At 39.9% G+C, this 60,948-nt stretch overlaps 1 protein-coding gene across 4 annotated transcripts; it reads left to right on the forward strand.

The window, feature by feature from the left end:
- Positions 1-34,594: 34,594 nt before the first annotated feature.
- LOC127443835 (zinc transporter ZIP13-like) lies at positions 34,595-57,544 on the forward strand. Of its 4 annotated transcripts, XM_051702795.1 has the most exons (12): positions 34,625-34,689; positions 35,676-35,742; positions 36,832-37,200; positions 42,859-42,966; positions 44,761-44,894; positions 46,919-47,047; positions 47,305-47,394; positions 53,711-53,761; positions 53,991-54,123; positions 54,544-54,643; positions 56,203-56,284; positions 56,415-57,544. In XM_051702795.1, exons 1-11 carry the CDS (start codon positions 34,645-34,647, stop codon positions 56,276-56,278), a joined length of 1,302 nt encoding a protein of 433 aa, XP_051558755.1. In that variant the 5' UTR covers positions 34,625-34,644; the 3' UTR covers positions 56,279-56,284; positions 56,415-57,544. The 4 variants fall into 4 exon arrangements, with proteins under 4 accessions (XP_051558773.1, XP_051558755.1, XP_051558746.1 ...); XM_051702786.1 differs by having other exon boundaries at positions 56,203-57,544; XM_051702803.1 differs by having other exon boundaries at positions 46,964-47,047; positions 56,203-57,544.
- The last annotated feature ends 3,404 nt before the right edge of the window (positions 57,545-60,948 follow it).

Here is a 60,948-nt window from a genome sequence, read left to right on the forward strand (position 1 = left end):
TGCAACACCTGAGGGCTGTCCTGAGATCGCTGCGACGGGCGGGGCTCATGGCTAACCCGAAGAAGTGCGCAATTGGGCGGGTGGAAGTTTGGTATCTGGGGTTTCACTTGAGCCATGGGCAAGTGCATCCCCAGGTTGACAAAACCGCAGCGATAGCGGAGGACTGGCTCTCTACTACTGAAGGATTGTGCCTAGTTACTCTGACCTCACCAGCCTGCTGACTGATCTTACTAGAAAGGGGGCCCCCGATCCGGTCCAGTGGACGGAGACGTGCCAACAGGCTTTTCTAAAAATCAAGTCTGCACTTTGTGGGGGGCTGCTTTTATATGCTCCTGACTTCTCTCTCCCCTTTATTTTGCAGACGGATACATCGGACAGGGGGCTGGGGGCAGTGCTCTCGCAGGAGGTGGAGGGGGAGGAGCGACCGGTGCTGTACATTAGTCATAAGCTCTTGCTGAGAGAGACTAAGTACAGCACCGTGGAAAAGGAATGTCTGGCGATCAAGTGGGCCATCCTCACCCTCCGCTATTACCTGTTGGGGCGGGCCTTCACCCTCTGTTCAGATCACGCTCCACTCCAATGGCTCCACTGCATGAAGGATACCAATGCGCGGATCATCCGTTGGAACCTGGCACTTCAGCCGTTCAAGTTTGAGGTGATCCACAGACCACGAGCGCAGATGGCTGTGGCAGACTTCCTCTCCAGAAATGGGGGGGGGGGTTAGCAGGCCAGATGTTGCCCTGGCCTGAGTCGGGAGGTGGGGATATGTGGGGATGGGGGCGTGGTCGTGTGTCTGTCTGCGGGCGAGAGAGAGCGGAGTGATGGCGGAGGGAGACTTAAAGGCCACCAGCTCACCAGAGAAGAGAAGAGAGGGAAAAAGAGTATGAGCTTGACGCTTACTGATGATCTGACTGTGTGTTCAAGAAAAATATTATTTTTGTTACCTGATTGAGTGTAAAGACTGCATTAAGTTACCCTGAACCTGAGGCGAAAGGAAATAAAAACCTTGCCTGCACTACTTCGTTGCCTCCTGTCTCCTCCATTGCCCAAAAGAACTTGTTACACTCATTATTTAGCCAGACATACACCTAATTTATTCTTCACCACACAATTAGGCTGCTTTAGTTAGGTCTGCCGGAACCTAAAACATTGCTCATGATCTATAACTCTGCAAAAAATGTAATGGCATCTATGCTAATATTATTCTATTTGTTTCCATGTCTCAACCTCGGGACTCCTATCCCGAGGTCACCAGAACTGGCTGGATCCAGCTCCATTCCTGCTTGGTATCGGACTCCACTGCTATGTGTCTCTGAGTGATGATGACAAAATGCAGCCGGTGCCAGCCAGACATCACTTCAGTCTATTACGATGGTCCTCAGAGGATGAACTGATGCCAACTCCAACCATAAGACATAAGATACTTCAAATGCCACTGCCTGAACCTTGGATTTAGGATAGACCTCACCGAAATTACTGGCCGGTTGAAATGCGAAGAACCTCACTGATCTCGGCCTGCATCACCTTGGTCTAATGATGGACTACACTCTTAAAATGGAATACACAGACTATCAATAAACTTCCAACAAAAGCATTCATCAGCCAACTAACAGAGGACAATGCATCTATGTGAACTTCTGCAGTTAATCCAGGATTAACTTCAAAGACATTAGTCATTAATCTTACAGTTCTTACAAAATCTTTGTTTAAACACTGGCCCTTAACACTTACTTAGTTTAATAATTTTAAACCATGACTTGCACTGCACATCAATAAGTCGTATTGGCATTATACTCATGCTGTTAGCCAGAGGGGAACTAGCCCCCACAGTGAGCCTGGTTTGTCTCAAGGTTTTTTTCTCCATTAACCAACATCTTATGGAGTTTTGTGTTCCTTGCCATAGTCGCCTTCGGCTTGCTCACTGGATTTCTAAATACAATTATTATTTAACTACTTATTTTTATATACACTTCATAATTGTATTTAATCAAACTACACAATGATGACTCTAAGACTTTATAGATATTACGGTATCATTTTTGTTAATGCATGATTTTCTGTAAAGCTGCTTTGAAATGATATGTGTTGTGAAAGGCGCTATACAAATAAAAATGACTTGACTTTTAATCTAACTTTCAGTTGGTTGGCAAAAATGTTGTTCAGCTACAGAGATAAGATGTGTGCTGCTACATCTCTACAGTTGTTAATACAGCATGTATCCAGCGACTGCAGTAGTTCATGCATCCATTTATGGTTGCTTTTTCAGAAATCGAAACACTTTAATTTCTGTTAGTTCCAGGCATCCTGGGAGCATCCGGAGGACAACATGGTCCAAATTTTTAATAATGACATTTTATAACAATCGTGTTAACATTTTTAATGTTAACTGTGTTTGTGTTACAGTCACTATGAATGAAGTGCCTCCCGCTGTTGTTTTAATGAGTTTGACAGCTAGCTGGAAATGTTCAAGGAACGAAGACGTCACCTCCTTAAACTCCCAAAAAGCCCCTGAAATGGTCTATAAATCTAAACCTCCTTTGAACTCTTCCTCATATTTATGCAATCTTAACTTGAGTTCATGTGGTGCAAACTCTTAACTTAGCCCGTCTGTTTTGTGAGAAAGTTTTTAACACTTTTATATATAGCACACCTCCCTTTTGATTATAAACATGAACATTGACATCGACTTGTTTTTCACACTGAACACAAGTTTTATAGTAGCATTTCTCTATATGCCATAAGCAACCATCTACCAACCATTTAGCACTGCCCTAGCAACCACCCAGCAACACCCAAGTAACATCCCATAATATGCATAAACATTGCATAAATATAAACATGTATCATAAAAATGTAATACAAACTTTTTTCATGTATACATTGTTGTGAAGACTCCAATGGCATATTTTTTTCAACCAAATACAAGACTAAGATTAGTTGTTCACTGTTTCTCTTAAACGGGTCAAAAGGACTTGAAAATAACACAAGGGTTAACAAGCTTCCCAAGAGTTTATCATCAGTTACCTCTAACAATGAATAATGTAATTACCATTATTGGCAAATGAGGTTGAGAAAGACGTTCTAAAGATGTTCTATTTCTAATTTTGTTTACAATGGTGACCACCAGCAGTACACAGAATACCTTTTTATTCAAAATGCTGCATCATGAAAGAGAAAAGGTTGACAAGGCCAGGATGACCCTTAATACACTCTTCGACAAGGCAGGCCAGCTTACCCTGCTCCGTACTCATGACAACACAGTTTATTAAGAAAAACAGGAAGCCCTGTGGTGGATTGCAAAAGCACATGTTGCACCCCTCTTGTTAAATATGACCTGCACTGGCTAAAGTTTCACCAGATTGATGTCCACATGCTCATGTTGACATCAAGGACTTCTATCCGAAACTGTTGTGAGATCATAGAGACAAACAATACGCCATAAACTTAGCAGACAAGAACTTGGCTGTTGATTAAGCTGTTACATTGTCCATCACTATCATTTTTCACCTTAATGAACAATTAGCTGCATTTAGAAGATTTAAATATTACCACCCATTCGTGGTATGAACACTTCAATTTAAATGTTCTGTGTCATGTTTCATAAATATATCAAAATAAAAATGATCAAAACTATGAAAAACCTGTGTAGAAACAGAGCCTCAAAAATATTTTTCATATGTTTAATATATTATTGTTTCCACCCTTAAATATCTAATTTTGAATAATCAACACACTCCTCTTTATAGAATGCTCATTTTGACCTTTCCATGCCCCAAAAACACTCCTTGGAAGACGTCTCTAATCACAAAATTTTTGGCTACTTCATTATTATTAATATTATTTTTTCTGTAGAATCTTCAAGGAAGGTCTTTTAAATCACATAACTCTTTGGGGAACTTGAAACTTCCCCAATTCTGCCATTTAGTCTAGCACTTTGAGAGTTTCTTCTCCAGATTTTTTCTCAGCCTTATTCTTTTTCTCTTACCTATTGCCACAAAGTGAAAGTTTTTAATATCTAAGGGAGACTCAACCTCACTGAACGCAAATCACAGAACTGAAAGAAGTCATTGCAAAACTGCCTTTGCCATACAGAGTCAAATGTATAGCCTTTATGTTGTGTGGGCATGGATGCTCAGGAACACACAAATTCTCAGATCTCTAAAATCTTTCTTGAAAATGGAGCACCTGTTGGGAATGTAAAACATCATGGAGAGGACCTGCCACAGAACGGCCTTTATTTCCTGTCTGCTAGTAAGAGGAGGTTTTGGTGGCCTCCTCATCTTTCACAATGACACAAGCAGGCCTCAGACTGAGCCAGCAGAGGAACATCCAACCTCTCACTTCTTATTCCCAATTCCTCATTTTCCTCTTAACTTTGACTGCTGAACACAAGATCCACTAGCAGGTTATGGCCATAGAACTATTTATAGGTGTGTTTGATCTAAAAACACTTCACATGGACACAGTAGATGGATGCAGAAACACAGACAAAGCCACTCACACATACTGTATACAACAAACCCATATTGTACAGCTCTGCTCTATAGCACATATGAGCTCAGAAGAATTGTACAAATATAATCAACATTGTTACATTTTAAAATGTTCTAAAACCTGCTATGAAGACTCAAGAATAAGAGAATCAGTTATAACAGCAAACAAGTATTTTTAAACAAGTGTGGTATTGGCATCTTTATTTGACTGTTAAATCAATACAACTAGTTCATCTAATTCATTATAACTATGGCATGAAGGGATTTGTCATTTGAGTGATTTACCCATCAGAAAAGCGAAGCCCATTTATGAATAAGCAATGGAATCTATCGAGATGAGAATAATGAATAAGATGAATATAGATGAATAAACTATGTGAGAAAAAAGAACTCTAGTTCACTTAGACAAGAACTGTGCTGAAGAAGAAAAGTCCAAATACTTACCTATTCGTAATGTTGTTTTTGCAGCAGTGAAGCAGTAACATTTTACATTTACATTTACATTTATTCATTTGGCAGATGCTTTTATCCAAAGCGACTTACAAAAGAGGAAAACATAAGTGAATCATCTTAAGGAGACAGTGGTACAAAAAGTGCCATATTACAAGGTTTCACTAGCATCAGAATAGTATTCAAAACAGATTAAATTGCAACATTTTTTTTATTTTTTTATTGACTGGTTAAGTGCTCATGGAAAAGATGTGTTTTTAGCCATTTTTTGATGACAGAAAGTGAGTCAGCTTCACGGATGGAGTTGGGAAGGTCATTCCACCAACGTGGTATGATGAAGCCGAAAGTCCGGGAGAGTGTTTTGGTGCCTCTTTGTGTTGGTACAACAAGGCGACGTTCCTTAGCCGACCGCAGGCTTCTAGTGGGCGCGTAGCTCTGCATAAATGATTTTAGGTATGCTGGAGCAGACCCAGTGACTGTTCTGTATGCCAGCATCAGAGCCTTGAACTTTATACGTGCATCAACCGGCAGCCAGTGAAGAGAGACAATGTGAAGTAAACAATCACAGACATGACCATTGCTCGATTTCTGTGTATATTTTTGTCAAAATTTTAATAACAGGTTTGTTCTCATGATGCTAAGAGGGTCAATGTGCAGTTGACCGTTTAGGTATTGTCTTGATTTACTAATGTAGAACACAGCAATAAAATAATTCAGTAGCACAGTTCTTAGCTTTTTTTTTTTTTTTTGGATATGCATCCTACATAAAGAATACGGCATGCACATGCCACAGACAAATTAAATTAAGTAAAGTAAATTTAAGTAAATTCTATTGATCAAAATTAATCATGATTACAATATCAAGTCAAATAAGAATATATACATATATTCTACCAATTATTTTGGATTGTCTTTGTTTTATCATCAAGATTTTCAGTTTATTCAGTCCTTTTTTTGGTCTTGGCAGACCTTTGGATATGATCATTATTTTACAGTATGACCTTTTTGCAGATTTTTTTCTTAAATATGTCTTTGGCTCATCATGAAAGGTTGAGAGGTTAAAAAAAGAATAAACTGTAGTTGTGTTTCTAATAGGGGGATTTAAACACACTGGAAGTACAAAGTCTATTTTTCTAACTTTCTCTATGCATTCTCCTGACTTTATCTCTGTGGTTTTGGTGTACAGAATTAACCTCATCAAACGATACAGCTTGTTTGAATTTGTTTGAGTGCATTTTTTGGTGGTGTTAAAGTCAGTGCTTGTTGTGGAGGAGGTGGTTGACCTGAGGCTGGCTGCATGTTTTTATCTTAACACAGCACACTTCCTGTAAGATACAACACTTCCTTCCAGAGTCCATCTCAAGTGGTCACACCTGCACTAACAGACACCTATACCCACACACCAGCCAATGGCCACTGTAGGCTATAATCAAAAAGACAGTGACCTCAAAAAATATTGTAGACAAAGATATACTGTACTAAACAGGAGTACTCTATGATACACTTTGTCATTGTTCATCACTTCATAAGCACCTGAGTTCAGGGAGCCCTGTAAGAATAGATTACGGTATGGCACTTTTAGAGAAAATATAGTAGTTGAAAACATAGTAAAGGTGTAGTTAAATGATGCCAGAGCCTCATTTCTGGCAGTGGAAAGAAAGCTGGTGTTGAATGCACAGATCACAATGTGCTTTATGTGGTAATACCTAAATGCAGGGGTGGATTATGACTAGTAAGGGTCCTGGGGCCAATTATCTTTTAGATTGAATTATATTTTAAAGTTGAGATCCACGCAATCCATTTTCATTGATTTAAGTCTCTTTTTATACTCTTTCTGTTATTTACAGTCAGATTATTTCTAATCACACATAGGGCAGATGTGGTAAAAAAACACTGTTCCTAAAGAGACAGTATACCATGTTAGCGCTTGTTATACATCTCAATATAAACTCAATGTAAATACTTGTAAATACTGCAAATTATGAATACAAAAACAAGCATGTAACTAAATGTGTGATAAATGTGTAAACTTTCATATATTTTAAGGGACAATAATACATTATGAAATATTTTAACTTCATCAAACACTTTAACAAATTTAACAAATAGGTTCCTACAGCATCTATGGATGGGTTTGGTGAAACCCATGCAGAGTCCTGCTCCATAAACCTAACATTAACCTTGTAATAGTAATAGTATAAAATAGTAATAATTATGTTTTTGACACCCACTGAGGTAAATCATGCAGGTCACAATGGACAGCTAAGGCCATTTTTTTTCATTGTACAAGTTAAATGTTAGATGTGTAGTTCTATTTTCATTTTTAGGTTCCAATCTTGTGAATATTTTTTGTTGAAAATCTTTAGCTGACATGACATTTAACACTGTGACATCATCATAATACCATATGCAATTTCCTGACATATTATTGCTAGAATAAAGAATTTGTACATTTTTGAAAAACTAAAATATGATTAAAATGATCTCCAGTCATGTATCTGTAGAGGGTGGCATTGCAGTGTTGTCACGAACACCACTTCTGAAAATCCTCTCGTCTACCACCAGAGGTCTCTCTCTCACCTGAATATTAACAATTGGACTACAAATCCCAGAACCCACATACCTGGTCTGATTGCACATACACCTGTTCCCCATTTCAAGAACTATTTAAACGCTGAGCAAACTAGAATCAATGCGAAGTCTTGTTTTGCCATGGCTACATTACTGAGCGTTTCTCACTGTCTATTGCCTGCCTTCTGACCCTGGTTTGTCTATCTGGATATTGTTGTTACCTGTCTGCTGCCTGCCCTGACCATTTGCCTGTTACTGACCATGATTATTGCCCTGTCTTCATTACTGTTGTTGTTCCTGGTATTTCGACCCACGCCTGTTTATACTCTGATTATTCTGCTGTCTGAGTCCTTGTTACAGAAGACTTCGCTAACTACAGATCAGCTCAAGCAAACTTGTTAGCCATACATCAACAACTAACGTGGCTAACCACGCTAACCGAGGAGTTGGTGAAGACATTACTGAGTCGTCATTTGACCGCACCGGATCCTGCACCATCAACATTCTGACCGAGCCAGGTACCCAATCCAGTTTCTCCGAGCAATATCACTGCTAATTCACGTCTGGCTTTTCTCGAACAATTTTACAGTACACCAACAAGATGTAAAGGATTTCTAATGCAGTGTTCTATGTTTGTGGCGCAACAACCCATGTTATATTCCACAGATGACAGTAAAATTTCCCTCGTATGCTCACTGCTTACTGGAAAAGCATTGGATTGGGCAACAGCGATCTAGTCTAATCAGGGCCCGAGTCTCACCTCCTTCAATTACTTCATCCAGCGGTTACGTGAAATTTTTGAACACCCAGGGGGAGGGAAAAGTGCCGGAGATCAGCTGCTTTCACTCAGGCAGGGGAGTAATACTACAGTTGAGTATGCCCTCTCATTTCGCACTCCCGCCGCTCAGAATGTGTGGGTTGATGACACGCTAAAACTCCTGTTTCGTAAAGGATTAAATATCGAGGTGCAATCTGAGCTGGCCTGTCGTGATGAGGGGAGAACACTGAAAATCAATTAATCGATCTGCCGATCCGCATCAACAATCTCATATGCTTTCGGAGGCCAAACCGGTCCTATAATCCACTTCACCAAGCAAACCTTCCTGCAGATAACACTGAATCCATTCAAATCAGACAAACTCATCTATCCACAGAGGAGCGTGAACGCCGTATAAAAGAACATCTATGTCTGTATTGTGGCCAAGCAGGACATCTAAGAGCGAACTGCCCAGCTCGACCACAACAACCGTATTCTCCTAGGGTGAGTGCATCCATTCTACCCAGTCAGTCCACCTCATGCATTGAAGTAACTGTGAAAATACTAAGGCCTGTTCAACTCAGGCGCAGCAAGCAGTTTTATTGATGAAGAGTTAGCCCGATGATATGAGATACCACTAATCCCCTGTGAATTCCCCTTGGCAGTGGCAGCACTAGATGGATGCCCTCTGGGAACCAGCCATGTCCAAAGTACCACCACAGACATCACCTTACAAGTTGGACTTCTGCACACAGAGAAGACACTTCTCTATATCATCCGTTCCCCTCACAATCCAGTCGTCCTTGGTCTTCCTCATGATGGTGCCGCGGATGGCCACCTCGGTGCGGAGTGCTCCTATTGTTTTGTTGTTTTTGTTTGTTTGTCCTATGTTTAGTAATCTTTTTCCAGTCAGTTTTACCAGAGAAGAATTGCTGAACATTCGACAGCTTATACCAGAGTCTTTTTTGAATATTCAGACGTTTCGCTGGACATTTTAGTTGGAGACGCGGCTTTGTTGTTCAGGAGATGCAGGCGAGGGAGACGAGCCAGTGCGCTGGTCAAACTCCATCGGCGTGGCTTTCGAACAGCCCTGCCGAGCATTCATCTTGCAAATCTCCACTCTCTTCCTAACAAAACGAACGAACTACATCTCCTCACCAGCACAAACAAGGACTTTTCAACCTCTGCTGCCTTGTGCTTCACAGAAACCTGGACTGTGCATTACATCTGCCGGGGTTTCAGCTGTTCAGAGTGGATCAAATCGCGGAGTTAACGGGGAAAATGAGAGGTGGTGGAACATGCATTTACATCAGTAAAGTTGGTGTACAGATGTACCAACGTTAAAGAGTATGTGCTGTCCTAATTTGGAAGCACTCTTTATTAACTGTAAGCCTTTCTACTCACCGAGGGAGTTTTCCTCATTTATTCTGGTGAGTGTGTATATCGTGCCAAAAGCATGTGTGAACACAGCGCTGCAACAGCTGGCTGATCAAATCACAGACACGGAACAACAATACCTGGACTCAGTTATTATTATTCTTGGGGATTTTAACAAAGTAGATCTCACACGTGAACTGCCCAAATACAAACAGCACATTACATGGCCCACCAGAGACAGGAACATACTGGATCATTGCTACACAAGAATAAAGGATGCATATCGCTCTGTCCCTAGAGCAGCTTTGGGACTCTCTGATCACTCTCTGGTTCATCTTCTTCCAACCTACAGGCAGAAATTAAAATCAACCAAGCCAGTAGTAAGGACTGTAAAGAGATAGACCAATGAAGCAGAGCGGAAACTACAAGCCTGCTTCGATTGCATGGATTGGAGTGTTTATGAGGCTGTAGCCACATACCTTGACGAGCTCACAGTTAATGTTACATCATATATCAGTTTCTGTGAGGATATGTGCATTCCTACTAGGACTTATTTAAAGTTCATCAACGACAAACCGTGGTTTACAGCAGAGCTCAGGCAGCTTCGTCAGGCCAAAGAGGATGCTTACAGGGGTGGGGATAAAGTCTTGTACAATCAGGCCAGGAACACACTGAACAAGGAAATCAGAGTGGCTAAATGAAGATACTCTGAGAAGCTGAAAAACAAGTTTTCAGCTAACGACCATGCATCCGTGTGGAGTGGCATGAAACAACTCACAAATTACAGGACTCCTACCCCCAACCCTGTGGTGGACCAACAACTGGCTGATGACCTGAATGTGTTCTACTACAGATTTGAAAGGCCCAATCTCACACCCAACACCCACTCTGACCTTCACTTCACACAATCACCAACACCTCCTGCAACCCCCCTCCTGCTACTCAACCTGCACTTAAGATCTGTGAAGATGATGTGAGCTGCGTCTTTCGGAAACAATAGATGAGGAAAGCTTAAGGCCCAGATGGCGTCTCACCAGCATGTGCTAACCAGCTGGCCCCCATCTTCACACAGATCTTCAATAGATCACTGGAGCAGTGTGAAGTCCCATGCTGCTTCAAATGTTCAATCATTATTCCTGTCCCAAAGAAACCAAAAATCACAGGACTTAATGACTACAGACCTGTCACCCTGACGTCTGTGGTCATGAAGTCATTTGAGAGACTGGTGTTGGCCCACCTGAAGAACATCACTGGACACTTTCTAGATCCCCTTCAAATTGCTTATCGAGCAAACAGGTCTGTGGATGATGCAGTCAACATGGGATTGCATCATATCCTGCAACATTTGGACAGACCAGGGACATATGCAAGGATCCTTTTTGTGGGCTTCAGTTCAGCTTTCAACACCATCATCCCAGCTATACTCCAGAATAAATTACACCAACTCTCTGTTTCCATGTCTATCTGTCAGTGGATTACCAGCTTTCTGATGGACATGCAGCAGCTTGTGAGACAGGGGAAACTCACTTCCAGCACCTGTACAATCAGCACTGGAGCCCCCCAGGGATGTGTGCTCTCCCCACTACTCTTCTCCCTCTACACCAATGACTGCATCGCCCAGGACCCCTCTGTCTTTGCAGATGACACCACTGTCATCGACCTCATCCGAGATGACGATGAGTCTGCATTGTAGGGCTTTACTGGTTGTTTAGATCAGTGTTACTATCAGAAATAATTAATAATTATTTCTGTATTTATTAATCAATATTTAAATTAATTAATTGGATCTAACTCAAAACCTCATATGGGACTCCAGTAAATGTAGTGTGCTACGTTTAGGAGCAAGTTTGGTTATTAGCAATAATTAATAATTATCAAAGATAATTATTAATTATTAAAATCAATAGAACATTGATGAGAATCAATGTTAGCTTTTTTTAATCCTTTAAAATCAACACTTATCAAAGATAATCGTTAATTGTTAATATCGATGAAACATTAAAATTAACACTAGCTTATTGATCATTCAAATTCAATCAAAGATAATTATCAATTATCAAAAATCAATAGAATATTAATAAGGATTAACATTGATGGGGCACCACCCTGAAATCAGGGACTAATAACCGAATATTAAAACAGTCTCAATATTAGATTGTTTTCTTAGGAAAATCGACATCCGAAGAATATCGATTTTCGGGAAAAAAAACAATGAATGAAGGTTTGAATCCGAGCACTGACATCCCGTCAGCATGACACAGGTGTATGCAAAACAAACCAAAACACTTCTCTTTGTAATATAAACAAAGTTTATTTATGCAGTAATATCAATTAATAATTAATACAATGCAGTCAATAAACTTCCGACTTACAACTACAAACTAAACAGTGATATGATTAGATATGGAAATAAAAAAGAATCCTATAACACATAAGGTGTGTGTGTGTCAGTGTGTGTGTGTGTGTCAGTGTGGTTAGTGAGAGAGAGAGAGAGAGAGAGAGAGAGAGAGAGAGATTATTAAGTGACAGCCCGAAAGCTGATTTCGCGATAGCTGGAGATAAAGCAGCCGTGTTCATCACTCAGAGACGCGGTTTTACGAGCAGGGCTCGTAAAAGTCCTGTGTTATTTGACTCTAATGGATGAACTCAGTTGCTGTCTCACCCGTGATGGCGAAAATGCACAACAGTCCAATTTGGTTGGACCACAATACAGCAAAACAAATTCGTGATAATTAATACCCTGAGTATTAATAATTAGCGGACATGGCGATCCGTAAACTGTACAAGCAAAAAACCTTGAAACACAAGAATAACACGCTATAATATTCTATCTCTGCCCAGACGTAAACCTCTTACTTGAATCGCATGAGGACACAGGTAGAATGTGTTTTCCTCCGTCCTTTAACTTTGACCTGGTTCCTTGAGGCTCGGGTGATGACGGGAGGCCGTTTCCTCGCGCTGTCGGTGGGCGGTACGGCTGTTGATTCTCGGCGGGCTGGTGGAGAACTCAGAAATGTCAACTTGATTGAAGATGGAAGAGAAATCTTTAATCTCTTCACTTCTGTAGGCCAACGGATGAAGATGCGAATTGCTCGGCGGTCTCCTTCAGATCCGTTAGAGTGTTCGGTTGAACAGAGTAATCTCAACTCGTCCAGCGAGATGGAGATTGTATGGCTACAGTTTCAAGTCGGACATTACTTCCTTAAGCCACGAGGTTGCACCGGAGAGCAGCAAAAAGCTACGTCCGTATTCGGTGAACTAAGTCGCTGGAAGCAACTTTGGAAGCATTTCAGAATTATTTGAAGTCCTGATGATGTCATGTTTGAGGGACGTTCTGTTGTGTGCCTCATCCAATAGGAGTTGAGAGCTCGATCCTTTAGAGGGCAAGGCTTCATGGATCTGTAGTCTGTTTTGGACTCCCTTTGTTTGATTTTGGTGCGATTTTTTTCAGCAAAATTTATGACTTAGAAGGAGGGGGCTTGAGGAATGTTTTTTGACTGTTAGGCCTGCCTTTGTCTTCTATCTGAATACATGAGGCCCAACATTCCCCCCTTTGTTCTGAAGAGTTGGTTGTTGTCCAGCATCTTTAGAGCAACTGAAGGGCCGAACAGTTCTTGTCAGTTCACAGTAACCTGTGGGTTACGCCATCCATGTATTCCTGATAGGAAAGAGAAATGGTTGCACAGTCCATACAGTTCATTAGAGTTCACAGAGATTTTATCATCTGGACAGAGACTGAGGCACATCTGGGCATAGAACTTCTAGCTAATTCTAAAACTACATTCATCACACATAAACATTTCAAGTTATTGGAAGGCACAGCATTAACCATAACACAATCCTTTGTTGTTCTTTGGTCATAACACAAAATCAAAGTAGAACCTGACATTGGTTACTAGGAACAAAATGTTAGAGGAAAGGAGGGTTAAAGGTTAAAAGGCTTATCCTTGGAAATGATGGAGTTAACCTGTGTGATGGGCTCAGACTGCTGTGTAAAATGCGGCTGTATGAGAAGTGAGTCCAGTCTGGCCTGTAGGTGTTGAATGTACCTGTACATGGCGTGTGCAATAATTGCGATGATGATCCAACCACTAAGGAGGAGCCAGAGGGCAACCAAACTGATAGGGTGTTCTCGGTAAGATGACGATCTGCTTTTGTGACTATGAAATATAGTGGTCAAGCCAGTCGGTTTGAGACTGAACTTCACTAATTCCATCCCTTCAGCCTGAAGCTGCTGTCGAAGGGTGTCATCAACGGTGAGGCTGTGACCTCTAAATGCGTCCATGATCTCAATTTCTGCATCATGTCTGTTGACATTGAGATGATGGAGAGCAATATCGTCAGTGTGCACGCTGGCTCCTCGGGGAACCATTAAGAACACCGTTTGGTTTGGTAGCCTTGGTTTAGTGGCCTTAGTTTAGTGGCTGTATCATGGCAGTCGTATGACTTCGGTGGCTGGTGTGTTAACGAGCCAGCGACTGCCTGCTCGCTCTACCTTTGTCTCTGTTCCTTCATCTTTGATGGACATGCTATCATGACACTTGTTCATGGAATTCGGCTCTTTGGCCGCAGAGGTAGTTAGTCACCTCTCTAATAAAGGGGTTGTGTTTGGACAAACCCAGTGAATGTACTTTGTCTTGGTACACATGTTTAGGTTAGAGATACGGTAGAGCGAGGTGTCCTCATCATGGTAGGCGAGTGTTGGTGGTGTTTTGAGGTGAATGTGTGCATTACCTCTCTGAAAACCAACATTAAATACAGATTTTAGTCTGTATATATTCTGCCTATGACGGTAGATTGAGGATAAATCCTATTTTGAGGTTCTGAGGATTTACATGGATTGGAATTTCAATGCCAAAACTATATGCCATGTGTATCTGTGAAGGTTGCACAATGGAGATAGTAGCAGATCTAAGGATTTGTTCGAAAAGGTCTAGGGAGACCAGGTAAGCTGGAATCCTTCCACCACTCAGACTGTTGACTGAGGAGCTAATTTCCCTGAGGAGGTCCTGCATTAGATCTTTAACGATACACGCATAAGTTGTTTTCTCTGACAAAGTCCCTAAAGTGTGCAAAGTTTTATTGATAAGAACGGATTGCAAATTTACAGTGACTATAGTACCCTGAAGGGTTTTATTCAGGCCCTGTAATTGTTCTTATTGAAGTCGTCGTCTCTGCTGGATTTTTGGACGATGACGACGTGTGTATCTGAAGCTGGCGAACTGTTTTCTGGACCAAGTGGTCTCGGTATGTCAACCTGAGCCCACGTGTCCACGACGGCAGTCAATGAGCGGAGCCAATCGGTTCAGTAGGTCCTGGCCAACTAACGGTGGTTCTGTATTAATGGGACATATGTAAACAGGGTATGTTAGCATCATCCCTTGAAAGGTGTCAATCCAGGCCCGTTTTGTGATAGATGACCTATCTTGCGTGTAGCTTGTGACGCTTACGTTGCAGGTCTCTGTCTATAACGGTTTGCCAAGGGAGAGCTTTGCTCTAGCCACCTCTGCGAAGGTGTTGGAACCCATTAGACTATTTCGGAACCGGTGTCGAGTAGTGCGTGGGAGCGGAATGACCCATGTGTCAGGCGTTGCCCTTACGGTACAGATCGCCCAAGAAGGTCAGAAAAGGAGGGTGTGGCATGTTAGGAGTGACTGTTTTGGGGAGCAACTTGGACACTGTTCCCCTTTTCCCGACCTACAAAGTAAACTTTGGCGTTAACGGAAGGGGGTACATCGTCTAGTCATACTGACGGGGTTTCAGTGCCGTGTTCCTTTGAGGAGGTCGACGGACCTGGTGAACAACGGAGCACGTCAAGCTTAGTTACAAACTCAGTCAAGCGTCTCCTAATATCCTCCATTTCCTCTCTCAAATCTTGTTCTCTGAGGGGATTTGAAACCTTTCCTACCCACTCACCTCCTTGTTTGGGTTTTTGTTTGAAACACGCATTTCCTTTCGGCCGGCGAACATTTTGTTGTTTAGGCCTGCCGTGACCCTGGGGTTGTGTCTGGTTACCACCCCCCTGGTTCTGTTGCTTGCCCTGCTGGCGGGGTGATCGGCGCCTCTGGGGTCCGGTTCTAGCATTCACCTTAACGCGAGGCATTTCGTTGCCTTCAAGCGCTAGGTCTGCATATGAGGCTTGGCTCCCCAGGGCTCTGGCGTTGCCTTCATGCCCTCGGGCAGGGCGCACGCGTGTCTCCCATGCCAGTTGCGCGTACTTTCTGATTTCCTGCATGGTGGGGTTGCCCATTCTGCAGTGCATTGTGACGTCATATCGCACGCACTCCTGGAGGTTGTGAAGGAAAAGAGACTTGAAAGCTCGTTCCTCCTCCAGACCTGGTGCATTACTTCCTTGGAAGTACGTGGTTCTCAGGCGTCTATAATACTCACGTGGAGACTCGTGCCTCTTCTGGGTGATGGCGAAAGCAGCTATGGTAGCGGAGGCTTCATCGATATACAGCGAATACTCCTCGCGTAGGGTTTTACACAGAGCTGAGTAGCGGTTTCGTGTACTAGTCGGTAGCGTTTCCATGAACGCATGGACACTCCTTACCGTGGTCTTCCATATGAGCTTGAGTTTTTCGCGCGACGAAGCGTAAGGCATATCAATCAGGCAGTGCTCAATTTCCCTAAGATAATTGTCGATGTTTGAATCTCGATTATTTGGGTCAAAGCATTCTATGTCCCCTGCGAGGGACTCGAGTTGTCGGATGCGCAAGCATTGGTGTCGGTATGACCACGAGTCGTCCGAGTCATCCGAAACATCATAGTCACTCTGATCGCTATAGCGATGAGGACGACTTCCTCCCCTTCGTGGTGGGTAAAGAATCCAGTCGATGCGTGGGGGTGGTCCCCGGGTTGCGTACAGCTCCCTGGCTAATGGGATCTTTGAGCCGCTTACACCACTCTGGGCTTGAAAATAATTGTCCCCCCTTCGTGGTGTGGAATCAGTCGGTTTGAAACGCACGGTGTCGTGACTAAAAAATGACTGAGGAGGGCAACTATAAGGAGGGGCACCTGCATCTAACCAGCGGGCCGCTGGAGGATTTTGAAAGGTGTCTTGGAGGACGAAGTCAGAGACTGTACCACTAGGGGCAGCTCGGCTCCTAGTGTGTGTTCCTGGGTTTCTCAGGGGCACATTTCTACACGTAGCGCTAAAAAGGGAGCCCTCTTCTATGTCAGATGTCGTGCGGTGCGTTTCAGCTGCACTTACCTGATCAGACTCTACTTTTAGCTGGGCAGCTTGAAGCTGCCTGCGCAGGGCTTCGTTTACCTCCTGCATCCAGGCATTATCTTCCTGTGCCTGGACTTTCTCAGCTTGAGTGCACCTAATTTCTTGGTGCAGGCTGAGATTTTCATTCTGCAAGGCTTGATAGCTGCTCTGCAGCTGTGCGAGCTGGGCCTGGTGGTCTGCGGTTTGCAGTTGGGTTTTGCGGTGATGAAGAAGGAATATTTGGCCCACAAGGTCCAGGATTGTGCGCATTGGCTTCCCGACCGGGTTGTTGACATAATCAACTAGTTCCTGCAATGCTTCATCACAACGACTAATATTGTAGCCGTTAAGGCTATCTCTCTCCTCTTTGGAGAGACGAAGGACAGCAGCAACTACATCTTGCAGTGCTGGGTCGACTAACCTCTGTGGAGCTTTAGCTCCAGTCACGCAGGGCGACTGGTGACTCATTTTATTGGGGCCGTAAAAATTCTTGTGATAGTGGCTCTGACAGCTTGTTGTTTTACAGTTGATATAATGCTAACACGAAAGCACAGTTGAGAGGTTTCGACCTGTGGCTTACGGTCTACTGTTATGTAATGTGCAAATTTCACTGTGTTCTCTCTTTTGTGGACGTCAATGAAGTGACTTGGCACCTCTCTGTAACATTTAGATGAAAGCGTTAGGAGTTAAATAACAACAACAGCAGGTTTTAAGCAGACTATAGTAAATTTACCAACCCCTAATTCACTCTTAAGAGCACTTTCACACCACACTGGCTTATGTTTGGCAAGTTTTGAGAAGTAAATTGTCACACAGAACCAAACTTTGAAGTAAGGATTTCAAATTATTACTTTGGATTCTTATGCATACACACTGTGACAGAACTGGCACGTAGGATGCCTCACACGGGGCACCAATTATTTTGTAGGGCTTTACTGGTTGTTTAGATCAGTGTTACTATCAGAAATAATTAATAATTATTTCTGTATTTATTAATCAATATTTAAATTAATTAATTGGATCTAACTCAAAACCTCATATGGGACTCCAGTAAATGTAGTGTGCTACGTTTAGGAGCAAGTTTGGTTATTAGCAATAATTAATAATTATCAAAGATAATTATTAATTATTAAAATCAATAGAACATTGATGAGAATCAATGTTAGCTTTTTTTAATCCTTTAAAATCAACACTTATCAAAGATAATCGTTAATTGTTAACATCGATGAAACATTAAAATTAACACTAGCTTATTGATCATTCAAATTCAATCAAAGATAATTATCAATTATCAAAAATCAATAGAATATTAATAAGGATTAAAATTGACGGAGCACCACCCTGGAATCAGGGACTAATAACCGAATATTAAAACAGTCTCAATATTAGATTGTTTTCTTAGGAAAATCGACATCCGAAGAATATCGATTTTCGGGAAAAAAAAACAATGAATGAAGGTTTGAATCCGAGCACTGACATCCCGTCAGCATGACACAGGTGTATGCAAAACAAACCAAAACACTTCTCTTTGTAATATAAACAAAGTTTATTTATGCAGTAATATCAATTAATAATTAATACAATGCAGTCAATAAACTTCCGACTTACAACTACAAACTAAACAGTGATATGATTAGATATGGAAATAAAAAAGAATCCTATAACACATAAGGTGTGTGTGTGTCAGTGTGTGTGTGTGTGTCAGTGTGGTTAGTGAGAGAGAGAGAGAGAGAGAGAGAGATTATTAAGTGACAGCCCGAAAGCTGATTTCGCGATAGCTGGAGATAAAGCAGCCGTGTTCATCACTCAGAGACGCGGTTTTACGAGCGGGGCTCGTAAAAGTCCTGTGTTATTTGACTCTAATGGATGAACTCAGTTGCTGTCTCACCCGCGATGGCGAAAATGCACAACAGTCCAATTTGGTTGGACCACAATACAGCAAAACAAATTCGTGATAATTAATACCCTGAGTATTAATAATTAGCGGACATGGCGATCCGTAAACTGTACAAGCAAAAAACCTTGAAACACAAGAATAACATGCTATAATATTCTATCTCTGCCCAGACGTAAACCTCTTACTTGAATCGCATGAGGACACAGGTAGAATGTGTTTTCCTCCGTCCTTTAACTTTGACCCGGTTCCTTGAGGCTCGGGTGATGACGGGAGGCCGTTTCCTCGCGCTGTCGGCGGGCAGTACGGCTGTTGATTCTCGGCGGGCTGGCGGAGAACTCAGAAATGTCGACTTGATTGAAGATGGAAGAGAAATCTTTAATCTCTTCACTTCTGTAGGCCAACGGATGAAGATGCGAATTGCTCGGCGGTCTCCTTCAGATCCGTTAGAGTGTTCGGTTGAACACAGAGTAATCTCAACTCGTCCAGCGAGATGGAGATTGTATGGCTACAGTTTCAAGTCGGACATTACTTCCTTAAGCCACGAGGTTGCACTGGAGAGCAGCAAAAAGCTACGTCCGTATTCGGTGAACTAAGTCGCTGGAAGCAACTTTGGAAGCATTTCAGAATTATTTGAAGTCCTGATGATGTCATGTTTGAGGGACGTTCTGTTGTGTGCCTCATCCAACAGGAGTTGAGATCTCGATCCTTTAGAGGGCAAGGCTTCATGGATCTGTAGTCTGTTTTGGACTCCCTTTGTTTGATTTTGGCGCGATTTTTATCAGCAAAATTTACGACTTAGAAGGAGGGGGCTTGAGGAATGTTTTTTTGACTGTTAGGCCTGCCTTTGTCTTCTATCTGAATACATGAGGCCCAACAGCATACAGAAGGTAGGTTGAACAGCTGGCTGTCTGGTGCAGTCAAAACAACCTTGAGCTGAACACGCTTAAAATGGTGGAGATGATTGTGGACTTTATGAGGAACACCCCAACACTGACCCCCCTCACCATTCTAAACAGCACTCTGGCAGCAGTGGAGTCATTCAGGTTCCTGGGCACTACCATCTCACAGGACCTGAAGTGGTGGACACACATTGACTCCATTGTGAAAAAGGCCCAGCAGAGGTTGTACTTCCTTCACCAGCTGAGGAAGTTCAACCTGCCACAGGCACTGCTGATACAATTCTACTCAGCAGTCATTGAGTCTGTCTTCTGCACTTCAATAACTGTCTGGTTTGGTTCAGCTACGAAATCAGACATCAGAAGACTACAAAGGACAGTTCGGACTGCTGAGAGGATTATTGGTTGCCCCCTGCCCCCCCTTCAAGAACTATACACTTCCAGAGTGAGGAAAAAGGCTGGAAAAATCACTCTGGAACCCACTCACCCTGCCCATTACCTTTTTGAACTGTTGCCTTCTGGCTGACGCTTCAGAGCTCTGAGCACCAGAACCGTCAGGCACAGGAACAGTTTTTCCCTCAGGCTATCCATCTCATGAACAGTTAAATTGCCCCATTGAGAAATAACTATGTGCAATACACAGTTTAGTCTTTTTATATTTATCCAACACTTCCAACCTCTTCTGCCATTTCAATCCTCTGAAAAAAAAACAAAAAAACATTTGCATTGTACATAACAGATTTTTATTTGCACTGTACATAACAGATAACAGATTTGTATTAGATTGCACTACGTATGTGTCTGTGTGTGTATGTACGTATGTGTATAGCTATTTTTTTATTTTTTATTATTATCTATGTCTTGCTGCTGTTTTTGTATTGTTTTTGTATTGTTGTATACTGGAAGCTCCTGTCTCCAAGACAAATTCCTTGTATGTGTAAGCATACTTGGCAATAAAGCTGATTCTGATTCTGATTCTGAAAAGCACAACCCTCAGATTTTATGGCGAGAGAAATAAATCATGCACTGGGATACCACTTGTCTGTCCAGCTGTTTAAAGCCCATCTCATCCATGTCCATTGGAACCACAGCCATCGAAGTTGATTCTAAGCCAGTGCCAAATTTGCCTTCTGAATACTCCGACTTCAGCAAAACCAAGGCTTCACATTTACCACCTCATCGCCAGAGACTGTGCCATTGCCTGGCACTACACTACCACATAGGGGGCAGTGGTGGCTCAGTAGTTAAGGCACTGGGTTACTGATCAGAAGGTCAGGGGTTCAAGTCACCAGTACTGCCAAGATGCCTCTGTTGGGCCCTTGAGCAAGGCCCTTGACCCTATCTGCTCCAGGAGCACTATATCATGGCTGACCATGCACTCTGACCCCAGCTTGGCTCTGATATGTGAAAAAAAGAAATTCACTGTATATGTGCAAATGTATAATGTGTGATAAATAAATACAATTAATTAATTAAACTGCTCCTGAGGAAGAATCAAAGGTTTCATTTGACCAAGGCTACAGCTGGATTCTTTGTGGATAAGAAGGGTGACAGTCTTCACCCTTGTATAGATATAATGATATAACTGTGAAGTTTCAGTACCCATTAACTCTTGTCCTGGCCGCATTAGAACAATTGAGAACAGCCAAATACTTCACCAAACTTGACCTCAGCAGTGCTTATAATCTCATTCACATCCGTGAGGGGGATGAGTGAAAGACAGACTTTTCCACCAGTAGTGGTCATTATGAATATCTGGTTATGCCGTTTGGATTGGCTAACAACCCATCAGTGTTCCAGTCGTTCATAAACAATGTGTTCAGGGACATGTTAAATCATTGGCTAATTGTTTACATTGATGACATCCTAATTTACTCGAACTCCTTGGAAGAACACATTAAACATCATAGCAGTCATGAACACCACTTCTGAAAATACACTCGTCTGCCACCGGAGGTCTCTCTCACCTGAATACTAACAATTGGACTACAAATCCCAGAACCCACATACCTGGTCTGATTGCACATACACCTGTTCCCCATTTCAAGGACTATTTAAATGCTGAGCAAACTAGAATCAATAGGAAGTCTTGTTTTGCCATGGCTACATTACTGAACATTTCTCTACTGTCTATTGCCTGCCTTCTGACCCTGGTTTGTCTATCTGGATATTGTTGTTACCTGTCTGCTGCCTGCCCTGACCATTTGCCTGTTACTGACCACGATTATTGCCCTGTCTTCATTGCTGTTGTTGTTCCTGCTATTTCGACTCATGCCTGTTTGTACTCTGATTATTCCGCTGTTTAATAAACTGCACATGGATCTTAATCCCAGATCTTCTGAGTCCTTGTTACAAGTGTACACAAGTTACACATTTTCTTTTATATCATCAATGTAACAGCAGCAAATAATTTAAAAATACCTGTCATAACCACTAAAATCTGATTATACTGTTGTGTATATATAGATATATATATAAAAACTAATTTCTTTGAAATATTCACACTGCACATAAAGGCAGCATAAAAGTAATCCATATGACTCCATTCAAAATCATGACAGAGAAACTAAACAAGTGATAAAAGATAAAAGATAAGATAAAACAGACATGAAATGAGTGGATGCATTTATTTTGGCTCTGCAATGGATTCACAAATGACCAAACGACTGTGAATGAGGTAATGGTACCAGAAATGACAAAGATGTCTGTTAAAACAAGGTTCTTCTTTAAAACACTACACTGTTTCTATTACTACAGCTACAGTACAACTAACACTAACAGCGCAAAACCAATTTTAAACAACTGTTCTGTCACCACTTTCTTATTTTATTAGTCAAATAAGTTTAGGTGAACCCCAGAAAAATGGTAGGTTATACAACCATTATGGATAACAATTACCATCTTGTATATGGTGTGCAATAAGTGCTGATTTCAGAGAAAACTTAGAACCAAATCAGACCAGGACAATGGCTTCTCAGTTCTTCAGCATGACTCAGAGATGAGAAGGAGCTAATTTATCTCTTGAATGACTGCCACTGAGAAATTCTAACCAGCTGGTTGTTTTTACAGGCCATGAAGAAAGTTGGTAAGACTAATTAACCCAGCAGTGAGTCTATTAATGCTCAGCCAAATGAAGATAGCAAAAGGCATACTACTTTTATCACACATGACAGCTAATGCATGTACAATAGAGTGTGAACTTTAGCTTCACACCAGTATAGCAGTTCAGAAGATGATAACTATAATCCTGTTTAGATGATGCTCAGCGTTTTCTAGAATTCTTTATGATTTATAAAGCATCACATAAACTTCAAGATGTGCTGTGTTGTACAGGTTTGATGAAGATGGTTTGAAACTTAAATGTCAGTTCCACTAGACAAGTCTGAGCTCTACAGAATCTCTCCTAAAAGTGTACACCCAGATGTTGCACCTAGACTTTTCATATTACTAAAGGAATCAAATGTTCTGGCCAACAGATTGCCAGATTATCTTCAAGTTCTGCCTCTTTTGAGGAAAATAAAAAGAGCTGTTAACTGCACCTCAAAATAATTTTCTGACTATCACACACAGAGAACAACTGATGACCTCAAGGTGTTACCCTCATGGAGAGACTTGACCCTGCTAAAAAATCCAACTTAACCAGCATGCAATTCCCATGCTGGTCTAAACTGGTTAATGCTCGTTAATGCTGGTTTGGTGCTGGTCTAGCTGGTGGACCAGCATAGCCATGCTTTTCACCACAGCTGGTGAAGTTGTTTGACCAGCATGGCCTTTCAGGTGAAGCTGATTTAGCTCATTAAAAAGCCTGTTAGGGTCACCAGCACACCAGCATGCCATGCTGGGGGCCAGCGCACAAAATACAACTTAAGGTGGTGACCAGCGATGCTGGATTTATTAGAAGGGTCACTAGTTAAACAGACTCTAAAAGTAAGCATAAAATAAAAATTGACCCAAAAATTATTTAGACACTGAAGCCCACTTAAAATGTGTGAATGTCATTGCACTAGATAACAAAATGTTAAACCAAGTTGCATCTGCAAACAAATTATGCTAATTCTTTTCTCAGATATTACTTCAATTATTTTTAACTGGGGCCAAGGTCTTTTTACTGGTTTTAGAATATGAAGTCATTTCCCATCATGATCATACAGGTGTCCTAGCAGGGAGACCAAACTAGTTCATCACATTAACTATGCTTATGCTACACTAAGTTTGACAACCAGACAGTGTCCAAACACTTTTCTTTTATTGTTTCATAATTTAAAACCTAACAAACTGCTTTGAGAAATACTTTGCTTGAAAAGTGTGTTTGTGCTATCTTACTTTTAAATAAATGCCACTTATTTTGATACTTTATCATCTAATGCAATGATTGTCACATTGCATAAGATGACAGTGCCTCAAGGGTCCAAATATTTGTTGCGGTCTTTGTTCTTTGTTAATACACATTGTCTCATTGTACACTATTTATAAAATGTAATTCCAACAACAACAACAAAAAGTTTTGTCTTTAAAATCTTTCATCAAAATGTAACTTGTTTCGCCTCAGAAACAACTGTCCCTATAGGATGATGTTGCCAGGCCCATTTATAACCCCACCAGTTAAACCACCTCTGTCATACAGAGTTCAATTTCATGATCCAATAAATTTTGATTAAAAGAATCAAGTCCTGCCCTACATTTTGTCTTGTTTACTAAACTTTCTTTCAAAGTTTAAAATGGAAATGCAAGACAGTGCAAAAGTCTTAGGCATATTAGATGTTTTATAAAAACTGTACTTTAGTGTGTCAATGGGAAATAAAATATACATTTTATTTTACATTTCCAAACACTCCTTTTGCAAAACCAATTGAAAAGAACAAGTAGTCCTGCAACAGATGGTATGTCTACCACAGAGACCGGATCTCAATATTATTGAGTCAGTCTGGGACTACATGAAGAAACAGAAGCAATGGAGACAGCCTGAATACATAGAACTGTGGCAAGTTCTTCAAAACAACCTTGAAAAACCTTGTATGCAAGTGTACCTAGGAGAATTTGTGTTTTTTTAAGGCATCGGGTGGTCACACCAAATATTCATTTAGGTTTTCTTTTGTTAACTGCACTTTGTATGAAGTTAATTGATTACTAAAAAAAATTCATGGCATTATTTTTTAAAACATCCTCACTATACAACATTTTTCACAACTGCCACAACTTTTGCACAATTGTATGTCATTTTACAGAGGAAAAATTGGTTACAAAGTCTACTCATTTTGACTTTAAAGGACTGTAAACTGACCACTCTGATTCAAGGACCTCCCTGGAAATCAATCATTGCATACTTCAACACCTAATTCTACAACTCGAGTTTCACCGAATTGCTCCATGGAAGACCAACGAGAATGAAGCTAATATTTATCTGCACCTTTTATGAATGAACAAACTATGTGAGAAATGAGAACTCCAAATACTTACCGGTTTAATGATTGAAACACACAGAAAATCTTGTTGCAATGTATGTTGACCTTATACACTAACGCTAACAGGGCATCAGGAAGTAACCAGTCGAGAGTGTCATCCTGTATACCATTTAACCTAGTAATTCTGATTGAGTTAGTCTCATGTGGGAGAAAATGTTACCATGATATTATAGAAGACCTCTGTGTTGGATTACACATTGAACAATATTCTAAGTTTTTGATGAGTGCCTTATCACATGACAGATTTCTGTGGTGTTTCATGCATTTCTGTGGATTTCTTGAGTTCCCTCTTCATGCAGTTCATCACATGCAATATCCTCACAAAGTGCTAAGATTTTCTTACATTTTCTGTGTAAAGAAAAATGAACAGCGAGTGAACAGAAAAAGATGTAATCTGCCTGTCTGCACAAATACAAATGAGGATGACTTTAGCCTTAGCTGAAATGTGGTTGCCTGTGGATGACTAAGAGTCTCATGGCACTCAAGGCTAGATCATTTTCCAGTTCCTGCAATGTAAGAGTGCATTTTGTATTCTATGGATATATGACAGACGAAAAACACAATTACATATAGATGAGGTCACTGCAACAATCACATGCGAGTGGACACAAACACACACACACACACACACACACACACACACACACACACACACACACACACACACACACACACACACATCCAAGTCACTCTAGTTCTGTAGGCCTCAAGGCTCCAGAGCTGTTCCTCTTTCTAAATACATTGCTCAAGTCAAGCCAGGATGACTCATAAACACTGTGTTTTTGTTAACCTGGAGCAAGGACTATCTTAACTCCATTTTAGCCACAGCAAAGTCAGAATACTGTCATCCATGGAAAAATAGACACACAAAGCAATGGTTTAGATAGGGATCCTCAAAATCAGGCCCGACTGCAGGCTGAAATGACTGAGGCGGCATGACAAATCATCAAGTGGGCTTACCTTTACATCCAGTATACACTTTAGAAAGTTCGATTTTGGAATGCAACAGACAGCACTTCTTAGGCAACACACACACATGCAACACAACAGAGATGTCATAACAGTAACCTGTTATGGTTAAATCATTATAGAAGGACAAAAGACCCAAATCTTTAGCAAAGGACATACTGTAGATTATTTAATTTAGCCATGACAGGATGATACAGTATATCATGTATATGAGTCTTTCATAGCCTCCACAATGTATTTTCAGAAACAAGTAGGTTTCTGGTGGTTTGACAGCTTGAATGAAGCCTCCGCAAAAAAGAAAGATTGCAAAATAAACCTCATCGTTTCTAATCGTTCCATTTGCTCAGTTGCACTGGTTTCATACACTGACATGCAAACTCATCAACATGACTTTATTCATTCTTAAAGAAGTATAAAAACCTTAGAAACGTTTGTGTGTACAGTGACTAGATGTGTCCTGTGTGCGATACCTGTACCTTGTCCTGTGATGCGGTGTGGTGCTCTTGTCTAATGTGTGACCAGCTTAACGCTTTTAAACAAAGTGTAATCATATCCTACCTTTTCATAAGAGCTGCCTGCAATCACATTGATTTGCCGTTGAATCTCCTGAGTAACGTGTTATCCCATTCTTTCTCCTTGAAGGTTGCACCCTCATAACGATATTCCAAATTTTACAGGCTGTGAATTTTACATGTCTTGTTTTAACCACCACACAAAATAAGGAAGCCGACAGGTGACAAAAGACGAGTGTATTTATTACACAAATATGGTAAATTAATGTTTATGTAGCCTATGTACAACATGAATGCAAAACTGAAACTGAGGGGGCAAAAATAAAATCTAAGGGGGCAGTGCCCCCTTTTGACCCCTCGTGGTGCTGGGCCTGCTCCAAATGAGTAGTTTAAAATATCTACCAACACATTAGGTTTGTCCAAAAATAAAGTACCACCAATTGTGAAATGCGTAGGGTTGTCTGGATAGTTGTACGCCATATGTTTTGTCAAGTTTATTTTTGAATATAATGAATGTGATTCAACAATGATTGATCATCTGACAAATTTGAAGATTAATGGTGCATTCAGTGATTTGGGGCTAATTTAAAAAGTTTTACACATTAACAAATGAATTGTGTTTTTGTGAAGAGTGATCTGAATGATGTATACTCACATGAGAAGAAGACTGTACTCATTTTTATTATACAAGGTGTGGGTCACCCCCTTCAATGTGTTTCGCCATTTTGAAATGACATGGTCCGCTGTGTCTCACTAAATGTCGAAGAAGACAATCCTCATGCTCATTGGCTGCCGCCTATGTAGATACGCTTGCTTGGCTATGCTAAGCGCAGTGTTGTTTGGTGATGTGAAAAGTGAAAAGAACACAATGGAACATACTTATTATCGTGCTTTAGCAGCTGAGACATCAAGAGATTCAGTAGCTGTACTGCCGAAGAAGCGAAAAAGGTCCTGTAGAAGACTCAACAATAAGGAAGCGGGGTGGCAGTCCAGGTAAATCAAGCTTTAATGGTTTTTCCCAGTCTAACTGGGCATTTATTCTTCAGCTTCACAACATGGTACCTACTTCAGCTTTAGTCGTAAGAGACAACAAAAACTCATAAATAGTTAAGGTTAACAGCTTTGCAGCGTTTAGCTTCACGATCTGGCAGTCCGTCATCACTGTAACGCGACACAGGGGTTATGTATCATTAATCATCAGGTGATGGCCCTTACCGCTTCCTCTCTCCCCAGTGACAGACACATGACCACATCCCACTCCACAGGTCCGAAGCAAGAGGACAGAAAGACCGGAAAAGGCAAAAAACTAGAGTAAACATCGGTACAGCATATACAAGGTGGAAAGATTTGGTGATGGAGAAAAACATCAGAATCAGAATCAGAATGAGCTTTATTGCCAGGTGTTCTCACTTACACAAGTGCACACAGAACATTACAGTGAGACACAGAATATAAAACCAGGTAGGAGTATAAATAGACACAAATAATAGGACATATAACAGAATGGCGTGTGTACATGTGCAAGTGGTAATGTATGTGCAAGGTAAGGGTATGTACAGTTATTGAATTAAATATGTGAATTTACATTTGTACATGAGATATATATTTACATTATTGCACTATGGGGGAGTCCTGAGGCAGTTTAATTGTTCATGAGGAAAATGACCTGAGGGTAAAAACTGTTCTTGAGGGTAAAAACTGTTCTTGTGCCCGGTTGTCCTGGCGCTGAGTGCTCTGTAGCACCGGCCAGAGGGCAACAGTACAAAGAGGGAGTGGGCAGGGTGTGTGGGGTCCAGAGTGATTCTACCTGCACGTTTCCTCACTCTGGAGATGTACAGATCTTGGAGGGTGGGCACCAACAATCCCCACAGCAGTCCTGACTGTCTGTTGTAGCTTCCTTCTGTCTGATTTGGTGGCTAAACCAAACCAGACAGTTATAGATGTACACAGGACAGACTCAATGACGTCTGAGTAGAACTGTGTCAGTAGCTCCTGTGGCAGGTTGAACTTCCTCAGCTGGCGAAGGAAGTACAACCTCTGCTGAGCCTTCTTCACAATGGAGTCTATGTGGGTATCCCAATTCAGATCCTGACAGATGGTAGAGCCCAGGAACCTGAATGACTGGAATCTCCACTGTTTTGAGCGTGTTCAGCTCAAGGTTGTTGTGATCGCACCAGACAGACAGCTGTTCAACTTCCCATCTGTATGCAGACTCGTCACCGTCGCAGATGAGGCCGATGACCGTGGTGTTGTCTGCAAACTTCAGGAGCTTGACAGTGGGGTCTTTTGCAGTGCAGTGATGAGTAGTGATGCCGATGTTGCTTCTTTTTTGTTGGACAGGTAAGGAATTATTTAATGTTTAGACCACTCTCTAAAATAGTATCAGTAGAATTTACAGAAAACTCATACAAGTTTACGTCGAACTTTTTAAAATTACGTGTGTAGTCAACATATGTTAATAATGGACAGTCTTCAGCTGTGTTTCCAAACACAACCCGAAAGCAACATGTAATTTTATTTTATTTTATTTATCACAGCTATAGTAAGGGGGGCCCAACTACCTCCACCTCTATGAAATGGCATACGTCTTCATTCGTTTAGTAGCTTGGCACTTTTGTGGATTTTGAGTAAACCATGACGTTGGTTTGCTTGGAAACAAAACGAGTTCTTCAAGTACAGTATTCATGGACATGCTAATTTTGATAATTAAAAATCATTCTAATCTTTCCTTTAACATAACTTTCTGTATCACTAGATAATTGAGGTTTATTTCACGCTAAGCTGTTCTCTAATAAAGGTAATAACTTTCTTTAAAAATAACGTGAAACATAGACAGTCTCCAAAGATTATTGATATGAGGGAAAATAATACAGTCTTTAACTGTAGAAGTCTGTTCGCCTGAATTCTGACGTTTGTTTTTAGGCAAAGCAATTATATTATAGTAGTAATTAATAACTTCAGAAATTACCTCAAACTCTGAATGCCCCTATAAAATCTAATCAAATATTTCCATCTAGTTAAAATGGCTGGTTTAAGATTTGTCCAGCAACTGAAGGGGGTTAGAAAAGACACATTCTCCATCAGATGGAAAGCTGTTGTTAAGTTTAAGCCTGATTGCATAACACTTACATATGGGTGGAAGGGATGTGAGGCTTTATGGCCTAACAAGTTTTTGGGTGCATCTGCAAATTAGACAGTCCACTTATTCCTCAATCAACTGCGCCATCTTGTGGGCAGGAGCTGCACGAGGGACAAAATCTAAGCAGATGGTCTTCAAAAGCTAGAAGTAAAGTAATTATTTACTTTAAAGCAATAATTTTTAGCTACATTGGCATTTGACATTAGGGCAATACCTTGATATATTCGGACAAATGTTACACTGGCTTGTTTAAACAATGTCTTCAGTTGTATTTGAATTTTGAGGATGAGTGTAAGTTGTTCCAGGCAGGACGATCTTGAGCCATGCTGTCTTTAGTTTCATCGGTTTTGAAGCAAGCTAAGGGCGATTTTAGAGCCAAAAACGGATTCTGAGATCTTAAATAATTTTATGCATTCCATTCATGAAAATCTAATACCACCACTCTTCATCTGCCATCAATATGATGCCTGACAGGGTGTGGAGAATTGTAACACTTTTTGAAAACCAACTACAAATGAAGACTCATTGTGTATTTCTATTCTTTGTTTGTATATTTGTTTGCATTTCAGCATGCCTAAACATTATAATGAAAGGTTGGGGGTTTCAGCAGACAGTGTGTGAAGTCTGCTGGATCAGAGGTAGGTGATATTAGGAGGAGGGACATTCATTGCTCTTGTTCTAGAGAGCATTTGGTCTTATTCACAGTAGCACCATCTTTGAAAATGTACAGTCTCTCTCTCTTCCGGGAATACGCACCAAAAACATTGATGACTCAGACTGCACTGACTTATTTGGTCCAACCAACAGACCTTATTCACAATCACAGCGGCTCCATATTTGATTTTTGACGTGAATGAAAACGAGGCTGTGAGGGATAGACTTATCACTTCAATGGCATGCACGGTATAAAGCTGTATAAAGATTCTACTGTAAATCTCATATGATATGACAACTCATGTTGTCTGAAGTTTTTACCCATGTAAAAAGCAAGAACTAAACAAGCTTCAGGAAATAAAGGGACAGGATAGAAATAATATTGTATGGTGTGGGGGTTTTAATGTGCATATCACATTATGGGAGAGTGAGAGAATGGATAATAATGGTCAAGTAGTAGAAGAGTTGTTGAATGGAAAAAAACTCACACTGACTTCCAATAATATGGCACCAATGTGCGATTGGAATGTATCAAGAAGGAACCATAGGGAACGACCATTATCCAGTCTTATGTAAAGTCAACATTTATCACAGTCCACAGAAGGTGGGGGGGGGGGGGGGGTGATTAAATAGATGTGTGGGGATAGGAGGGAATGGAGCTATCCTGTTTTGAGTAGCAGACATGAGGTTGCAATAACCAATAAAGAATAGGCTGAGATGATGGTAAATACATTTGTTACTGTACACAGTTCCAAAAGCTTGTCTAAGGAGGGAAGAAGAAGCAGAGAGAAAACCAAATCTGAAAACTTGGGGGCACTAAGAAGAAAGGAGAGAGTTGAGCATGAACAAAATGTTGCATTTAGCATGGAAGAATTAAGTAAGGCGCTGGCTAAAACTGGGAAGACTGCCCCAGGGAAAGATTAAATATGCTACATCATTTTGAAACATTTAAGTATGGAGGGACTGAAGAAGGTGTTGATGTTATTTAATAAAGTGTGGGAAGAAGGAAGAGTACCAGAGAGCTGGAATGAAGCTGTAAATGTTCTGATAAGGAAACCTGGGAAGGATGCCAGTAAACCAGCAAACTACAGGCCTGCTGCCTTGACATCACATGTCTGTAGATTGATGGAATGGATGGTCAATGAGAGGCTAATGTATTTCTTGGTGAAAAGAGGTATGTTGGCTGAATTCCAAAGTGGATTTAGGAGGGGAAGGGGCACTACTATATGGTGTTGTGGCTGGAGGATGAAGTCAGAAAAGCTCAAGTAAATAAAGAGACAGTGGCGGCAGTGTTTTTGATGTGGAAAAAGCATATGGAGAGAGGAGCTAATGATTAAATTACATATTAGGGGAGTCAGAGGGAATGTTTTAAACTGGATTATGGACTTTCTGATTGGAAGATCAATCCAGGTTAAAAGAGGGTCAGAACTGTTAAGCAAACATGTTGTAGAGAATGGAACACCTCACTGGAGTGTTGTAAGTCCCACTTTATTTTCTGTGATGATAAATTATATATTTATAAATATACCAATGGATATGGGAAGACTGTTTGCGGATGACAGGTCTCTGTAGAAAAGAGGGAGAAATGTGGAACACATAGTTAAGAAAATACAAGATGGGATACATCAGGTTGAAATGTGGGGGATGAAATGGGGATTTACATTTTCAGTGAAGAAAACCAAATTGATGCTTTTCAAAAGAAAGAAACCCAGGGAAGGTAATAATTTGAAATTATATGGAAGTAACTCAGAAAGAGTTGAAAGTTTTCGTTTCTTGGGAGTGCATTTTGACTCGAGATTAACATGGAGAGATGCATATTAGAAATGTGGAGGATAAGTGTAAAAAAGTGATAAATATTATGAGATGTCTTGCAGGAGTGAAATGGGGAGCTGATGCTGAATCACTGAAATATATATATATATGCAGCCGCGGGCCGTGCATTTTAAGTCTAGGCCTCCAGTGTGATTCGTGCCATTAAGAAAACACAGTTTCACAATGAATAAGATGCCGTATGCCCATCATACATTACGTGGCAGTCAACTAATAATAACAACTGACATTTTAAAAACACGTCCACGCACGAAAGTCAGAACTTGAAATGACACTTAATGCTCAAGCAAGCCTAATTTTAACTGCAGCATGACTGTTTTGTGAAATGAACGTCAAAAATAATAATTTTTCATATGAATCTACCAAGGAGGTATCTATAATACCTGGAACAAACTATTTAATAATATTTGTGATTTAAATGTTGCTTGCAATAAATTTTGTTTCGTCAGGGTACACGGTTATGCTGCGTTCCATACAAGTTGGATGTGGGATATTCCTATTTGATATCTCCGACCATAAATGCATTCCATTCCCCGATATTCGGAACTGCAACGCTCCCGTTAGCTTAGCAGGGGTTTGACTCTTATTAGAGATGTCTCCTAGCAACCCAACTGATAAACAATGCTGCAGCGCTAGCATTTGTGCTTCAGGTGTACGATTATCAAAAGAGATAATAATGTTTTATACAACTGTTTCTGCAGGCGTTTGTTAAACGAGCTTTAATATCATGTAATGTGGAAACAAACTCATTTATCGATTCAGTATTACTTAATAAAGTGAATGTTTATCACTTACTTTGTATATCTCCCTGAGTGTCGACATGTTTGTGTGACTCATGCCTCTGTATCTCGGCGAAATCGGAGTTGAGAATTTATGCATGAGCCTACAAGTTGTAATTCTGACTTAAAGATGCATTCCATTTGCACTTTTCCTAGTAGGAAGTTGTAAAATCCGACTTTCCGTGTTGAATGGAACGCAGCACTACTTTTCAAAACTTGATCCGACACTGAATGCTCAAGCAGCCTAATTTACACTTAAAAAACTCCTGATGTTGCTATAACAATGAAAAAAGCACATACCAATTTGCTTGAAGTGAAAATCAGCCCTTATTTCCTGTTTAATAAATTAAGCAATCACATGGTCATGCAGAACATCTCGTGTTTTTAAATCTATAAGGATCTCTTTCTCAGTGGTGATAGCGGCAGTGATGACGATCTCGCGCTCTTCGCTTTCAAATTACGTACATCATTTAAAGCGTGATTGCGTCACTCAAGGCCAGCTAGAAGGCCTCGAATGGGACATATCCTAAAGATCACACCCACCAAGAACAAATAAATCAATCTGATTGGCTGATGAATCTGACAATCTGACTTTAGCCCATTCATTTGCACTGTTGAGGGATTCTGTGGAAATTCTGAAGGCCTGATGGGGTTGGGACTATGTACAGGTTTTTTACAGATGGATAGAAGGATCCAATAACAGGAAACACAGGCTCTGCAGTTGTAGTTCCTAGCTAGAGAAGTGAGAAATGCAGATGGACCTCAAACTGCCTAAGTGTATATACTGTTGTGTTATATGCCATCTTGATGGCTTTAGAATGGGTTGAGCAAAACAAAACAAACAAAGTCCTAGTCTGTAGTGATTAAGCCTCTGCCCTGTGCAGTCTCATGCCAGGTATGGCCAGTAATCATCAGGATTTACTTTACGAAATAATGTCAATACACTCAAGAATAAGGAAACAAGGTACTGAGGTCATATACATTTGGGTTCTCGCTCATACAGGCATTATGGGTAATGAAAGAGTGGACAAACTAGCCAAACAGTCTGTCAAAAAAGAAAACATAGACACAAGTATTAGTCTCTCAAAATCAGAAGGAAAGGGCATTGTATGGAAATAAATCATTAAAAAGTGGCAGCAGCAGTGGGATCGGGAGAGAAAAGGAAGACAACTCAAAATAGAGTTGTACTGTGAAAAGGGAGGAAATAGAAAAGAGGAGACAACCATGACTAGGTTGAGAATAGGACACAGTAATCTGAATAGTACACTTCACATTATAGGGAAGCTTTTGTGACCATTGTCAGGTATCAGAAACAGTAGAGCATGTGCTTGTTAGTTGGAGGAAATATGAAGTAGAGAGAAAGGACATGATGGAAGAAATGAAATGATTAGGACTAACAGGAACAGAAGTAAAGAGTATACTGGAGTGTGGTTGGAGTGGACAAGGCAGAAGATGCTTGAGCAGCTTCCTAATAAGAACAGGATTGATGAGGAAAATATGACATACTGGACAATACAGGAGTTAAATAACTCCAGAAGATGGCAGACGTGCAACATTTAGGAAGCAAGCTGTCATTAAAGCCCAAAGAAGAAGAAGTCGTCTGCTGCAGTGCTTCGGCTCCTCAACTGAAATCAGTAGCGCCTGGATGGCAGGGTCAAGCCGGAGTGAAAACTGGAGGAATTTCAGCAGGGTAAGACAAAATAGTTTTACGTTTATCGCTGTATTTCTTCGTTTGGCGCTGATTTTGTCAAGGCAAGCAACTTTGTATAGAGGCAGTTTTCTTGCAGCTCTGTTTTTAAAGAAAACATTGATGCAACGACGTAGTGTTTTGCAGGCTTTTGTGAGTTTCTATCGTATACGCATTGTATGTAAAGTCACACATAAATGAAACATTTTATTTTGCAGCAGTGTGTTAATTATGAAACGTGGCAGGGCAGGAGTGAATCTGTACTTTTAAAGCCCTGCGGTCTGGAATTTGTCAGGAAACTCACCGCTCCCTCATCTCTGCTCAAACATGCACGTCCCACAGACTGCGATTGTATGCCAATTTCTGATTGTACTACATTTTTATTCGTTTGTAACAGACACTTCTATTCACTTGGAAATCATTAAAACGCAAACTAATAAAGTTCGTTTTAATAGTTAGCGTTTAAATGACAAATAGGCTAATAATCGAAGTAACTGTTTACTGTGTTGTATTATTTGCGTATGTGCAATAAAGACAATGTTCCCTCTTTTTATTCAAGTCTTCGTTTAAAAAAGGTTGAAAGTTCTGGCAACCCCGTGTGGCAAACTTGCTACAAATTTGCCACTCATTATTTTCACATGGAAATGAGCTGTGCGGCAAACTCTTTATTGTTGCAACAGGTTTGCCAGATAAGTGTTTGCCAGAAGCAGCAAATTGTCTATTGTTGACAAAGGTTTGCTGCAGGTTCACCACTACCAGTGAAGAGCTGCAAACTTATGGCAATAATTTGCGGCAAATCGCAAGCTCATTTTCATATGAAAATAATGAGTGTCTAATTTGCAGGAAATTTGCCAGAACTCTAGATTTTTGTAAGGTTTAGTTGATCTATGAAGACGAGCTGCAAGAGCCTCGCTGATACAGCTGTACTGATTTGGCCTAATTATTAGGCCTTGGAACAGATTGTGTGACTCTTGTGTGTTATTTGTTAGAACAAGCTATCATCTTTCCATTTCAATGGAAAAGATGTCCCCTGTGTTGGCACTGAAGAGCTAATAGGTATGTGTTGTGTATGCAGTGACTGACATAGCCTTGGTCTGTCTGAATGTATGATTATTATGTGGTCTTAACTAGGGATGGACATTTTCAATAAGTTTGTAGTTAAAACAACAACAAGCAATCGATTACTTGAAATTTAGAATTTAAGTTCAACTTTTAACCATTGAACCTGTTTTTCTCATTTTAAAAAATAACACTAGGGCTGGGCGATAAAACAATATAGAAATTTAGCTATATACATTTATTGGATATCTTGATAAATATCAATATCAAATGAATTTATATATATATATATATATATTTGGCCATATTGCCCAGCTCTAATCCATAGACAACATCTAGATGAAAAAATCACACTAAAACATTTGCTCTCACACATAGAAACAACCATTTCAAGTCTTCTGAAGCAATACACTCGCTTTAAATAATGACAGAATTGTCTGTTTGGATGAACTATTACTTTAACAATGCCATGCAGCCACAGCTTCAATCAATGCAAGATTTAGGTGAGAGAAGCAGTTTCATTGTTGCCCACAGCAGGCAAAGGCACAAAGGAAATTCAAACTGCAATATTAGTGTTTTACTAGTCGAATATTTAAAGCTGAACAGGTACTTGATTAATCAATTACTCGTACACATCCCTAGTCTCAACCATTGGTTCTTAACCAGGGGTCCGGGGCCCTTAGCAAACTTCTAAGGTGGCGGCGAGATGACCTAAAATAATATATAAAATAGGTTATATTAAAATTACTAAAATGATCAAACTGAATTAAAATGCTGAAAATGGCTAAAATCAAGAGTATCCTAAGCCTACACCATATAAGTTGAAAGTTCCTGAAACTTCCATAATAATGAAATTAATCAGGATTAAGTATTTTAATTTATTGACAAACCAAGTTTCTGGGGGTTAAGGGCCTTCTTATGTTGTCTTGGACAATTGGGGGGCTTTAGAGTAAAACGGTTGAGAACCACTGGTCCGTTTTGGTTTTGAGCAGGTAGTACCAAGTACCAAACCTTATTCAAATTAATGGCTCAGCTAATCTTTCAACCTCATGAAATTTTGTTTGAAGGCACCTTTCTTCCTTGCAGCACCCTACATGTTCCTCCCAAGTTCTTGGTGGAGGTCTGGGCTGATGAGTGCCAGACATGAGAGGCCCATTTGGGTATTTGCCATGCTCGTTGTTGGCGCCGCCCTACTGGCTGTCACCTCCACCTCATCCTTTGGTGGGAAGATGATGGCTCAGACTGCTGTAGCCCAGGCAAAGACTGCAGCTGCAGGGCGAGGCCCATGGAGCGCTAAGGACCTTCTAGACCTCTGGTACCTTGATGAGCTGTTCTCCATAGACAACATAGATGTTTGGTTCTGCTCCCTCGTTGGATCGTTTGCCATCGGGCTCAGTGGTGTATTTCCACTCTTAGTGATACCCATTGAAGCTGGGACAACCTTGAAAACTGAGGGTAAGTCACACTTGTCCTGGCATACTTGTGGTTGTAGTGTGACCCTACTTGTTTTGTAACAGTTGGTCTAGGATCAGGTTAAACTCTAACAATACTAGGTACAAGTAGCATTGTGTTACGATGAAATCTGATACAAATACAGTGAATCATACTCCTATTCATGGTAGTGTCATAGTATGGGCTAATAGACAGGGATCAGTCTTTGTCTTTTCTTTGTTCTTTAGAAGTGGGGGAAATACTGTTAGTCTTTTTTGGCAGTCCCCTTGTAGGTCATCCATGACTGGATTGCTCCAGAAACAAACACATTTTTTTTGAGGGGATGGCATGTGAGCAGAATGGAAAATCTGAGATGATTGTTGAAATGTTCTCTTCTGGTCACACATCAGGCCTAATGTGACAAGCAGACATGTGTTTATTCATACAAGCTGAAGAGAACCTGCTTGGAGATAAATGCAGGTCTTTGTACAGCTGTCTGGTTACTATATCCTCCTGAGACCCCTGTGTGACTGCTGTGCACATTTTCCATTTCCGTTTTGGATTTGTAACTAGTAGCACCTAATAAACAATCAAAAAAAATAATAAAATAAAAAATGGGACAGCAGGACTAAGTTGTGAAATTAAAGAGCACCTATTATGGTTTTTCAAATATTACCTTTCATGTAGTGTGTTATATAGCTGTTTGTGAATGTAAAAAACTCTGCAAAGTTTCAAAAATAGAAGTGCATGAAATATGGAGTTATTGACTCCCAAAAGAAAGAACCGATCCTGAACACCTGAAACGAGTTGTTAGTAATTCCAGACTTACTTCCTGTACTAACCTATGTAATTTGGTAACAAAAAACCCGCCTCTGGTTTGTTTACATGTACAGCCAGTGCAGGCTGTTAGCCTGTTAGCTGTTAGTCTCTGCTAACCGACTAACTCATGTTATTGTCAAACTACATATAAACTTACCACTGAGAAATGTCCAGTTCTCATCGTGCTTGCGATGGTGGTTCGGGTTGATCTTCCGATGTATCACTGTCAGACTCGGGCTCAAATTGGTAAGGTAAAACACATTTTTTCAGACAGAGCTGAAACTGGGATATAGTAGTGGGCGTTTCCTTTCCGACACACGCTGCAAGCGGTAGACCAATCACTACAGACTGGGACATCTGACCAATCAGAGCAGAGTAGGCTCTCTGAAAGGAGTTTAGAATGAATCCTTTAGAATGGATCATTGAATGAGTCATTTGAGACACTGGGGAAAAAAAAGGTAATGCTGCAATTTAAATTATGAGCAAATTAAAGTGTATTTTGACCTTGGATGCATGTAAATCTATTGTTTGAGACCTTTAAAACAAAATTAGGCACGTTTAAAAACCATGATAGGTGCACTTTAAGTAATACCAAGCTATATAAAGTCAATTTTTTTTTAATCAAATAGTTCATGTGTCAAGGAGTGTTGGTTATTCATGTTTTTGAGACGTTATAGACATTACAGCTGATTTTCTATAAAGCTGAATTAATAATTCAAAGTCATGGCCAGCATCATCAAATCACTGCCAACCATGTTAAAATAAAATTTTGCATTATAAAATTCTGAATCTATGTACTGATTATCATTGTCCCATGTCTGCCAAACATGTTGAGTGGTCCAAACATCAACCGCAGCCTGAAACTGAACTTTTGGTTGGATTTTAGGAGTAAATGCACTTGGTGCATAGAAAGCTATAGGATGCACTCTTGCTCCCTTGCTCCCTATTTAGTGAATGACTTAACCTCCAGTGTGCTGTCTGTCAGCACTGGTCTCGGAACAGTTCGAAATGCACCTTATTTTCATCCTAACTCCATATAAAGCCTGAATACATCTATTCCCAATGTGAAAATGCACAGTAAATATATAGGAATGCATTTAGTAATGTTAATGAACAGAACCATATTGTACAATGATGATAAAATATATAAAAATTTATATTCAAATGAAACAAAATGACCTACAGATTTGTTACTGTGAAAGTTATCCAAAATAACGAACATGTTTTTGAAACATCTGTCATAAAACTGCTCCACTGCACTCATCCGAGTACTTCATGTTTATCAGCGCGCCAAAGCGTGAAAAATGAGATAAATATTTAAAGCAACATATCAAACGTAACTAGAGATGCTACTCTTTACAACCAAACAGGTATTCTCTTCAAACTTCAAGTCTAGGCATGATCAAGTTGTTCACTAGGTGCCGTCTGGGTCATTCAAGACTCACGCACAGGTTTTTGCTGATTGGTGAAGATCCCCCATTATGCCTTCCCTGTCAAACCCCTTTGACTATCAAACACATCCTACTGAATTGTAACGACTTTGAAACTATCAGATAACGATTTTATTTAGAGACATACTTAATGGAAATATTTAGAAAGGTATCGCCTGAATGTATTTTCAAATTTTTATCTTGTATTAATCTCAGATGTCTTATATAGTTTTGTAAATGATATATATGTATTGTTTACTCTGTGCTTATGCTGACATGGCATTAAAAGTTAATAAACAAACAACCAAACAGGTTTCTTACCAGAGGCACTTTTGTTGGCGCTGTGCCCATAGATGCAGTTCACGGAAGTCGATGCCATGGTGTTTGGTCACGTGACTCAGTGCGTCAGAAGTTTAACCCTTAAATGACTCCTTAGAGTGTCCTGAACAGTATGCAATGGGTTTAAATTAATTTAAATTATGCGTTGGACATAGCAAATTCAAAATAGCGAGTCCTTGCATGAGGCCACGGGGTCGCACAGGGTTAAGGCGGGCTGTTGGGGCACCATATGCTTTTACTTCAAGCTCAAGTTCTCAGTGGGACTGTCCCTTTACCACTTTTGCCCAGTTCTCCTGTTGCAATGTCTTTCCAACTTTTTAGAGTAATTTCCCAGGCACAGATAAAGCACATTTAAAGTAGGGATGGGCATTTTCAATTATGCTTTTGGGAAACGCAGCCCTGACTGGTTCGAGCTGACAAAGTCTATGGTAATTCAGATAACCACTCTGTACAATTGTAGTGAGCAGAATAGCATCTCAATGCACAACACGTCTAACCTTGAGGCGGATGGGCTTCAACAGCAGAAGACCACGTCTAGCACTTTATTAGGATCATAGTGTTCCTAAAAAAGTGCTCTGAGTGTGTATTTCATTTTATTGAAAAAGGTTACCAAGAATGGTTTCAAAATAAGATAACTTCAACAAACTATGCTTTCATTTTGTGGAAAAATTAAATGAACAATATGCATTTATTAACATGAGGGGAAAAAATATTTGATAAATAACAGTAAAAAACATTGAAACTAATACTGACGGTATGAGGGTACTACTCAAACATAAATTCTGAGTCTACATAAAGACTATCACATATTTATCCTTTCACATGTTCAGAAAAACAAGTGGTGAAAGTTAACTTTTTATAAAATGCGCTTTGTGTTCTGAGATTTCACACACATTTCCAATGAGAAAACGGGCGAATTTGTGTCTTTTTGTTCACAAAGTCAGAAAAAAACAACATATGAATCCAAATTAACATGTATTTATACTAAAGTAATACAAAAATGACTACAAAAGATTTAGAAGTGAGTAGTTTTTCAAGATTTACGAATATACTGTAAATCACTTTAATGAATCAGCCCCCAAATGTAGTCTCCCATCATGTTCTCGTTATACTGTCCTTGGTAGCGGCGTTCAAAGTCCAGTATATCCTGATGGAAGCGCTCGCCTTGCTCCTCCAAGTACACTCCCATGTTCTCCTTGAATTTATCAAGATGAGCATCAAGGATATGGACTTTGAGGGATTTCAGAGGTGGCGCTGAGGAGAGAAACCCATACTACCCCAACCAAAAAGACCTCAACGACTTGATTAGAGATCTTGGTCTCACCAAGTCCATTGCCGAGCTTTTGACGTCTAGACTCAAGCAGTGGAACTTGTTGGATGAAAGTGTGCAAGTTGCAGATCAGAGGAAGCGTCACCAACCTTTTTCCAGCTTCTTCACCCGTCAAGATGGGCTCTGCTTCTGCCACAATGTGACCAGTCTGTTCGAGGCAATTGGAATCGCCTGTAACCAGAATGAGTGGCGCCTCTTCATTGACAGCTCATCCAGGAGCCTCAAAGCCGTGCTGCTCCATAATGGTAACAAGTACCCGTCTCTTCCCCTGGCTCACTCAGTGAACCTAAAAGAGGATTACAACAGCATCAAGACCTTGCTGGATGCCTTGAAGTATAATGAGTACGGCTGGGAGGTCATAGGAGACTTCAAAATGGTGGCATTCCTGATGGGTCTCCAAGGCGGTTTTACCAAGTTTCCCTGCTATCTTTGCCTTTGGGACAGCAGGGACACCAAGGCGCACTACAACAGGCAGGACTGGCCACAGCGGACCAAGTTCTCTGTGGGGAGGAACAACGTCAAGTGGGAGCCACTGGTGGACCCCCGGAAGGTGCTGATGCCACCACTGCACATCAGATTGGGCCTTATGAACAATTTGTTTCACAAAAGCAAAATTTTGTGGGGGAATAATAGCCATTTTCTATACATTTGAGGTATAAGCAATTAGGAAATATCACTTAATACCCAGGAACAAAAATTGTGTTACATGGTGTAATTAGAGAATTTTCATTTTTGGGTGAACTATTCCTTTAACTTAACTGTGCTAGAATCTAAAGTTTTTGATGTACATAGGAGACACGAGGGCCATTGGCATAAAATGCAGGAGTCCATGCTAAGCACGACTTATGCATTTGCTCAGTTTTCTTATACATAATGGAAACATGAATAAGTGAGAGATGATATTGGTCATTTTATTTGTTAATTGCAACAACAAATTCTGTTTAAATGACAAAGATAAACATGAACTTGATTGTCCACTGTGTTTAAGTATTTGATATGATAAAGGAATCTTGTAGAGAGAATAGCCTCAAATAACAACAAAATGCTTAGTTTTCTCTCTGTGTGAGCATGTTTGACCTATGAAAGAATTTGTTGAGCAATCATATCTTCATCTCCACATGTCATGACTTGTCTAAATAATTCTTTGTGTAGTGGATGTTCAAGAACCAACAGAATTGCATTGGAAAAGTGTGCACTAAAATTATATGGTTCACAGGTCGCTCTCTAAAGACCTTTGCAGAGGACAGTGCTGCTCACAGAAACTTTTGTCTGGAATGATATCAGTCATGCAGAAATTGATCAGAGTCTGGCAGTGGATCCCAGCCAGGAAGTTGACTGGCTTAAGAGGATATCTGCTTTAACCTACCAGTGTAGGGCACCGTGGGCAGGAGAGTTAGACTGTTAGCTGGAATTATGGTCAGTTAAAGTGTGTCCTGTCCCACTGAGGCTCAGACTCATGCTTTTCAAAGCAGTGGTGAACAATATGACAGTACTAGATATTTTAGTGCTCTTACATTTACCACAAACTTAACGTAGCACTTTATGGTTGCAAAATTCTCTTGTTAAAGCCACGAAGCTTGAGAAACTGGGATTAATGCAAAACAATGACCTGCTAAAAAGAGGATTCATATTTCAGCTATATGGAGGTTTCTACATCTGATGCATTTGCACAATTTGCTCAACACAAAATCTTCCAAATGTTGCATGTCAAGCATGATCTTGTTCATCTGTGAACTTATGCTAATGCTCTTGCTCTGTTTACAGCTGGGTGTCAAAAGCTGAAGATGCTGCTGAGTTTTGCTATTGGTGGTCTGCTAGGCGACGTGTTCCTCCACCTCCTGCCTGAAGCCTGGGCTTACACTTGCAGTCCTGGTGAGATATCTCACGTTATATATAACGTGCTGCTATTCATGCATTATTCATAATCTGTGTATGTGTGTGATTTTGCAGTTCATCTATGCTTGTTCAGTCTCTGTCAAACATGTTGAAGGAAACTTGTCAGATTGAGTGAATTAAAGTCACCATGACAACAGTTTACAAGCTATTTTTCTTCTGTAATCCAAAGTATTTGTGAGTGAAACAGAAGATACGTTGAGAAACTGTAGGGCAACTAAAAAAAGAGAAGCCTCATTTGATGGCAGTTACAGTTGATAACAAAAGTGTAACTGAACATGGCTGCTTTTCTCTATAACATTTGATCTTGGCTCTTATGAGCATTTTCTACGTGCAAAGTTACAATGTTCTTTCCTTTTATCACGTGCATTTCCCATAGCTGCAATTCACAACAACACACTTTTAGTGCTTTTTAAGAGTCGCTGTCCCAGTGTGAGTGCGAAATGTGATCATATAGTTTCGCTCATCATTGTAATTTTATTATAGCTTGGCGAGTTACTTTACTTTATAAATACATGGAATTACCTCGCCGGGAAATGTTTCAAGTAATACACTTAAGTAATTAAGTGCGTAATACAAAGTTTTGTAATTATTTTGTGTAGGACAATCTATTTTTATTTTTTTATTTTTACACAATCACTGCTTTGTTCATCATACTGTATGTGCGTTTGGAATGTTTCATTTAACACAAATTCATATGGGTCGAAGTGCAAGCTGCAAGGTCATTGAAGACTAGTGCACAATAGGATGATGGAACATGGAATGGAAGCACTTACCGAGAGTACATGCACATGCATTCACTGACCAAGCGGAGATCTGCTCCCAAATACCAGTGACATCAGTGCAGTGCAACACTGCGTTCGACACCGACCTTGAGCCAAGATAGACAATCTTCCCTTAAATTTAACATCTTAATTCCCTCTGAGTTTGTTGTTATACAATCATGTGTCAACTTGTACCAACTAAGCTACGTGGTCCTGCACACAAATCTGTGTAAGTTACTGATTTATGCTTAATTTTATCATCCATTTTATTTCATTTATCTATTTTATACCTTTTATTTAAAGTTATGTAGTCATATATTATTTTATATTAGATAATGAAAATAGGCCTATGAAAGGCAATTTGATATAAGTAGACCTATATAATTCTATTTAAATATAAATAAACAAAAAGTATCATGGTCGCATTGTATACTAATGCATAAAGTGTTACAATCTCAAAATGAACTATTACATTGTATGAAGTGTAATTTTGCAATTTGTCTTGCAGGTGTCTGCATAAGTTTATGTCCTTACGATGCTCATAAAGCTACTACCATTTTCAAGTACTAAAGTTACTATGCTTGTGGGAAACAGCTCGTAATTCTAAGATGATTTTTACTATCGTTTCTACGATCAACTTATAATGCTTTTGGGAAACGAGGCCCAGATGGTAACATTAATTCACCTTGGAGCAAAAGTGGGTCTTCCTATTGATGTTATACGCGTTCATTTGAAAACGAGGACTGACAAATAGTTTAGTCTAAAGCATGTACTTCTCAAGATGTATTAAGATTTGGAAAAGGAAAAATGCTTGGGTAGGGCACCTTGTTTAACTATTATACCTTTGCCAAGGTAGATTGGTCGGTACATTATTTTTAAGTCCACGCTTAGCTAGGTTTTTTTTTTTTTTTCACTTTTTATATTGCTTTTTATATTAGAAAAAGCAAAATCCTCTTTTTTTTTTTTTTTTTTTTCTGTGTCTGCTTGTTTGGTTTTGAATGCTGGATAGATGGGTCCCACAGACACTACCATATGCAGGGTTTGTGGGTGATCGGGGGTCTGCTGTCCTTTCTGATCTTGGAGAAGATGTTCCCTGATGAAGACAGCAATTCAGAAAGCAAAGCTGTCCACCAAAGAACCAAAGTAAGTTTTGAAAGTGCTTTTGCCCTCTGCCTACACTGTAAGGCACAGGTGATATTGCATATCATGAATGTGACAAACTCAACCATGTTATTAGGGATCTCATTGGTACAGTTGGTTTAATCAAAGTCCATACATTTCATAACCCCTCCATCTTCAGCTCATTCAGCTACTTTTTAGCCTTTAATGCAGTTTAAACTGTAATATTGGCATATATTTCTTATTTCAGCACTTTTAATGTCATGTATGAGTGCATATCATCCCACTTGAGTGGAACACTGCATCTCTGAACCTCATGGTGGAGCCAAAGTGATGCTGTATATAGTACAATTATTCACTCAACAGAATCACAGACTGTTATTTTGTCATTATACAGCCACACTGTCAAATGCTCTTTTTGCAGCAAGGAGGAAGTTGAGTCCTGAAACGTAGTGGTTTTTAATAGTAGTTACGTCTCATGTCAAAACATTATGGAAAATTTGATTCTTCGTGTCATGACCGCTTTTAAGTTTTCAGCTGCAAAAAGTCACAACTATTAAATTTTTTCTCTAAAGGACAAGCATGAGTCTGAGCTTCCTCACAGCTCTAATTCTAGCCAACATTAGCTGTCACCAGGTGGTTTTATTATTGTTCAAACCTGTAGATTAAAAAAAGGATGTTTTGGTGAACACACACACACACACACAGAGGAAATGGTCTTGACTGAATAATTGAAATGTTGTGAAGGCACACAAGTCACACAGCTTGAAACACTGTTTGTCAGACGCATATACAAAACACTACGAATCTCTCACTATTCAAATTCCCACAGAAGCTTACCTGACATTCAAGAGGAACTCTAAACCCCAGTATTTTGGGCCCCTTTCAGTATAATGCAGTCCAAGTCTCTCACACTCAGCACCTTGTTCCACTTGTCAAACTCAATTCTGAGGAAAATGCAAGCTTGTGAGCACCTATGTCTGTGTCTTTTGCATTGCCTGTAGGAGACCTGGGAGTATGATTAATAACCTCAGCTCTGTTTAGGTAGCTATAAATAGTATATAGCAGGAAGCAGCTGCCACCAGCATTCCATCTGCAGACAGACAGGCCACAGAAGTCAGCCAAGGTGCACACAAACCACAGCTGAGAGACCTTACAGTCTGTGGAATAGAACAGGGAAACGTCTAGTTCTGTTATTTCAGACAATCAAACATTTCACCCAAAAACGAAGATATTTAGAAAAATATTTCAGCTCTGTAGGTGCATACAATGCAAGTGAATGTGTCCAAAATTTTGAAGCTCCAAAGTATGCATAAAGGTATCATAAAAGTTATCCATAAGACTCCAGTGGTTAAATCCATGTCTTCAGAAGTGATGTTATAGGAGTGGGTAAGAAACAGGTCAGTAATTAAGTCCTTTTTTACTACCAATCTATACTTTCACTTTCTCCTTCTGTTTTTGGCAATTCGCATTCTTCATGCATATTGCCACCTACTGGGCAGGGAGGAGAATTTATAGTAAAAAAAAAAAAAAGGACTTTAAATATTGATCTGTTTTACTCCAACACCTATCGTATCACTTCTGATGATTTAAGCACTGGAGTCGTATGGATTATTTAATGCTGCCTTTATGTGCTTTTTGAAGCTTCAACATTTTGGTACCCATTTACTTGCATTGTGAGGACCCACAGAGCTGAGATATTCTTCTAAAAATCTTTGTGTTCTGCTGAAGAAAAAAGGTCTTGCACATCTGAGATGGCATGAGGGTGAAGAAATGAGAGAATTTTCATTTTTGGGTGAACTATAACTTTGCATATTTGTCTGCTGAGGAGTGAGACCGTTTGCTCTCAAGGAATGAAGAATAATGAATATTTTCAACAATGTCTACAAACCACATTTGTGGCATATTGAAGATTCCAACAGACTAAATGTCAGTGAGATTTAACAGTCAACATCTGGGGGTATCTGTGGCTCTTGTATCTGTGCTATGTAATGTACCCATATTTGTTAGGATTGTTTATTTACTGTGTTCTTCTCCTTGACTCCCAGTCCTCTTGTACAGATCTAAGCAGCGAGGTTTCTGTGTCCCCACAGACAAATGGCATCTGCTCAAATAACAACTCTGACTGCAAGCCAAAGACTGACATCAGCCCTTACGCAGAGCTAAAGAAAATAAAGGTAAGATGGAGCATGCACTAATCATGCCAATGTTTAGACGTGCACAGTAGAAGGTCTCTGTGATCATTAGAGACAAGTACGTTTTAATCTGGGACACAACATTCTTAATTTCAATGCGAACAAGCATGCAATTTTAACATTTGTAATCTAAGATGGAAACGGCAATGAGTAGGATCTAATTCAATAAAAGTGGATTTCAAAGATCTTTTATTTTACTTTGTTTCCCCCATTTCTATGCATTATTTTTTCTTCTTCAGACAAGTGGTTATCTAAACCTTCTCGCTAACTGCATTGATAACTTTACTCATGGCCTGGCAGTGGCTGGAAGCTTCCTAGTTAGCCGAAAGGTAAGCGCAAGCAAAGGTCGTTCCTCAAATGATTCAGCCTTAATGTTGTACTGCTACAGAGTGAATATATACACTGTGTGTGTGTGTGTGTGTGTGTGTGTGTACACACACACACACACACACACACACACACACACACATACACACACACACATATATATATATATATATATATATATATATATGTATGTATGTGTGTGTGTGTGTGTGTGTGTGTGTGTATATATATATATATATATATATATATATATATATATATATATATATATATATATATATACAGTGGTATGCAAAAGTTTGGGCACCCCTGATCAAAATTTCTGTTGCTGTGAATAGCTAAGTGAGCAAAAGATCGCCTGATTTCCAAAAGGCTTAAAGTTAAAGATGACACATTTCTTTAATATTTTAAGCAATTTTACTTTTTTTATATTCATCTTTTACAGTTTCAAAATAACAAAAAAGGAAAAAGGCCTGAAGCAAAAGTTTGGTCACCCTGCATGGTCAGTACTTAGTAACACCCCCTGGCAAATTATCACAGCTTGTAAAAGCTTTTTGTAGACAGCTAAGTGTCTTTCAATTTTTGTTTTTTGCCCATTCTTCCTTGCAAAAGGCTTCTAGTTCTGTGAGATTCTTGGGCCGTCTTGCATGCTTTGCTCTTTTGAGGTCTATCCACAGATTTTCGATGATGTTTAGGTCGGGGGACTGTGAGGGCCATGGCAAAACCTTCAGCTTGCACCTCTTGAGGTCGTCCATTGTGGATTTTGAGGTGTGTTTAGGATCATTAATCCTGTTGTAGAAGCCATCCTCTTTTCATCTTCAGCTTTTTTACAGATGGTGTGATGTTTGCTTCCAGAATTCGCTGGTATTTAATTTAATCCATTCTTCCTTCTACCAGTGAAATGTTCCCCATGCCGCTAGCTGCAACACAAACCCAAAGCATGATCGATCCACCCCTGTGCTTAACAGGTGGAGAGGTGCTCTTTTCATGAAATTCTGCACCCTTTTTTCTCCAAAGATACCTTTGCTTATTGTGGCCAAAAAGTTATATTTTAACTTCATCAGTCCACAGAACTGTTTCCAAAATGCATCAGGCTTGTTTAGATGTTCATTTGCAAACTTCTGACGCTGAAATTTGTGGTGAGAATGCAGGAAAGGTTTTCTTCTCATGACTCTTCCATGAACGCCATATTTGTGCAGGTGTCTCTGCACAGTAGAACAGTGCACTACTACTCCAGAGTCTGCTAAATCTTCCTTAAGGTCTTTTGCAGTCAAACAGGGGTTTTGATTTTGCCTTCCTAGCAATCCTACGAGGGGTTCTCTCTGAAACTTTTCTTGGTCTTCCAGACCTCAATTTGAACTCCACCGTTCCTGTTAACTGCCATTTCTTAATTACATTATGAACTGAGGAAACGGCTACCTGAAAATGCTTTGCTATCTTCTTATAACCTTCTCCTGCATTGTGGGCATCAATTATTTTAATTTTCAGAGTGCTAGGCAGCTGCTTGGAGGAGCCCATGGCAGCTGATTGTTGGGACAAGATTTGAGGAGTCAGAGTATGTATAAAGCTTTGAAATTTGCATCACCTGGCCTTTCCAAACAATGATTGTGAACAAGCCATAGCCCTAACAAGCTAATTAAGGTCTCTGAGACCTTGGTAAAAGTTATCTGAGAGCTCAAATCTCTTGGGGTGCTCGAACTTTTGCATGGTGCTCCTTTCCTTTTTTCACTCTAAATTTGTAAAAATAATAAAAATAATACACTAATATTGCTTAAAATGTTGAAAAGAATGTTTCATCTTTAACTTTATGGCTTTTGGAGATTAGTTCATCTTCTACTCACTTAACTATTCACAGCAACAGAAATTTTGAACAGGGGTGCCCAAATTTTGCATGCCACTATATATATATGTATATATATATATGTGTGTGTGTGTGTGTGTGTGTGTGTGTGTATATAAATTATATATATACAGGTGCATCTCAATAAATTAGAATGTCGTGGAAAAGTTCATTTATTTCAGTAATTCAACTCAAATTGTGAAACTCGTGTATTAAATAAATTCAATGCACACAAACTGAAGTAGTTTAAGTCTTTGGTTCTTTTAATTGTGATGATTTTGGCTCACATTTAACAAACCCACCAATTCACTATCTCAAAAAATTAGAATATGGTGACATGCCAATCAGCTAATCAACTCAAAATACCTGCAAAGGTTTCCTGAGCCTTCAAAATGGTCTCTCAGTTTGGTTCACTAGGCTACACAATCATGGGGAAGACTGCTGATCTGACAGTTGTCCAGAAGACAATCACTGACACCCTTCACAAGGAGGGTAAGCCACAAACATTCATTGCCAAAGAAGCTGGCTGTTCACAGAGTGGTGTATCCAAGCATGTTAACAGAAAGTTGAGTGGAAGGAAAAAGTGTGGAAGAAAAAGATGCACAACCAACTGAGAGAACCGCAGCCTTATGAGGATTGTCAAGCAAAATCGATTCAAGAATTTGGGTGAACTTCACAAGGAATGGACTGAGGCTGGGGTCAAGGCATCAAGAGCCACCACACACAGACATGTCAAGGAATTTGGCTACAGTTGTCGTATTCCTCTTGTTAAGCCACTCCTGAACCACAGACAACGTCAGAGGCGTCTTACCTGGGCTAAGGAGAAGAAGAACTGGACTGTTGCCCAGTGGTCAAAAGTCCTCTTTTCAGAGAGCAAGTTTTGTATTTCATTTGGAAACCAAGGTCCTAGAGTCTGGAGGAAGGGTGGAGAAGCTCATAGCCCAAGTTGCTTGAAGTCCAGTGTTAAGTTTCCACAGTCTGTGATGATTTGGGGTGCAATGTCATCTGCTGGTGTTGGTCCATTGTGTTTTTTGAAAACCAAAGTCACTGCACCCGTTTACCAAGAAATTTTGGAGCACTTCAGGCTTCCTTCTGCTGACCAGCTTTTTAAAGAAGCTGATTTCATTTTCCAGCAGGATTTGGCGCCTGCCCACACTGCCAAAAGCACCAAAAGTTGGTTAAATGACCATGGTGTTGGTGTGCTTGACTGGCCAGCAAACTCACCAGACCTGAACCCCATAGAGAATCTATGGGGTATTGTCAAAAGGAAAATGAGAAACAAGAGACCAAAAAATGCAGATGAGCTGAAGGCCACTGTCAAAGAAACCTGGGCTTCCATACCACCTCAGCAGTGCCACAAACTGATCACCTCCATGCCACGCCGAATTGAGGCAGTAATTAAAGCAAAAGGAGCCCCTACCAAGTACTGAGTACATATACAGTAAATGAACATACTTTCCAGAAGGCCAACAATTCACTAAAAATGTTTTTTTTATTGGTCTTATGATGTATTCTAATTTTTTGAGATAGTGAATTGGTGGGTTTTTGTTAAATGTGAGCCAAAATCATCACAATTAAAAGAACCAAAGACTTAAACTACTTCAGTCTGTGTGCATTGAATTTATTTAATACACGAGTTTCACAATTTGAGTTGAATTACTGAAATAAATGAACTTTTCCACGACATTCTAATTTATTGAGATGCACCTGTATATATACACAGTGGCGGCCAGAAGTTTGGAATAATGTTCAGATTTTGCTGTTTCGGATGGAAATTGGTACTTTCATTCACCAAAGTGGCATTCAACTGGTCACAAAGTATATTCAGGACATTACTGATGTAAAAAACAGCACCATCACTATTTGAAAAAAGTCATTTTTGCTCAAATCTAGACAGGCCCCATTTCCAGCAGCCATCACTCCAACACCTTATCCTTGAGTAATCATGCTAAATTGCTAATTTGGTACTAGAAAATCACTTACAATTATATCAAACACAGTTGAAAGCTGTTTGGCTCATTAAATGAAGCTTAACATTGTCTTTGTGTTTGTTTTTGAGTTGCCACAGTATGCAATAGACTGGCATGTCTTAAGATCAATATTAGGTCAAAAATGATAAAAAAAAAAAAAAACAGCTTCCTCTAGAAACTTGTCAGTCAATCATTGTTTTGAGGAATGAAAGCTATACAATGCGTGAAATTGCCAAAAAACTGAAGATTTCATACAAAGGTGTACACTACAGTCTTCAAAGACAAAGGACAACTGGCTCTGACAAGGACAGAAAGAGATGTGGAAGACCAGATGTACAACTAAACAAGAGGATAAGTACATCAGAGTCTCTAGTTTGAGAAATAGACGCCTCACATGTCCTCAGCTGACAGCTTCATTGAATTCTACCCGCTCAACACCAGTTTCATGTACAACAGTAAAGAGAAGACTCAGGGGTGCAGGCCTTATGGGAAGAATTGCAAAGAAAAAGCCACTTTTGAAACAGAAAAACAAAAAGAAAAGGTTAGAGGGCAAAGAAACACAGACATTGGACAACAGATAATTGGAAAAGTGTGTTATGGATCTTAACCCCATTGAGATTTTGTGGGATCAGCTAGACTGTAAGGTGCGTGAGAAGTGCCCGACAAGACAGCCACATCTATGGCAAGTGCTACAGGAAGCATGGGGTGAAATGTCACCTGAGTATCTGGACAAACTGACAGCTAGAACGCCAATGATCTGCAAAGCTGTCATTACTCCACGTGGAGGATTGAGAACTCTTTGAAGTTTAAGAAGTTCTGAACATTCTTTTCAAATTGCAGTTTTTCACGTTATTATCGTTATTACGTTATTAATGTCCTGACTATACAATGTGATCAGTTGAATACCACTTTGGTGAATAAAAGTACCAATTTCTTTACATAAGAGCAAAATCTGTACATTATTACAAACTTTTGGCCGCCTGTGTGGGGGGGGAGGGGGGAAATATATATATACACACACACACACACACCGATCAGCCAAAATATTAAAACCACCTGCCTAATATTGTGTAGGTCCCCCTCGTGCCACCAAAACAGTGCCAAACTATTATTCTCACCACAGTTGTACAGAGCGGTTATCCGAGTTCCCGTAGACTTTGTCAGTTCGAACCAGTCTGGCCATTCTCTGTTGACCTCTCATCAACAAGGCATTTCCGTCCACAGAACTGCCACTCACTGGATGTTTTTTTGTTTTTGGCACTATTCTGAGTAAATTCGAGAGACTGTTGTGCGTGAAAATCCCAGGAGATCAGCAATTACAGAAATGTTCAAACCAGCCCGTCTGGCACCAACAATCATGCCATGGTCAAAATCTCTGAGATCACATTTTTTCCCATTCTGATGGTTGATGTGAACATTAACTGAAGCTCCTGACTCGTATCTGCATGATTTTCTGCACTGCGCTTTTGCCAAAAATGTGTGTATATATAATATACTGTGTATATTTACTCAGTGACCACTTTATTAGGAACACCTGTACACCTACTTATAAATTGGATTACCTAATCAGCCAATCATTTGGCTGCAGTGCATAAAATCAAACTGATATGGGTCAGGAGCTTCAGTTAATGTTAACATCAACCATCAGAATGGGGAAAAAAAGTGATCTCAGTGATTTCAACCATGGACTGATTGATTGGTGCCAGACAGGCTGGTTTGAGTATTTCTGTAACTACTGATTTCATGGGATTTTCACGTACAGCAGTCTCAAAAACTTCCAGTGAGCAGCAGTTCTGTGGACGAAAACACCTTGTTGATGAGAGAGGTCAACAGAGAATGGCCAGACTGGTTCAAGCTGACAAACTCTGATTATGTTGTCTTTTCTCCTTTATTTAAATTAAGTGCCCCACAACACAATTTTTTTTTTTTTTTTTGTCACGTATAGGAGTTTGTGTAAGTGCAAACAAATTATTTGGCAACTTTTAGGTGTTAAACTTAAAACACCTCAATGTTATTCCACATAGTAAGAATTCCATTGCTAAAAGAGATCTAGTGATGTGTCATTATATTTGTAGTGCAGCAGTATTTATATGGGTTTCTGAAGTTGAAGCCCAGGTGGAGAAGCATAAGGCTCCCAACATGCGTGGGGTGGGAGTTTGAGAGGAAATGGACTGGATGCAATAGAAACCACCATGCTTACGCATACAATCACACTTATACACAATATCTCACTGGCCTGGATATGCATATTTGGCTGCAGAATTGCAAGGTAGAGTATTAGTAGTGATTTGTGCCATTTTACTGTTTTCTCTACCTGTCCTGTAGCTTCTGTTGACATTTCAGTTAAACATATGGACCAAGTGAAACATTGTCTGGATTATGAAACATAATATGGTCTCACTGCCCTACCATAGATTATAGTAAACAGAGGTGTACTAAAATGTTAGTATATTCAGACTGAGACGTTTACAGTAATTTGCAATAAATGACTTTACCCTCCCTTGACAGGTTGGTTTCTTAACAACACTCGCTATTCTGTTTCATGAAATCCCTCATGAGGTATGTTTCTCATTCTCTTCCTCAAGTGCTTTTGAGTTACGAGTAGATAATTTATTCAAGTTATACTAAACTAGACTGATTAAATGATTCCTTACTCATTCAAAGATTTGCAGGTTTACTAGCTGTCGAATCTTCTCCTAACAGAAATTGTGCATCTTGTGTACTTTAAAAAGCATTGTACTACTTCCTGTTGCTGTGCACACATACTTCACTTCTGTCTTTATGGAAGGTGGGAGATTTTGCTATTCTACTGCGAGCAGGATTTGATCATTGGAAAGCTGCCCGTTTGCAACTTTCTACAGCACTGGGAGGAGTCCTGGGTGCTTGCTTTGCTCTTTGCTCCCAGTCACAACATGGGGCAGGTAAGATACCACAGTCATCTTTGACTCAGACTATATTTTTGGGCTTTTCCTTTTTCATGAATAAACCTTGGAAGCATTAGGTAGAATGGGTTGGAAAAAAAAAAAATTACTAACGTTTTGCGCCAGTGCCACTTTTTTTCTAGCAAATGTGTTTGACTGTAAAATGTTCAGCTATTTTTGCAAATTAATTAAAAAAAATTCAAGTAAACAATGTTTAAAAGTAAACAATATAAAAATATAACTATTTTTGTTACATAAAGTTGTTGCTAAAAAAAAAAAGAAAAGTAATATTTTGTTGTAGCCCAGTTAATGTTTCCAAGGCAATTAAAAATCTGAACAAAAAAATCCATATTGAGCCCTGTTGTGAGTACCTTATCAAATGTATTCTTCTCTATTCATTCTGCTCATCCCTCTCAATAGAGAATGCCACTACCTGGATCCTGCCCTTCACCTCAGGTGGCTTTCTCTACATTGCCTTGGTCAATGTGGTACCTGATCTGTTAGAAGAGACCAATCTAAGGTAATGTGTCCCCCAATGTGTCACTCCTGAACACTAACATTGCACAGTACACTTAACCATTAAATGTTGCAGTACTTGATACTCTAGTACAGGGGTCTTCAACAGGGGGTTCGCAAATTATTGCTTGATCCACCATTGACATTTGTAATAATCACTCACTCGCACGTGAGCGACAGCGAGAGAGAGAAGTATGAATTTTAGTCTATCCACATGTTGAAGTCCTTCGCAGCTGCATGCCAAATCTTAAAGTGTGACTAAACAGTGCTAGTCAGTAGAAGTGCGCAGCCCGGACAAACCCTTCACACGACAACTGCTCATCATGAGCCGCTCAATGCGCGACACACATCAGGTTCAGCAGTGCTACAGTGGAGGGTCGCGTGAGTAAAACACATCTGCTTTTGCGTTGGTCGCGCTGTGCGGTTGAGCAGATGACAGCCTACAGTTTTTTTATTTTTATTATTATTAGTTGCTTTTTGCTTTCAGAAAAATAGCGTACTTGCCTGGTGTAAATATATATTCTGCTGAGATTATCAAGCTGGCATACACGGTCCTTAACGTTCCACACATACAAGACGGTGACTTGTTGTTTTCCTCATTACAGATTTTTACTCAATGAAATGAACAGTAATTATGAAAAATATGTATAAAATGTATCACTCTCATGAGATGAACACTCCATTTTAGTAACCTTATAAAAGTTGTTTTATTCTGCGTGGACAGGGTCTGTCTGTTTTTCTTTCTTTCTGTTTGTCTGTCTATCTGTCTGTTTTTTTCTTTCTTTCTTGAGGAGGTTTGGCACAGGGATTAACAGTGGAAATTAAAAATGTCACTTCATGCAAAATTGTTGCAGATCCCTGCTGAAAAGACCAGCTAAAACCAGCCTAAGCTGGTTGGCTTGTTTTAGCTGGTCACCCAGCCTAGCCAGGCTGGTCAGTTAGCTGGTTTCAGAGGGGGTTTGAACACTTTTTAGCTGGTCAGGCTGGGAGACCAGCTAGCCTCCCAGCTTAAACCATCTTGGCCAGGCTGACCAGCTAAGACCAGCCTGACCAACTAAGACCACCCTCCAGCTAAGATCAGCATGACCAGCCTGACGAGCTAAAAAAGTGTTCAAAACCCCTTTAAAACCAGCCTGACCAGCTACTGTATGACCAGGCTGGGCGACCAGCTAAAACCAGCCAACCAGCTTATGCTAATTTTAGATGCTCTTTTCAGCAGGGCATCATTTAATGATTATTTCAATGGCTTTGCAATGTAAACATCATGTACATACAATAATATGGTACTGTAGCACCATACACGTTTTTATAGGCATAAAGCGCAGCGCACAATGTTATACAATATGTAACGGGGGTCCCGGCTCCGTCTCTCTACCCACACAGGGGTCCTTGGCCTGAAAATGGTTGAATACCCATGCTCTAGTACAACCATTTTTCTTTTCTTTTTTTCTACTTTGGGTTACCCTTGTAAGTTTTCTTTCATAATGTTACATGTAAATTAACCTCATAATTTTACATATTAGATCAACATGATGTCCATAATTGTGTCCAATGTTCCCACAGGAACTCCTTTCTGCAGGTTCTGCTGTTATTTTGTGGAATAGCAGTCATGGCTCTCCTCTCTATCATTATTGACTAGCCACAGGCAAGCACTGCTTTTATTGAGAGACATTCATTCAGAATTACAGTGCCATCTAGCTTTCTGTAGGATATGTGGACAATTCACTCCATTGTTTAAGCTTTAAATAAGTACATGTATTTTTGTCACCCCAAAGACCATGTGAGGGAAGATTAATGAAAGAAACAGCCTTGAAAATCAGAAGAGTGAATCTGTGTATGTTTGGTCTTGTCCTTCACACGCCTTGAATCATCTGCGTTGTTCCGATGAAATTTAGACTGAACCCATGAGGCCTTACAGGCACATGCTCCAATATAAGGGAAACCAGGTTTGTACAAAAGGTGCTCAAATATCAACGGTGTTACAATGGCAATAACAACGGTTGCTCAAACATATTTGCTTGTTGCTGCTATTGTATGTGTGTGTGTTTACATTCTTTGTATGGTTGACTTATGCTCAATATAAAGAACTTGTTACAGTTGGCAAAATTGTTTTGAAAATCAGACAGAAGCCTCTACACTGTCAGTAGGTCACATCTAAATATGTGTCATTTGCTTGGATTACATATCATATTAATGTGCAGCTTACACATGCTATTTTAAACCATTAATTGAGAACACTTAATCCTGTAATAAGAGGTACACAGAGGTAATATCACAATACACAGGCTACATATATGTACATAATCAGATTTTACTGGTCACCATCATTAAAGAAGATTATTGCCTCGCATGTGTAAGCCGTTCTGAATCTGGGCAAGATATAATACTTGATTTCCTCAAGCTAGAACACTAAGGTTTTTAGATGACTGCATATTTTTTTGCACATACATCAGTGAACACTTAACAGGCTTTATTTTCTTGTATTATTCAACCATGTCTTATAAATTATGCTGTTGTTTCTTTTCCTACAGTATTTAGTCTTTTTGTTATTGGTTATGTCTTGATAACCACTACATTGATCTAACCCTTGAGTTCATTGTGGTTCTATCATTGCAATTTAGTCTTGAGTGATTCAGATTAGATCTCCCCAAAAAAGATGAGTGGATTCATAAGCAGACAGTTCTTTTTCTAAACTGACTTTGGTGCCATTTCAAAAACAGTTTTGTACATGAAATGAAAAGAATGTTCTGAATTCGTCAATTGGCAGGTCAGAGCAGTCTTGCTGGAATGTAAATATTTTAATAGAGATTATATATATTTATTCTGTTAACCATAAATGTCTAACTTTTTAAGACTATAAAGTCCTCCCATTGTTATAGTTGAAATAAAAATTTTAATGTTTGATTTAAAAGTCTGAATTTATCATTAAGTCTGTTGTTTGTCTGAATATACAGTTGAAGTCAGAGGTTTACATACACCTTAGCCAAATACATTTAAACTCAGTTTTTCACAATTCCTGACATTTAATCATAGAAAACATTCCCTGTCAGTTAGGATCATTATTTTAAGAATGTGAAATGTCAGAATAATAGTAGAGAGAATGATTTATTTCAGCTTTTATTTCTTTCATCACATTCCCAGTGGGTTAAAAGTTTACATACACTTGGTTAGTATTTGGTAGCATTGCCTTTGAATTGTTTTACTTGGGTCAAATGTTTTGGGTAACCTTCCACAAGCTTCTCACAATAAGTTGCTGGAATTTTTGCTCATTCCTCCAGCCAGAACTGGTGTAACTGAGTCAGGATTGTAGGCCTCCTTGCTCACACATGCTTTTCAGTTCTGCCCACAAATAATCAGATTGAGGTCAGGGCTTTGTGATGGCCACTCCAATACCTTGACTTTGTTGTCCTTAAGCCATTTTGCTACAAATTTGGAGGTATGCTTGGGGTCATTGTCCATTTGGAAGACCCATTTGCGACCAAACTTTAATTTCCTGGCTGATGTCTGAGATGTTGCTTCAATATATCCACACAATTTTTCTTCCTTATGATGCCATCTATTTTGTGAAGTGCACCAGTCCCTCCTGCAGCAAAGCACCCCCACAACATGATGCTGCCACCTCCATGCTTCACGGTTGGGATAGTGTTGTTCTGCTTGCAAGTCTTACCCTTTTTCCTCCAAACATAACAATGGTCATTATGGCCAAACAGTTACATTTTTGTTTCATTAGACCAGAGGACATTTCTCCTGTGTCCCCATGTGAACTTGCAAACTGTAGTCTGGCTTTTTTATGGCGGTTTTGGAGCAGTGGCTTCTTTGCTGAGCAGCCTTTCAGGTTATGTTGATACAGGACTTGTTTTACTGTGGATATAGATACTTGTCTACCTGTTTCCTCCATCTTCACAAGGTCCTTTGCTGTTGTTCTGGGATTGATTTGCACTTTTTGCACCATACTACGTTCATCTCTAGGAGACAGAATGTGTCTCCTTTCTGAGCGGTATGATTGCTGCATGGTCCCATGGTGTTTATACTTGCATAATATTGTTTGCACAGATGAACATGGTACCTTCTGGTGTTTGGAAATTGCTCCCAAGGATGAACCAGACTTGTGGAGGTCCACGATTTTTTTTTCTGAGGTCTTGGCTGATTTATTGAGATTTTCCCATGATGTCAAGCAAATAGGCACTGAGTTTGAAGGTAGGCCCTAAAATACATCCACAAGTACACCTCCAACTCAGTACACCTCCTATCAGAAGCTAATTGTCTAAAGGCTTGACATAATTTTCTGGAATTTTCCAAGTTGCTTAAAGGCACAGTTAACTTTCTAAATTTCTGACACACTGGAATTGTGATATAGTCAATTAAAAGTGAAACAGTCTGTCTGTAAACAATTGTTGGAAAGATTACTCGTGTCATGCACAAAGTAGATGTCCTAAATGACTTGCCAAAACTATAGTTTGCTAATATTAAATCTGTGAAGTGGTTAAAAAAGGAGTTTTAAAGACTTCAACCTGTATGTAAACTTCTGACTTCAACTGTATATATACAGATTACATTTGCAGTATGTATCACTCATTCCCAATACTGTAGAAATTACTTTTAGAAATGTAATCATCATCTCTCTCTCTCTCTCTCTCACTCACACTCTCTCTCTCTCACACACACACACGTTGGTGCAGCTATCCTTATGACACCCCCCCCCCAAATAGACATAATGATTTTTATACTGTATGAACTATAGATTATATCCCCTAAACCTAACCCTCACAAAAAACCTGCATTTTTACATTTTCTTTTTTTTTTTTTTAAAACAATTTGAATTATGGGGATACTAGAAATGTACTCATAAGCCACATTTATAGCATAATACCCTTGTAATTACCAGATTGTTTCCTAACAAAAAATGTCTTTGTAAGCCACCCAAACCCGTCCAAACACACGCACAAATATTATTTGGAGGAACTTGATTTAATAATGGGCAGTGGTTCCCCATGTTCAAATTCAAGTTTTAAATTCAAGGTTCAAGTTTGTCAATCCACACTTGTACGAGATGTACAAGGGGAAGTCAAAAAAGTTACACCAAGGGCCACGGTGTACAACACACACACACACACAAAACACTCAGGAGGTACATACAGTATAACTACTGAGGTAGTGGTGAAAGTAGTTACTTAATGGACAGCAACTACTATGAAGTGCAATTGCATGTGGAGAACATACACAATAGCATACAGGGTGGGGGGAATGGACAAATAAATATGACAGTACTAATAAATACACCAATACTAGTACTATATTGCAAGAGAGAATAAAACAAGTATAAAGCCAATATACATTATGTGAAACACACATGACTTAAAGCAATTCCAGCAGTTATGTTGGGGTAGAATTCAGTTTATTTAACCATAGCTACCTGGAATTCAGTAACCTGACAGCCTGAGGGAAAAAGCTGATCCTTAGTCTAATTGTCTTGGCTGTCAAGCTGCGATACCATCTTCCAGAAGGCAAAAGTGTGAAGATGTCGTGAAAAGGGTGAGAGGAGTCCCTAATGATGGAGTGTGCCCTCCTGGCACATCACTTGCTGTAGATGTCCTGGATGGAAGTCAGTGGAGTACCAGTGATGGACTGGACAGTCTTCACCACATGCTGTAGGCCAGTTCTCTCAGAGGCAGTACACATTCCAGATGCTAATGCAGCATGTAAGAATCTCAATGGCACACCTCTAGAACCTGAGAAGGATTTGGGGTGAAAGTCCAGCTCTTTTCATTCTCAAGATATTGTCGTTTGTTGTGCTTTTTCAGTGTGGATGAGGTGTTTTGAATCCAAGAAAGGTTTGAGGTGATATGTATGCCCAGAAACTTGAAACTGTGCACCAATTCCACCCCTGAACCTTCAATGTGCAAGGGGGGTGTTGGTGGGCTGTGATCTTCTGAGGTCAGTAAACATCTCTTTGGTCTTTTCCACATTAAGGGATAGGATATTTGTCTTACTACAAGAAATTACCATATTACCTTAAATACTTCAAGAAACCTAGAGAAAAACCTAACTGAATTGAGTGAACCCAACAAGATTGTACTTGTTGAATTAACTCATCTATTTCCATGATTAACTGGCTAGTGCAGTGAACACTAGCAGGATAAACGCATGCCAATGGGAAACACTATACTGTGATTATCATAGCAATTGTTCAAAGAGTAACGCAATACAGAGCATTCTCAACAACCTAAGCTCAGGCTCCGCTCTTCACTGTGGTAACCCTCAAAACTCAAACGAAACAAAAACTCTTCTAAATCTCAATCACATCAAAAC

Source organism: Myxocyprinus asiaticus, chromosome 1 (genome assembly GCF_019703515.2).
Source record: "Myxocyprinus asiaticus isolate MX2 ecotype Aquarium Trade chromosome 1, UBuf_Myxa_2, whole genome shotgun sequence".
Classification (NCBI taxonomy): Eukaryota; Metazoa; Chordata; class Actinopteri; order Cypriniformes; family Catostomidae; genus Myxocyprinus; species Myxocyprinus asiaticus.

Coding starts and splice junctions, on each gene's coding strand:
- LOC127443835 (XM_051702786.1), top strand. CDS start 34,645: ATGGCAGGGTCAAGCCGGAGTGAAAACTGGAGGAATTTCAGCAGG. Junction 34,690..35,675: donor ACTGGAGGAATTTCAGCAGG/GTAAGACAAAAT, acceptor GTTATTTGTTAG/AACAAGCTATCATCTTTCCA. Junction 35,743..36,831: donor TGGCACTGAAGAGCTAATAG/GTATGTGTTGTG, acceptor TCTTCCTTGCAG/CACCCTACATGTTCCTCCCA.